Here is a 52107-nt window from a genome sequence, read left to right on the forward strand (position 1 = left end):
TATTCATATGCATACGTCTCTTTGTTCAAATTATTATTCTGTGACAAATCAAGTCTGGTATTTGCCCGGGATTCCTTTATGACCGAATGTCCCTCTGTAGTTGGACTCATATGTCCCTCTATATTTGACTCGAAGGTCCCTGGTCCTTTGTATTTGACTCATAGGTCCTTCTAAAATTTTAGATCCACAACAAGATCGTCACAAATAGGCCTGGGGAAAAATATCGAAATACCAAAATATCGGCCTTATCGTACCGAAAAAATACTGAAAATATCGATTTTTCGGTATACCGTGACTTTCGGTACGGTATCATACCTTACCGAAAGATTGCGGTAAGGTAACGGTATGAATTTTCAAATACCGCGTTATACCGCTGCATACCGAAATTCAGTATATACCGTAAATTAAGGTATATACCGTAAACTAAGGTATATACCACAAAAATATAACACAATTATATATAAAATATTTTTTTTATATTTTTAAAATTATAAAATCTATTGTGAAATATAAATATAATTATGAATAAATTATATTTATATTTATTTTTAAAATTATAAAATATAAATAATATTCTAAAAGCTCTAATTTTCTATTTTAATTGATGTTGAAAGTAAGGTATACCGCAAAAGTAAGGTATATCGAACTTCGGTACGGTATACCGAAAATGAGGTACGATATCGGTATGGAAATTCGTCATACCGAAAATAAGGTATATCGAAGTTCGGTATACCGAAAACTTTGTTAAGGTAAAGGTATGACTTTTTCGCATACCGTTTTTACGGTAAGGTATACGGTATGGTGGTCTCGATAAGGTATACCTTACCTACCCACCCCTAGTCAAAAAATCCTATTTAATCACATGATTTTTATAATTTCAATGTCATACGTAAAACATATCCATTGCACCAATAACATACTCCTATCATATCCACCATTAATATCAAATAACATATAACTATATCAGAGTAACATCACATAATCCAAAAAACTCTCTCCAACTCAACATATAACAATCAACCACATAATCCATATAAAATTTAAAATATGATTAATACGCACCTGATTACAAAATTAATCTAACTAAGTTCTTGGTTCTACTTTACGATATATAGTACTAAGATTCATGATTCTTTCTCTTCTTTTTCTTTTATTCTCATTTTATATTCTTTTAATTTCTCCATATTAAAACTAAACTTTCTATTTTCTTTTCCTCATTCCTTTCCCATTGTTTACTGACTCGACATATATAATGAATTGAAAAGCGGTTAATATTAAATTAAAGATATTGATATGAATCATAAATAACTTAAATAACTTAGATAAATGGCAACATGCACGTCTGGTGGTTCAATTCCTTGACATTTGTCTTGTCAGATTAGTGGCATTATTATATGGTGACCACGTGCATACATATTCTTAAAGTGAAACTTACAATTATTTATATAAAGACGTGATCAAATGAAAACCATATATATAATGAAAACTCAAAACTTTAATCATAGCCACTAATTATTTTTAATCAGTGATTAATATTATTTTAAATTAAAATGTCAATAACTTATCTGGATTTATCAACAGATGGTATAATAGACATTATAATAATATGGTGAATTATTTAATCCAGATTTGGTCGCTCTCTCTCCTCCACTAACCACGTAATTAAAGTTTCAATTCCTCCCCTCATTTTAATTTTTCTCCTTTTCTTCGTTCTCTTTCCTTTTCGTCGAAAAAATTGCTTGAATTTTGAATTGAAATTGCGTTGATTCTTTGATGATATTAAATTTTGTGTTGAAATCGTGTTGATTCAATGTTGATTCTAAAATGTTGATTCTAAAATCCATATGAAGATTTTTTGTTGAATTTGTGTTGAATCGATCGTGTTGCTTTTTCGTTGAATTCTGAAAGCTGGGTTGATTTTTTGCGCTAAAATTTCGTTGATTCTTTTATTCTGCTGTTGGTGATTTTTAGCGTTGAAATTGCGTTGATTCTTTTGTTCTGTTGATGTTGAATATTTTGTTAAAATCGTATTGATTCTAAAATATGGATTTGATTTTTTTTAGATTTTTTTGTTGAATTTGTGTTGAATCGATCGCGTTGCTTTTTTGTTGAATTCTGAAATCTGTGTTAATTTTTTGTGCTTAAATTTCCTTGATTCTTTTGTTCTGTTCTTGTTGATTTTTTGCGTTGATTCTTTTGTTCTGCTAGTGTTGAATATTTTATTGAAATCGTATTGATTCTATGTTGATTCTAAAATCTGTATTGATTCTAAAATGTTTTGTTTAAATCATATTGATTCTATGTAAAGATCCTTTTGATGATGTGAATATTTTAGTTTTGGAAGGTAGGAGAGAAATTAGGAACGCAAGAATCGTTCAGAAACTTAACTTACAAAAATACCCTCTGTTGACAAAATACATGCTCTTGTTGAGATAGAAATTCTACGCAATATTAACCATAAATCTGTTATAATTAATGGCTAGGATTAAAATTTTGAGTTTTCATTATATATATGATTTTCATTATATCACACACCCTATTTATTGAAGGAACTGGCAGCGGAAGCGCTCACATAAATCAATTACATAATATTTCTGATCTATTTAGCAGATTATTTAGACAAATTCTATTCGCGCAATTATCACATGTATCATGCTCATAACTCAAATAAAACATGCTTTAAATTAATTGAAACCTAAAACATGTTTTTCTACGGTTTAGCCATTATACCTTGATGATTCTCCAAAGAATCGAAGATAGCTAGCGCCTTCTCCACGTGAAGATCTTTAGTACAAAACCACGGATCTTCTGTCTGGTTCCCGGACTGTAAACTGATATCAGGGTGGGCTGATCTCACCAGTATACTAGAACTTAAATAAGGAAGACGGAAAACCTTTCCCACGGAGGAGAAAAATCGTCCCTCACAGTATAGAAGAGGGGGACGAAAATTTTGATGAAAAACAAGTGTGTTTTCTGTCTCCTTTATTCTCCTATTTATATTAAGTGACATATTGGGCCCAGACATGGATCTATTGAAGGTTTTGGATATGGGCTCCTTCAATTAGCTTTTTACTAATTAAATTAAACCCAATTTAATATAAGCTTATAATTGGAATATTACGAGCAGCCACTACAGAAGTAATATTGCACTCCCCATCCAAATCCGAAATTATAAGTACTCCGGGTTTCCATTGCTTGATATTTATTTCCCGCGCTTAAGATAGAAACATCCATTAATTAATTATTGTCTGATATGGACTTAATTAATTAATATTTTACTTATTCCAAGAGAGGACTCAGCAAGAAAATCTTATTTATTATTCATAGAGTAATTAAACTCCAACTAGCTAGATTCCGAATAATAAAACCTTATTTCAAGCTTCTCTTGAGGATGTTATCAAACGAGACTCACATCGCGCACAATTCAACATAATAGCAATCCTAGCACCGCTAGATATTAATCACCACTACCCAATATACCAGGCTTATTGGGTTACGAAAAATTCGCACCATTTGGTAAATCAAAGTAGTGCATAATCAATACCGCATACTCAATGCTAACGTACATTGATTAAGAAATAATAATTTACAAGACCCCGTCTTTCAGTAGATAGCATAAAGACTGTCTCGCTGTTAGATCCATTCAGTGCTATACCACACCAATGTCATCTTATTTCAGTAAGGCTTAGAAATAATCGGACTGACATTGCAACTTTTCACGATAGATAGTCTAAGCCTATCTGGGTTGTGAAATTCTTCTTTTTCTTTGTTCAGAACTGACCGTGTTACCTTAAAGTGAACGACGCCCACAACCGGTCTACTAAAACAAAGACTTAGACTTTGTTAAGTTACTTATACATTTAAACATGTAATAAACATCCATTAAATGTAAAACATAATAACATTATGACAAAAATAATCTGTTTATTCCTTTGGAAAATAAAATAAGAGTTTTAACAGTATTCAATCACTCGAAAGGTGATTTCTAGTGTACAAACTCTAACATTTATATATTAGTACTCATTTAGAAATATCATTATATATATTGTTCCATGCACAAATTACTTCCTGTCATCCATGCACGCACACACGTACACATGCATACGGTATATATACACAAACATATATATAAATTTTCATCTAATTAGTTAAATCGTTATTTAGATACTACTTCCTCCGTCCCAGATAATTCGACCCAATATTCTATTTCGGGTCGTCCCACATAATTTGTCCCACTTCACTTTTATCATTTTTGGTAGTGGACCCCATATTCCACTAACTCATTCCTACTCACATTTTATTATAAAACTAATACTTTAAAAGTAGACTCACATCCCACCAACCTTTTCAACTCACTTTCCATTAGATTTCTTAAAACCCGTGCCAGGTCAAAGTGTCCCGAATTATCTGGGATGGAAGGAGTAATTTACTACATTTTGTAATATAAAATACAATTGAATATACAATAAAGTATTAAACTTGATACAATTGGGTTAGGGATCTCACATTACTTCCACTGAATAGGAGTATCCTTAAATAACATACACCCATTTGAGCTATATGCCTACGAAAAATCTTAGATGATAGTCCCTTAATGAACGGATTTGCTATCACCAAATTTGATCCCTTATAGTACTTTATATGTAATTGTTCATACGAACCTTTTATTTCACACCCAAAAAGCTATTGACTTAATAGAGCTTCCTTGTTTTTGAGGAAGAAGAGTAAAATTATAATTTCATATTCTTAATTTTATTTGCAAAATGTAGTTATCGTAAAATGAAATACTCTATTCATCCAACAATAAGATTCATGTTTTACCATTTCAGTCTGTCCCACAATAAGAGTCATGTTTCATTTTTACTATAAATAGTAAGTAGGTTCCACATTCAACCAATTTATTTCACTCACATTTTATTATATATATAAGTGAGACTCATATTCCATTAACTTATTCAATCCACTTTCTTTACATTTCTTATACCTCGTGCCATAACTAAATATGACTCATATTCTAGTATAAATGGAGTATGAAATTAAAATTAATAATCATATTACCTTTTAAATAAGTAGAAAAGAATAATAATAATAAATTATTTCATAATTAAATTATAAGATGATTAATTTCTATATTAATTTTAAAAAGGTTATATATATTTTAAAGATATCATTGCCACTCCATTATTTAAAAAATACGTGCATATAATATAGCACAAAAATTAAAATAAAATTGATAAAATAAGATAGAGGAGGAGAATGGTAATTAAAGTAGTGTTAGTGAATAGTGAGACCTCATTATTATTTACTCCGTATTTTAATAGTGATATAAGTCGTAAATAACTTGATGTATATGGTTAATAAATTGGAATAACTTTTCATAAATAGAAATGCCTATATTTTGATGGGACAAACAATATTTATGGGACAGATGGAGTTTTATTTTTTAGAAATTTTTATACTGGTGAGAAATAACAAACTCATGTAAAATTCGTGATATTATCTAACAAGTTGAAAGTTTGTGGAAAATCCAAACTTTTTGAATGTTCCATAATATTATGGTCAATATCCTTTTTTTTTAATTAAAAATTCAATTGATATTGTAAACAATAAGCACACACTGAACACGACTAATTTACACTTTGAATCCGTAAACGACAAACACTATTTCTCCCATAAAATTAACAAACCATAAACTTAACACCATTTCTCCCCATTAAATTAATAAACCATGAACTTCAAACATTTCAATTTGAACAGTTCATTTCCGGCGGAGGACGACCACGCCCATTAATCTACACGATAATTAAATCTTAATTACTTTAAAATTAGGCAACTATTAGAACGTCCACAATTGGGATTGGGCGCCCTATAGGGCGCCCTGTCTTCCGCCACTATCCTCCAACCCATTCATCTGCAGTGGAACACCCTATAGTTCACCCTATAACTTTAACTCTTATTTTGTACTCCCTCCGTCCACGAAAATTTGTCCCAGTTTTCCATTTCCGTCCGTCCCCCAAAATTTGTCTCATTTCACTTTTACCATTTTTGATAGTAGACCCCATATTCCACTAACTCATTCCTACTCACATTTTATTATAAAACTAATACTTTAAAAGTAGGACCCACAATCCACTAACCTTTTCAACTCACTTTCCATTACATTTCTTAAAACCCGTGCCCGATTAAACCGGGACGAATTTTCGTGGACGGAGGGAGTAGTATTTATTTTTTATTTTTTATGTTTGCAAATAGAATAAAAATATAAAAACACCACGAATTAAAGGCATATCCTATTGTCAGTATTTATTGTTTATATTTTATGCTTGCAAATATGAAAATCATCGGAATTCATTATTGAATTTAGAGAGAAATTGAGATGGAGAAGAGAGTGGAGTGAAAGATGTAAAAATGAGTAAAAAAATTGGTGATATATATAGAAGAAAATATAAAAAAAATTTAAAAAAAAAATGAAAAATGTGTGCATAGTCTGGACTATCGTCCTTACCCCTGCAATAAGGCGGATGATAGGCCGGACAATAGTCCGGACTATGTAAAAATGTGTGCATGGTCCGCGGACTATGCATAGAGTGCAGACTAAAGAAATTGCCTAGGGCGGGATGCTGCGGTGGCACCCTAAGGCGCGTCCGATGTATAGGGCGGGCTTTAAACGGAATTATCATAAATGTAATCGTTTAATACCAGATATGATTTTTGGAATTAATGAATTTTAAGCCTCTCTATTTTATTAGGGGTCCCAATATTCAGCCGTCTCATAAATGCAATGGCATTCAAAGACCCAATATTCAACTACTATCATAAATGCCATGGCATTCAAAGAGTTTACACCATTCAATCACGGCTCACGCACTGAAGTAAAGATCTATACGTTTTCACCTGCAGATTGCCGGTGAGTTTTCCGCTTGCTCAATCTTCGTGAATATCGGAAATGATAGTTTTCTGGTCTCTTACTCTGTATTCGTCTCCTAGTTTGTGGCATCTCAACATTTATATCGATTCTGCTGTAATTTATGCAAATTATGCTCAAACAATGCGTTTGTGTGATTGATTAGCTGAGGATTTACTATTTGAGACAGTTTGATGCGTTTATGTTGGATAATTTTTTCAGCTATCATCTGTTAATTAGTGTTATCCGTGATTTTTTTCTATGATTAGCTTAAATTCTTCATAGATTATGCTTCACCGTGGAAGAAGTGAGACTTTTGGCTGTCCTTTTCGAAAAATACATAAATAAAACAAATATCCGAGTGTTGGATCGTCATTGATTTGTTTGCCTAATCCTGTATTGTTTAGTTTGGTGTTGTTTCCCTGGCTTGTTTTTTCTTGCTCAATTTTCATATTAATGATTTTTTCCCAAAAAAGGTTAGTATTTGGTTTTGGCGTGCTTCTTTCGGTATAATTGTAGGAGTAGTTTTTTCGGTGTGCTGTGTTCGGTAGCTGGACATTTAAAGAAAATGTGAACTCATATGTTTCAATTATCTCATATTTCCAAGGACCACAAATTTCTTGTTGGTTCATTTATCTAATTTTTCTTCCTTTGCATTCTGGAAAATGGAGTGTAGTTCTTTTGTGCTGTTTTGCATGCAAAACTAGATTAATTTTCTGTTCTTTCAGTTTTTACTTTTCCTGTTTCCATTTTCCTTTGAGAAACTTCTTAAGTTCAATTGATGGCCGTGATAGTTGATTTTGAAGAAACAATGAATTAAGTAGGAGCAATTGCCATTTTAATTGAACTTGTAAGTTTAATGCTGACGACGATGCCCAGCTCAAGAGAAGAAAATCCATGAGTGCTTTTTAGCATTAACGGAATATAAGTATATGTTTTCTTTGTTAAATACACTGCATCTATAAAATCCATTCTTATCTAATCAAATATGGCTCTCATCTTTTTTTTTTTCCCCTTTGGTGATGAAGTTCACCACCCCGTCTCTTGATCTGATCCTGTGAATCCCAGGCGACCTCTGTCAATTCGTTACTGGTGAAGTTAGTGACCAGTTAGTGCACACCTCAAAGGACCTGGATAACATCTCCATCGAACTCAGTTGAGAAGAATAATTGGTCAGCTAAAAGGGAAAACTATGAACCAACCACCGAATACTGGAAAGAATTCTCTGGCTCTACCACCATCAGAGACTGAGAGTTTGGATGCCCCACTTCACATGATTGGATTTAAATTTGATGAATTATCTGCTAAGAAAGTTTCAGGCTGCGTCCTGATTACCCCGCAGTGCTGTCAGGTGTTACTCCTCTTACTCATTTATCTTGATTCCATCTCCGGCTTTACAAAAAAACTAACGTTTATAAATGGGCAGCCATTCAAAGTTTTGCACGGAGGGATCTCAGCTTTGATAGCCGAGGCTTTGGCAAGCATAGGAGCTCATATTGCTTCAGGTTTTACAAGGGTAGCTGGTATACACCTAAGTATCAATCATCTAAAAAGCGCACAAGAAGGTGATTTAGTAGTTGCTGAGGCTACACCAGTAAATGTTGGCAAATCCATTCAGGTTATCCTTTACAAAATGCTCTATTTTTCTCCAAGTCCAAAAAAAACTATTTTGATTAGATTATATGTTTAATGGCAACGGGATGCACAATATAGCTCGTTCAGAGATGCTCACTTGAATTGTGATTTCAATTAGCAACAATTCGTTGTATTCTCTTTTTTAACGATGCGCTATCCTATAAATCTTCATCTGATAGCACCTTTACTGAAATTGCGGATGAAAAGACCTTGCACAGATCACAATCAAACTTCTCATTTTAGGGTTATAGTTTACAAATGCATAAATACAATCCGAAAGCTGCAACTAGTGGTGCTCAAATACGTCTGATGGTAGGCAGCAAAGAGATTGGTTGACAATGACATGTACTCTAGTTATTATAGCACATGCATATAATTAGTGGGTTGATTGGATCTGAAATGACGATTTATAGGTTTTCCTCAAATCATCTGCTTCTAATAAAGATCTCACTGCATTTTAAGCAGGTCTGGGAAGTTCGCCTCTCAAAACGCGATCCTTCCAACTCTGAGATTCAAACGCTTCTTGCATCCTCAAGAATCACCCTTCTTTGCAACATGTCCGTGCCAGAATCTGCCAGGGATGCTGCTAAAAAGCTAAAAAAATATGCTAAATTGTGACATGTTTTAGTATTTCTTTGCTCCATAGCCAAATTTCAGGCATGAGCTATTTGTGCTTTATTTTTGGCTGAGTCTTGTATCTTCATGTGTGTGCTACATAAGAGAGAACTGATGGTTATGTTACTTATGTAACTCTATCTCAATAATAGATATTCCAATTTTCTTGATTGTCTGGACTCTGGATGAAACTATGTGTAAGAAACTTGTTCTTGACACGTCACAGGTTGAGCTATTCAGAACACACCACGAGTAGCAACGCTAGCAGAAACATTTGATTCATTATGATGAATGCAACTTCCTATTATAAATGTAGCCGACACCAAGCTCGAATTTTGCAGCACACTTTCTTGGCACGGTTAGCTCAGCTCTTACTGTAATAAAAAAATGACGTCTGCATGGATCATCTTAGCATGGATCATCTTGATCACAATAGTTTTGGCCTATGATTAAGGGGGGATTTTCACATTACGCATCTGCGCATTCTGGAATTTGATGTTGTTTCATGTTTGCAGTTTCATCCTCCTACGTGTGCATCAGTGCATGGATGTTTCAAGAATGATTTGATTGCGTGCGTGTGTGTGAGAAGAGAGGTAACTGCCATGTCTTGATTCGTACACTATTTAATCCAGCAACATGGTTTATGAGAGAGAGGGGAATCAAAGCTGTGCCTGGATGCAGCTCCATTAAGATCAACCGACACATGCGAGATTTTTTGATGGGTGATTGCTAAGGATATAACTGAGTTTATATGGGAAGTTTCAGAGAGGGTTCAAGCCAGCGGGTATGAAGTCCGGATCACGTCTATTTTGCATAATGTTGGTAACAGGGAGAAGTGGACGCTCTCTAGGAGCACAAAGAGAGGTTGGCCATTGCATACGGTCTGTTGAGACGAAGGTGCTGTAACTATTAGAGTAGTGAAGAACAAGTTACTTCAGACTACAGAATTTGGTTCCACAAGTTTTTCGATGGAGTCTGCTCTTGCCAAGACTTCTGGTGAACTTCATTCATTGTGTGATGCCACGATTCATTCGTTGTTTGATGTCACGATTCTTGGCTCCTGGTTCAGAGTGGAAGTTTTGGATCACATTCAATGAGGTGAGCTTCTTCACATACAACTACTGTCTTGAATTAAGCCCTTTCTCTTATACTTACATTATTTGTTTCATCTTCTTTAATTATTCACTAGAGTATCTTTTAGCGTATATCTCAATAAACTCAATGAAATAAACATGAGAGATATAGTTATATGATGACGAGAAAAACATAGATAATTTTATTAGAGAAAAAAAGGCGAAAGCCTGGGCAAAAGCTACACTCTCCGAATGACATGAAGCTGTCTCGGACTAGGATTTGTATGTAGATAGTAAGTATTCACTACTTAAACTTGGATTTCAATGCACCATCTATACATTTCCTCTTTGGGAACGGGGATAATCAGGGTTGCCAATCCGCTTGCTGCTTCATAGTTAAACTCAGTTTCAACGTTGTCCACGGTGCAGCTCAGTGGCCGTTGAGAGCAGTAGACACCGAAGCGCCCACATCCTCTAATCCTGAGCGCTATTTTAGCGACAGGCGATCTGTTTTCAGTTGAAGTCTCGGTGTCATCGTTGGTTATGGAGGTATTGTAGACTTCAAACTGCTCGACAGCAGCACCGGAGTTGAACATGTCTAGCAAGCCAATGGGAGCAAAGGCAATGCTGTCCGTCACATTCTGTTTTCGGAGGTTGAGGTAGGTTGTCAGTTAGAGTAAGTAATAAGTGTCGTGGCAGGTATAAAAATGGAGTGTGATGGAAAACTTACCTTCACAGGACAGAAGTGGAAGAGTTCGTATTCGAGAACCTTGAGAGTGACAGGCAATGAAGCTCCTTCTGGCAACCGAACTACCTCTCCTGATCTATAAGCATAGGCTACAGTCTCTCCCTTCCAGTCCGGTCGAGCAATTTGAGCAATTGAGTTGACATCAGTGGCTCGAACAGAGCCAGTGAGTGTGCCAGGGGAGGCATTATGAATACGCGTCTTCTTAGTTACCCTGCACCACCCTGCACCCTGGCAATTGAATACGCCAACCACTCCAGAGCACTTGTTCGTGTTCCAGATTTTAAGCAAGCTGCAAGGTTCATGGTGGTAAGTTGACGTTAGTTTGTTGGTTGATGATGCAGAAGATATAAGGAATTAGGAGAGGATTCAACAAACCTCGTCCCATCTCTGGCTGGGTCGACAAAGAGGCAATCTAGTGTGGGTCGTCCGGGCAACTGTGCTCTGAGAATTGATCCGTCGGGGAGAACCAACTTCTTCAGAAGATCGAAGTTGTGGTTACCAGGCTTGTCACTAACATATATAGCACACCCTCCCACGGATCGAGCTGCAGCATGATACTCAGCAGCTGGATGCAGGCTCTGTAAAAACAAGTATGCGAGTCAGCTTCTCACACCAAGAACATTTGATAATTTCAAAGAGCTAAAGTAGAGCAGTACTCACATGGAACATATCCCAGTCAGGCTGCATGAATTCACCCAAGAATACAGTGTTGTAAGCTACTGAAGAAATGTGAATGGTGTGTGAAGCAGGATCACGGGGGTAGAAATCGTCTGAGGCTCTAACTATAGCAGTCTGCTTGGCGCTATAGAGTCCATCAGTGTTGTGGCACATGCAGGCGATACACCCATTGTCTGGAAAGTTCCGAGAGATTGAGGCTTCAAGGGCCTGATGATAGCTACGAGTGAGGGATACTCTACCACCATGGCCAGCACCTAGAGTCTCAATGATGTTCTGCACGTCGACTTTGACTCCATCCACACCACATGAAGCCAGATAGGCGTGAAGCTCGTTGTAGAAGTTGAAGACCTTCTTAGGGTGTACCAGGCCCAAGCCATGAACAGCAAGACTGTCCATAACAATGTCTGGCTGGTTGCCTAGAACCCCAGGAGACTGCACCGGGTATGCCAAAGATGTCTCATAGTGTTCCATACCAGGACCAGATGGTTGCACTCCACCCCAGTAACCTGCTAAAGCATGCCAAACATAAACATACCTGAAAGTATACAGCAATAAACAGTAAGTTAGTAAGTTAATTTATATTATTGGTAGATTTGATCTGTTAAACCATTAAAAACCACAACTTTGTAGGGTCTTACTTGACATTGTGCTGCTGCTTTGATGTTTTCACCACCTGCTTAAGACCTGATTCTTGTTCATCACCTTCGCTGTTTTTCTTGAATTTTTCGTTCTCTTTTATTCCTGTTAGCCTGTTTGCAAACCTGTAGATCAAATGTCAAACAGGTAAATGCTAGGGACAGAAAGTAGGAGGTAAAATCAGATTATTTTCAAATATAACAAAGTCCATTATAATATAGTTAGTTGTCTTACTGAGCTCCTTCTTGTACAACAGCATTTGCAGCGTCCTTCACCTCACTCCCAATTTGTTGCCAGCCATCATCTATGATGAGAAAACGAGGAGGCGTATTTCCCTCCGACAAGCTGACAGATTAAGTACATGAGGTAAGCGGCTTAGTTTGCGTTCTACTAGTTACAATCAGAGCCAACTAGAACGTACCTCTTGAGACCTTCTTCGACACCTTCTGCAGTGACATCAGTGTAGAAAGCGTCCCAGGTGCACCAGCCAAACCAGTCGATGAACGAGGGCAACTACACAGTCGGAATTTAATATAAGCATACTCTCTAATATTTCAAAATCCCTCTACACTCTAGCAGTTACAAAAAACAATCAAGCAACATATTCTCACTTTCTTCTTCTCTCTGTGCTGAAATGTTTGCAAGTGTTTCTCCACAGCTCTGTTTCAGAAAAATTTTGCCATATTATATTAGTGTGAATTGGTAAGAGGTTGAAACGAAGGGTAATAAAAGAGTACTTACTTCACAGCCTGATTGATCACTTCAAAAGGGTTGGTCCCAGCATGCATGTAAACAAGGTAATTTCCTTGATTGGTTTCAACAGCGTTATCTCCTGCAACAGAAGTACAGAACTCCAATTAACTCCAATCATGTACTATGAATTTGGTATCGTTAAAATTAAATAATTCTTCACCATGCATATTGATGAAATTCAAACTCACCACTCTCGAGGCAAATCTCGAGCTCATTCTTCTCATTCCCCTGAAGAACAGCACGAAACTGCCCTTCGAGAAGAGGCAGGAAGACAGTGTATATGGTTGGCCTATCTTCATGCTCGCCTTCACATGCGTCTTTACTCTCAACGAGCATGAACTGCGTCTCCAACGGAATATCCTGCCCGCATGTTCCCATTCTTTGCGTCATCCACCACAGCTTGAACCGGAATAAGCACATAAACCGCACACCCCTTTTCCCAAAAAAAAAAAAACAAAAAATAAAATAAAATTAACTCTGTTTGTCAAAGTACATAATCGAGAAACAGTTTTATAATCAAGACGGACAGAGAGCTTACTCTAGAACACCAACTGGGAAGACGTGAAGGCTCTTGCTGTGTGAAGCCGTTGCACCGATGAAGGCACCGGCGACAAGGCCGGCACCTGATCCCGGAGTCAGCACAATGTTGTCAGCCACGCCTGTGAGTATGGTTTTCCCATGAACCACAAGGTTCCCTTCATTGAGAGAGATCTTCGGCGTCACCGTCATCTTTCTTCCACTCTCTAGAAATGGTCGAGAATTAACTGCATAATCGAAGAGTTAGTAAGCCTAGTTCCGATGCACAAATGCATACAAAAAAGCCTCTGCGGATTGAGATAAGCGCAATCAGCGACCGGAAGAATATTCACCGAAAACCTCCATTTCCGATCAAACAGGGAAAGAGAATGAAAACAAACAACGCCTCTAACACAATTCGAGGAAATCACCTCCACGGAGCTTCGACGAACTCACCGATGGGGTAGAAGGTACAACACACGCTCGACGTACAACCATACTCTCCCGCAAACGCACAAACGGAGGAAAATATCGACACGCAGGCAAAACAAACGCCGAACGCACAATCATTTTCTTATACATTCCCCAAATCCACACAAATCACCAGGAAAAAAAAATAAAAAATCACAGCTCAAAATCAATTCCCCAGAACCTGTAAACTAGACTTCAAATATTTCGAATTCAGCTAAAAGTCGAAGCAATACATACACATCCAAAATCAAAACTCTGCATGCACACTTAAAAACATCGATTCAACTATAATGATGTAATTATTTAAAGCCATGAAAACACGCATAAACCTTTGAAAATAGCAGATTTTTATGTACCTCAAACAGTAGCTTTCAGAAGCTCGATTTATCCGCAAATGCAAACGCGTACGTGTAAATAGGTAGAGAGAGAAAGAGACGAAGAGAGAAAAGGAAGTTGAGAGATGAAGAGAAGTGAGTAAAGGCAAGTTCACGTGAGGGGAAAGGTTGAGCTGAATTGCCCCAAAATTGTGCGCGAGTTTGAAGACGAAACCACCTGGCGCTTTATATATGGGGCGAGGGGTTAAAGGTCGAGCACTTCGACGGAGAAGGCCAACCAGAAACTGACACGTGAGCTCTAGTTACTTGTAGAAGCAAAATGCATCTTCCTATTTTAAACTAATCGCCAAAGCCACGTAAACCTCTCTACTCAATTAGTACGATTTCTATTAATTTATAAAAGCCACCGTCACAAAATCAATTGTCATCGAAATTCTGATTGTATAATTTAGAAAATTTGTTGTTACAAATTATTTTGTAAAATCCTCATCCACAATATCCATGGGTAGAGGACCATTGGCTAATCAAAATATGAAAAAAAGATAGGTGAATAAATTGTTTTGTAAAGACACCGTCACAAAATCGATGGGAGGCCAATTTAGTCAAATTTGTATTTTGTATACAATACATATAAGTGGCAAATGGTTAATTAACCCATACGAATAATTTGTGACATTAATTAATGATGACATTAACATATGATATGATGGGGTATCGCATTAATGAAATGGTGTATATACTTGAATATTCCTTTCTATTAATCAAACTAGTATCACCCACGTGCGTTGCACGACATATTTTATTTTTATCGTGGTAACTAAAATGAGACACGATACAATTATATGCCACTTTAAAATAAATAAATACTCCTATCATAACATTTTATTAGACAACTAAAATCATAAAATTAAATAAGTCTGCAATAAAAATAATAAAAGCACATATGTTAATTAGAATATTTTTGGGTTTATACTATTAAAGGAGCAATCATATCTTAACAACATATATAGTTCATTACTAAAAGACCATCCATATGAAATAATTAATCTCAAAATTTATAATGTTCAAACTGTAAAAATTGCGAACAATAAAAAAAATCACGCAATAAATAAATACTACTCCATGAAGTTGTTCCACATGAAATTTAACATGATAACAATAAATATAAATATATTGTTTCATATTTTGAAAAGCTTAAACTCACCCTAATGTGAAGGTTGTGCATAATAATTTTGATAAATCATTGATAATTTAAGTTTTTTATAATAAAGTTGTTTGAATTAAATGTTAAACAAAATTTCATCCGGTTATCATAAATTTAAAAGAATATCCTCCCTAAACTCTAAACTCTGAGGTCATTTGAAAATTTTTGTACTTTGAAATATAAAATAAACAATACCCATATCAAATTTAAAAATAATACTCCCTCCGTCCACAAACAATAGATCTATTGTTGTTTGGCACGGGTTTTAATGTTGAATTGGTAAAGTAAGAGAGATGAGGAGAAAAAGTAGGTAAAGTAAGAGAGATAGGGAGAAAAAGTGAGTAAAGTATGAGAGAGGGAAGAAAAAGTGAGAAAAGTATGAGAGATAAACTTTCCATTTTTAGAAAGTGATCTATTTTTTGTGGACGTCCCAAAATGGCAAAAGTGATCTATTTTTTTTGTGGACGGAGGGAGTATTTTACTCTATTTCGATTCTGCATCCAATGTAAGGTTGACAAACACGGATTTTGCATGTTTTTAAGGGCTAGATTTGACTCATTTTAATTGTCAATCATTCAAATTATGTTCTTAAATTGCATATGTTATACATTTGATATTTTTGATGTGTTTGTTGATAAATGATAGAAAAAGATAGAAAAAAGGTGCAAAATGGCCAAGGTGCAGCAGCCTTTGTTCGAGCCCATTCTGGCAGCGAGTTTGAAGTCCAATCAGTACTTAATTCATACCATTCTCTTCGTCTTCGAAAGAGCTTCGCGTGGATATCTCGCACGTCTCAATCGGAGTTCTATGGAGAAAGTTATGACTATTCTACGAACGTTGCGCAGTGCAGTCAAAGCTGGCGGAAAATTAGGCGGAAATTCACGGAAGAAAAGAAATTATTATATTCTGAAGCCAAATCTCTCACATATCTTGTAGGGCACGAAAGTTATCAAAAATAAATCTTTTTCCCACCTATAAATACCTCTTAACCTAATTCATCATTCTTCATGTCAGAGCCTCCAATCCTTCTCCCCTCTACACATCCATCCATCCCATTTTCCACACATAACCATCCATCTTCCATTGGAGCGGAGCTCTGCAGATCCAGACGATTGAAGATTCAACCTTGGGTTTTATCTATTTCTTTCATGTCTCGCACTTTATTTGTAGTTTTTACTTGTCTATGAGTAGAACAACTTTTGTGGATTTTTTGGTGAAGATATTCAATTGATTTTCCGTGTTAGCTCTTGCAGTTATTTGATTTATCCTTGTGCCTTCTATATTCAATTGATTAGCTACCTCTTGAATACATGTTAGAGTTGATTAGAGTACTCGGGAGATGAAATAGTTGACTTGGAAAAGGGATAATTCACACTTTAATTCAATAGAACTCGGGAGAGTTGAGGTTTCATGTGAGGTCATTGGTCTTTACAACCTTTTAGGAGTTAGGTCAAAGAATTAGAAGGGGACTTCAATTATTACACCTAATCTACGGATTTCTCACCTCGGGAGGGGGTTTAATCTAGTTAAGTGACCGACTTAATAACTCTAGAGACCGTAATTCAAGGGGGTCGATTGTGTTTTGAATCCTTAAATTCTACATCATTAGCTTGCTTTGTATCATATGTTTTTATGCTTCTTCTTATTTGTTTATTTATTTTATGTCTAGTTTATAAAATCAAACCAAAAACTCTGTGTCTCTAGATAGTATGTGATGATTAGTATATGGTAGTCAGTTGCAATCTTATTCCCTGTGTTCGATATCCCGGTACTGACCTTTAGCTATACTAGATCTACCCTGTATGCTTGCAGGTATTTTTAGTGCTAATAAATAGTGCATCCAAGGTGACAATCTGTTAAAAATAATATTTTACTCTATTTCGATGTTGCATCCAAAGCAAGGTGACAATCTGGTAGGTCGAAAACAGTGGAGCAGTTCCATGCATCCTATACACGCAAATAAAAAAATTTAAAACATCTATTAGATGTTCCACAATACACATATGAGAAGGTTTTACTAATGAAACTGGATTAATTTTTTGAGAAAAACTATATATAAAGATTATGAGCATGAGAAATAAAACTCTAATTACCAACGAAAGAATAAACATGCAACTAAACAATTTCATATTGAAAATACAAACTGCACAATTTGTAGGATCAACACAACAATCCCGTTTCCATTTCTTGATGGGTTCATGATCCACGCGGCATTCTACTCCTTATGCCAACTGGGCCAGTCGTAATAGCCGCAATGCAAGTGCTGTCATGGAGGCCATCTTTCTGGGCTACCACTGCGTTCGAGTTCTTAACTTTGTTCCGATAAGAATTTCAGCACCTGCACCAGCAAGACATTTTGCAATCACCCATCCACACCATTATCAACAGCTATACCAGTATTTATAGTAATTCAAGAGGTATAGAAACGACACCCATGGCCATGTCCCATAAGCCCATTACTTTCTAACAATTAAACCCCTTAGATATTTGGATAACCGCATGAATTTAATCTACCAAATCGTGTACTGCATTTAGGCCAATATTTGTAACCGTCCAATATTAAAAGAGTTAATCATGCTTTTACTCATGAAACACTAAATGGGATTTTTCATTTCCTCTTCCTGCTATGAAATTATGATAATTTATTTCCTTAACACGAGTCAACATAATGCAAATACGATTATAAATTGACAATTTTAATAAAGATATAAAATTTATAGATAGATTGTACTCCATTTACAAATCAGATTAACATTGTCATCACAATTCACGCATATACATTTGTCCTGAAACATTGCGTGGTAAATAAAACAAAACAAAAAAAACTAAAAAGTAACTAGATCCTAATTATTTAATGTAAACGACTTTTCAAAGTAGGCAATAATGTGAGTTAAATAAATAATTTTAATGCATGGAGTGCCGACGTGTACAGCTACCACGTCAGATGCTGCCGGTAGAGCCGTCAAATCGTTCCGTGTAGAAATTGTCCACGTCAGATCATGTCTGAGAAATTGCCATGTCACGTGGCCCCACAACATATCTCTCTTTTTTTCCAGATTTTTTTGTTTTATTTGATTTTTTTATTGTAGCAAATGGGTCCAATCTAATGCACCGCTGATCTCTCGATCCTCACAAAAATCTAGAATTTTTTCCACTGATTTTACAGGTGTCCAATAATAACTTTTTTTGTGTGGTGAACATAGCTGTTTTTTGTCCCAATGTCATGTAATTTGGTAATAGATCCAAGCTGTTACTTGTAAACTTGCATTATATTCCATTTTTTTTATCATTCCCGAGTCCAGACTACTTACATTATTTATATACATTATTTATATACATTATTTATATTTTTAGTAAAAATTTTATTCTCTCATTTATATTATTCGCTTTTATTTTTTATTCTCTTTTATAATTTATTCTTTTGTGCCAAAAAGAATGATGCAAATAGTTTAAGATGAATGAAATAATAAATCTTGTAATTAACAAATCAGTACTTGATCTAACAAAAGCACAAAATTAAAATAGGAGTATAAAGAAAGGTCTTCATAATTTTATCACAATTATTAGTGAAAAAAATACAAACATTTGACATTCCTCGTACCATACAATTCCCAATTCTGTAGAAGTTAGACTGAAGTATGGAGCAATAATATCAAATTAATTAGGTTTGGTTACACAATTAATTTGACAATATGAATGTTTTGGAACGTCACAATTAAGCTGAAATCTACCTTTAATAAAGCAATGATTGCGTATAATTTTATTATATGATCGGGATCAACGTAGTCACCAAAACATTGTTGCACACTTGTTCGATTTAGATAGATTTCCAATATATAATATTACTTGTATCAATTGTATTATTGCTGTCTTGGTATGACTTTATTATCGAGTTGAGGTGTTCGAGACTATATGAATACGACCGATATGTTGTACTAGTATTTTAATAATTTAGTTTCAGTATCATTTACTCATAATGGAGTTTCATACAACTGCTTCATTCACCTCTTAAAATGATTTTTTTGGTTAATCTCATAAAATTATAAACTTTTAATTTAGAAAATTGTTTTCTCTTAATAAGGCGAGACTCATTCTTTATTAACAATGTCTCAATCACGTTTTCTTTCTATCTTTCTCTTACTTTACTAATTATATATTAAAACACATATCCTTTTAACCGTTCATATATATCAAGAACATATGGAGTAATATTTATTGTCCGTGAAATTCCAATATTTTCTCTAAAATATAGAGAAATCTCATTGAAAGTAAAAATATGATGAATATACCTATTTAAAATAAGAAAACGGCAATAGTATAAACTAAAAGACCAGCATATAATTTTTCTTGTAAACCCATGATATAACACTTCTCTAGTCTAATATTCAAATCATATACTATAAGAGTTATATTAGTACACATTTTAAAAATTGATTTATTTCCTCAAGTCTATGATTTCTTATAAGTCTGTTCACATTCAAATTTAACTCGACTTTCATATCCAATTTCACATTAAAACGTTGAATTTTGTAATGCAATTCAGAGTAAAATGTATCTCCATCAAATATTTGAGTCAATCTCAAAAAATGTAAATTTTTTTAAAGGCATTGTTATGACTTATGATAGTGGGCTATTCAATTATTACATAATTTAGTACTAGTAGTATATTAAGCAATATATATGTGGGCTCCTAAGTCCTAATCGTCGCTATAGCGGACGCAGATCTCTAATCAAATAAATATTTATATGTGTAAAGCAGTTTAATTTTTTTTATGTTTAAATGTTATGTCTAATTTTATATACTTATAACATGATTTGTATAAAGGGCTAAGTGCTCTTAAACACAAAGTTTCACCAAATTTAGAACTTGCAATAGGATTAAAATTCTGCAACCACATACACAATATTTCAATCATATTAAATTTTTACATAGTTATCTCATGCTGAAGTGGACACATGAATTAAATGTGTATATGATTTAATCAATAGATGTATCAACACATGTATATTGAGTATTTACATCAATTCTAGACTTCAACTAATTATTGACAATGGTTTTCCACTTCCGCTGTTTATGATAATATTAGTTGGGAAATTGACAGTAGTAGTATAAAATCAGAATAACTGAAGGAATTATATTTTTTTATACGTTAAATTAGAATTAAATAAAGTTAATTACGCACAATAATATAAAGTATTATCTCTCGTAGCAATGATATATAAATATACTTTCAGAAAATGAAAAAATTATTGAAGAATAAGGTATTTTTTTGCACGAAATTCCTCCACGTTGCCAGCAATTTGTCTATACATGAAATGTTGTACCAAAAATTTATGAGTGTACACGTGTTATTTCCAATTGAGGATAGGATGCAGATGCAGAATTGCGATGGCACAACTCCGTAAGGCATAATAAGTTGCGTTGTACGTGTAAGTTGTAATCAATATTAATAGTAGTATGATTTTATTTTCCAATTGTATGAGATATCAATGATAGGAGTGAACGAAATGGCCTGTCAAAATGGACTCGATATCCAAATTTAAAAAAGTTGGATCATCAGATACCCAAATTCAAATTTTTTGGGTATCCGATCGGGATCGGGTAGTAAAAATTTTGGATTATCGGGTATCTGATAACTCGATACTCGATCGGGTACACCGAACTAGACCTGCCCAAGATTTATCGAACCGGCGGTTAAAACCGAAACCGTAACCGCTAGTTACGGTTCCGAATCGAAATCGTGACAATTTATCCTAACTGAAACCGTCGATTTTTGAACCGTGGTTTGGTTCAGGTTAAAAAAATTTCGAATCGAAACCATGTCGGAACCGTCGGTTCCGGGCGGTTCGAAACCGGAACTGCGAAAAACCGCCAGTTCGGAACCGAAACCGAAACCAGCGGTTTTGGAACCGGGACCGTAACCGCGAAACACCCTGGCGGTTCGGTTCCGATTCAAAAATTTCTAAAACTGGAACCGGCGGTTCCGAACCGTAACCGCCGGTTCATGAACCGTGGGCACCTCTATACCGAACTGTCCGATTTTTTTAAAAATTAATAAATTATATTTTTATTATTATTAAATGTAATTTATTTCTTAATTACATTTGAGTTAATACTTAATAGTTAGTGTATAAGATATGTAATTTCATTTCTTAATTACATTTTAATTTCATCGACTTGTGATATTTTGAATTTTGAATCTTTGATGATATTATTGTTAGATCTTGATTCTCATGAATTGTGATGGTTACTGTGGATGAATGATTGAACTTATGAATTATTGAATTGTGATGTTTGTTAGGGATGGATGTTTGAACTTATGAATTGTGATGGTTATTGATTTATTATGAATGGATGAAAGATGTTAATATGTTACTATAACTTATGAATTTTGTATTTTTCAAAGTTTGTAGTTATTTTCTCTTAAATTCGAATTACTATAAGAATTTTTTATATTTCTAAAAGTTTGTAGTTATTTTCTCTTGAATACTACTTCAACTTTGTATTAAATTCGAACTTAATAATATTAAATAAATTCTAAAATTTATTAGTTAATTTTCCAAAAAAAAAAAACAAAAAACAAAGTCACAATCAAGACTAGATACCCGATTTTTCGGGACTGGATACCCGAATCGGGTATCCGAAATCAAATTCAGGTCGTGTATCGAGTATTGGATTTTGAGAATTTCGGGACCGGGTATCCGCGGATACCTGATTTGACAGGCCTAACGAAATCGAATTTAAATGAATTATTAAGTTAAACTTAACTATAGTTTGTTCGGTTTGATACGTTTATTCCGGTTCGAATTTTCTTGAGTATATGTTTCGTTTTCTTTGGTTTATTCATTTTCTTCTGTATAATTATTTCGATTTGGTTCCGTTTAGGTTATATTTAAGCTTGATTCCATTTTCTTAATTACAACAAAATTTATTATTCTTCTTTTTTGGCAGTGAATGGATGTTCTCCGTTTGATATGAATTCGCTGTGTAATACTACTACTATTTTTTTTTTGTATATAACTATATTTTGACTAATGTATTCTTTTGGATATAGATAAATGAATTAGTATTCAACCATTAGAATCATAGAAATTAAAAAAAAAAAAGTATCTATATAAATAAATTATACAATACTTATGAACATTGCGCATCAATTTCTCAATTACAGATAATGTTTCATTTTGTATTATTGCCTGACATATATGATATACCATCTATTTGTCGAAAATATAGAAGATGAAATGTGATATATCTTCATAGTCATATCAGTGATAAACACTTCACAAATCGGGGACAAGGAAGAAAATTATACAAGGTTCATCAATAATATAATTATCTCATGCATTTACCACTAACGATTTAATTACGGTGAAAAATCATCTCTGTCTTCCTAATTTGTGGAGGATTCTTTTAACAGACAAACTTATGGTGATTTATCAACTAAAGGTCTCAAATCTCAATGCATGCACGATCACTACACATGTCTAAATTAATAATGATAACACAATATAACGATGATGAAGTTTAAATAATACTACTATGACAAGAATCTTTTTCTTCATCTAAAAAAGAATCTCAAATAAGTAATCATAATTATTTTATATCGCAATAATTAATGTTGTTTGAGGGTGAAACCGATGTTTTATACTCCTATCATTCAATGATATTAACAAGATTGTTTAATCTCTTTCTCTACATCACTGAAATTAAAAAAAAGAACTATTATATATATTGTGGTCTCGTGTCCTAATCTTGATTGCGTAGGCTTCGATAATGAACTAAAGAATTTTGCATTAATTTCTGTATTTGATTAATTGAACTAATGGAACATTAGTTTATTTTTTTTATAATAATAATAATATGAAAGTCCATCAACAACATACACGTTAAATAAGCTAAGTATAATAAAATTTTATTAAGCCTTGTAACTAAGTTCTTAAACATAGATCCGACATAAACAATCTTAATTTGCAGATTTCTTGGATTAGTTGTCGATATGCATAAAATTCTTCGCTGTCAAATTCAGTGAAATTTAATTAATTCCACAATCATTAGACTATTTGGCCCACAATTTGTAGTTTTGTACACATGTAACACACCTCGAATCTTGGCTCAAACCCAAATCTAATTCTTGACTAAATCATATCGCACCTACACATCTCACACCACCTAATTTATTTAATTTTTTTTCAAAAAAATCATCAAATTCAAGGAAAAAAAAATTATTGAAGAAAAAACTGAAATGGAGAAACCACTCTTCAAAGTCCAATGCATATAAGGCAAAACTATATGGAATAAAATAAAAAAATTGAATTATCATATGAGTAAACGTGATTAGATATAATTCAAAAAACTGTATGTTATGTGACTGATGTCGAATAAATGAAATCAATGATACACGATTGCATTTTTCGTGGATGTTATGTAATGAGTTATGTCTAATAAATGAGATTAATGATGCACGATTGAATTGTGGTAATCAAGGGACCTATAACAATAATTGTAAAAATTATTTTAGATATCTCAATAAAAAACAAAATGAGAAGATAGTCATCCGTATTTATTGATGGAGCTTTGTAGTATTCCATCTACTACGATCATTATACATTCATGCCACGTATTTCTGTCAAATTGACATAAATTATTGCACGAACTAATTATTTAAATGCATATGTACAAAAAACTGAAGATATTCTTGTCCCCAATTGTACTTGAATTCTGCCTACAAATTTTGTGGTTGTGAAAAGTCATGAGATTATGCATATTTTGTGTTCCTCCAAAATCATTAATCGTTATTTCTTTTGCGTTTTTCTCCAGAGCCCTCAAATTTTCCAATAAGCTAAGCTCGTTGTCTTTCCTCGGGGGAGGATCCCCTGCTGTGGGGATAAACACAGCACCAAATGCCGTGGCATGAAACGGCGTAATTTTACTTTCATTAATAATCTCAACAGCAATTTTGTTCTCAATTGATTTGATTTAATAATAGCTAATTCATTTCCTCTTTTCTATGTACATATTGTACTGATTAGTTTTTTGTTCAACCTTTTTCTATTGCTTAAGTATTAGTTTTCTCATATACATCAATTTCTATCACCCATAATTTCATTCTCATACTTAATTCATGCAATTTTTTCTTTATTAACTTTTTTCCTTTTCTTCTTTTTATCTGTACATATTATACAGAATATCTTTCTTCATATTTTTTTGCTAATACTATCAACCGAGACCATGTTCCCTCATATTATAAATCAAGGTTAAAAAACAATACTCCTCCGTACTTTTTGAATGACACGAGTTTGAATGTAGAATTGGGTAAAGTAAGAGAGAAGAAAAAAGTAAGAGAAAAGTAGTGTTAGTGGAATGCAGGATTCATATTATTAATAAGAGAGAAGGGGAAAAACTTTCATTTTTCGAATGTGCCATATTTTTCGCAGACAACCAAAAATGACAAATGTGCCCTACCTTTCGTGGACGGGGAGAGTATTACCTAATTAATAGTTGACACTAGATAATAGATAGTATAAAATAATACTCCTACTTAGTGAGTGCCTAAATTAAAATATACTCTCTCCATCCCATAAAAATATGTGCATTTTTTATGTTCATTCGTCTCATAAAAATATTGGCATTTCCAATTATGAAAAATTATCCCAATTTATTACTCATATATATCGAGTTATTTACAACTTATATCACCATTAAAATATACTCTCTCCGTCTCATAAAAATATGTGCACTTTTCATTTTCGCTCGCCCAATAAAAATATGGTATGGAAAGTTATTCCAATTTATTACTCATATATATCAAGTTATTTTCGTTCATCCCCACCATCATTCATGTTTGTATGTACAGTAGATGATGTTATAAGTTATCTCCTTGATATTTTTATGAGATGGAGATAGTACAATTGAAACTCAATTGAAATATGTCCATCACCAACATATAAAATTTGATCAAATGGTGACTACATGAAAAACGAAAAATATAAATCACAATTGATTACAAATAATTTCAAAAAGATTTACTTTAAGAAAGTAAATTAAGTGGAAAAAAATTATGAAACAGTAATATTAAGCAATAGAAAAAGTTTGAACAAAAAGTTGACCAGTATAATATGTATATATAACAGAGGAAGGAAATGAATTAATTATTATTAAATTGAATCAGAGAACAAAATTGCCGCTGAGATTAGTAATGAAAGTAAAACTACGCCGTTTCATGCCATAACATTTGGTGCTGTTTTTATGATAAGGATCCATGTATTTTATAATCCATTTTCCAAGGATTACCCATTTATGATGCTTGATCTAACTATTTTTGTAAGATTGATTTTCAATTTATCAATAAAACAAAGGATAAGGTAGACCCAACCACAAAAGTTGAATCTAAACAAGAATGGATGGAAGATTAGGAATGGAAAGCATGTGTATAATGATGAGATAAAAGAGTTATGACCATAGGACCTTGACTAAAAGAATGGAAACAACCCTAGGTAACTTTCAATAGCTTTATCACCCCTTGGCTCCACTACTCAATGGATACACCCCATTGATGCATATCTTTACTTGAATCAATCTATGAAATTGAGACAAGCAACCTTCAAGGAAGGAATTGGATACATTTCTCAAAGAGGAAAAACTCACAAAGGAGATATCTTAATCACAATCTTATCTAGAATGAAAAATGACATCAAAAGATATTTATACTAAGGGTCCAAAATGTGGGAAAAGGCCCACAAAATCTAAGTCTCGGGTGATTCACCCGAATTGCAGGGTGCAAAACACCCGCCCGAGTGTTCTCTCTGGACTCGCTCGCCAGTTCTGCGCGACTTCTGTAAAACCGCCATAACTCCCTCATTCGGACTCCGATTGAGATGTGCAAGATACCCACGTGAAGCTGTTTCCAAGACGAAGACTATGGTGGTAGTTTCATAGTTTTCGGATATCATCTCGATAGGACGATTTTTGGTTGAATCCAGCTGTAGTTGAAATCCTTGACGCACGACTTCCATGATCGTATCATCCTCCCCTTCTTGGAAAGGATTTGTCCTCAAATCCAAGCCTTCTCTATCCCTCACATCCTCGGGAGACCCTCTAGCTTTATTGAATCCTTAGTATGTCTTCACTCTCTTCCTTGGACCCCAATCAATCCATGGCTCACATCGAGGTGAAGATACTTGATGTCTAGCACTCATGGTTATATCATTCTCCCCTTCTTGGAAAGGATTTGCCCTCAAATCCGGATTTCGCACACCTATGAAATGGAAAAAGAGCAAATCAAATATCAAAGTATGATGAAAAGGATTAAGACCACTAACGGCTCTTAGAGACAATACTACACCAAAGACGTTGTATGGACCTCCAAATTCATGTTCCCTCAAGCTCAAGGCCAAGTCACAATAAATATGAGAACACAAATTAATGAATCCTTTCATGTACAAATTCCACCCATAAGGAATCAAGACAAACTCATCAAGATACCCTTCATACCAAAACTCAAACAATCTCACAATATAGGTACAAGATGTGAGTGCAAATAAACATAGGCACTCCTTCACAATGTAGTCCCAAAGAAAGCCATTAGATATAAAGTTCTTCACAAATAGACCATAAAACATCCCAACCCCATTGAATGGTTTGATGGACATGCAATAAAAGCAACCAACATGCCAAAACACACATGCCCCAAGCACCTTGTTTCTATTTGGCTCGATCATTCCCATACAAATGATGCCCAAATTATTGAACATCTTGACAAAAGATCTGGCATTCTCATCAAGACTAGGCATATACAAGAAAGGGTCCTCATATGGTGCAAAATGGAAAGTTATCAAGAGAGGTCTAAGCACAAATATTTTATTCTCACGCTCATGCAACGGACAATCATTTTCAATCATTAACACACCACTCTTGCTCAAATAAGAAGTTCTCTTCCACAAATTGACAAACTCTTGGTCAAAATATAGAGGTGGTTCATCACAACACACATCAAGTTTGCAAGAAGGATTATCATTCAACAAACAAAGTTCATCCCAATGTATTTCACTCACTTGCTTCAACAATTTCAAAAAGTGGTCAAAAGTATATGCACAATGTATCCATAAATCTTTATTCTCCACATGGATCATAATAAGCACAACATCATGCATATGTAACTTGTGTAAAGTCATAATACGCATCATAAGATTTTTATCAAAATATGCCTTACACAATTCCTCCAACAATATAAAAACAAGACCACAATTATGGGAACAATGCAATTTTATGCCCATATTCACAACATCATTCTCAAGAGACATATGAGTGGAAAAATCCTTCACAAAACGGCCATAGAACACTCCAATCTCATTGAAGGGTTTAACCACCTTGAAATGAAAACATAGCAAACACCAAGTTCTAAAGTCACTATCCATGTCACTCCTCTTGGTCCTACTATTCTCAGCCGCACACTCATGAAGCTCAAAATTACCAACAAATGAAAACTTAGGCATCTTAGCATAAAAGGAAGACACTCCAACATTCAAGGTAGAATCCATAAGAGAAATGTCATGTCTCTCAATGCTTGGGCTTATCAAGAAAGGATCAATATATGGTGCAAAGGTAGATTTAGCATTGAAAGATTCAAGCTCATGAGACCACTTTTTACACAAGTCATCAATAACAAATCTATCAACACAAAGAGACTTCTCTAGTGTAATCATATGCAAGGGAGCATCACAAGGAGACAAGGATAGTGCACTTGAACCTTGGGCAAGGAGTTCATCCACTTGCCCTTGTTCCTCTTGGTCCTTCTCCGGGGGCATAGTTTCCAAGCCATGTGCAATTTGATACTTCACTTCCATGTCTTTAATTAAATTTCCTACACATTCATCAACACAAAAAGACATAGAAGAAGTGTTTGTGGGTAAGAGCTTATTTTCCTCACCAAGGGCAAGAGGCAAAAGATCATTTGGTGCCCACCCAAGATTGGCCTTAGAATCTAACAAGCACCCTTTACTCACTTGTGCTTGTGGTTTTTCTCTCATTTGATATTTTTCTTTTCTCTCACCCCCACCACTCTCTCTTGACTTTTGCACCACACACTCTTGTCTTTTATCACGCTCTCTTGGCTTTTTAGACTCACGTTCACTCTCAAGCCTTTTCTCTCTCTCTCGTTGTTTTTTTCTGCTAATTTAGTTTAAGCTCATCGAAGAGGAGACATTTCCATATGCATCATGAGGCTTATGTGAGAAATGGAAAGAAGAGGATGTAGTCAAATGACTTGATGAGTTACCTCTTTGGTTCGTGTCAACACCACCATGTAGGTAGGTAGGCCTCAATCGAGCTCTATATGAGACTTCTTCTTCAATTGGTCTCTCAAACCCCTTATGGCTAACGTGATCTCTCACCCTCCTAGAATGCCACTCTCTATGAGACTTTGGAACTCGTTCCCCACGAATTCCCCTATCAAGTCCATTTTCATGGTACCTTGATTCATAGTCACCTCTATCATCATCATAGAGCCCAACTCTCCCTTGTTGATTGCCCATCCCAAATCTACCATAGCCTCCATTCTCATCCCGATTTGCTATATTCCCTCCTTCAATTTCCCCACAAGACTCCACCCCTCCATGTTGGTTTCCTACCCCAAAACGACCATACTCCTCATTTCCTCTTCCAAACCGCCTATTGGCTCCATTACCCCTCGACACTACATGTTCTATGCCGGAAGCTTTGAGATGTAGATGGTCACTTTTAGGAGTGACAGATCTTGTTGCACGAACGTCCTTTAAGGCTCCAACCAATGTGTTTTGATTGGATTTCCATCGGGTCTCGAACTCCTTCCTCCGGGCATCCATCCGGGCATCCCATTCTCTCATCTCTTGTTTGAGATCACGACTAAAATCTTCCATCATTTGGGACATCATGCTCACTAGATCCCCTTTGGGTTTGGAATTACTTGAGCCCACGCCCTTCTCGACTTCCTCCTCGTGGATGTCCACCATTTTGTTGGATCGAGTCATAGGAAGCATCAAAGTTTCCTACAAACACAAAAATAAAAACTAGGGACTAGTCTTAAAGATTAGTAAAATTAAGAAAGAGAGATTTAAGAAGCTAACTCACCCCAATGTAGTATCCCAACACCCCCCCCCCCCCCCCCAAGTCACTCACCAATGTCACTCGGTAGGTTTAGAATATAGTGGGGCTAGTATCACACACTCTCGATCCAATTCCCACTCGTTGGCGCCCGGACAACTCAATCAAGGTATACACCTCAAGAACATATGGACACCAAGTAGTAAATACCAAAGTAATAATGATTAAACATATGAAAGCAAGGAAAACTAGGCCTAGAGGAAACACACACACTAACGAACACAAGACATGGGATGAAGCTTTTTGCTGAAATCTGGCTGATCTTTATGATTTTTTTTGGTATTGATCCCCGCGCCCAATTTAGATGAATTTTGGTGGATAGATTCCCAAACAAGTCTAGATCATGGAAAAAATAGCCATATATAGTCAGATTTGATAATTTGTTAGGTTTTGTATGGTTTTCCCCAACTATGCCAAAACAGGGCAATGATGTTAATCTCCACAGTTAACTAGGCAAACGAAGGAATTTTTTGATGAAATTTTGCAGGTAGCTAGGTCAAATAACATAGATCATACACACCAAATTTCAGATTAATCTAAGCACAATTGATCAATCCGATCATCCCAACAAAAACAGAATCAAAACAAAGAACAAAAGGAAAAATAACCCAACCCAAAGCAACAATAGATCAAACACCTAGTGGGTACTAGGATCTAGATACCAAATGATAAGGATCCATGTATTTTATGATCCATTTCCCAAGGATTACCCATTTATGATGCTTGATCTAACTATTTTTGTGAGATTGATTTTCAATTTATCAATAAAACAAAGGATAAGGTAGACCCAACCACAAAAGTTGAATCTAAACAAGAATGGATGGAAGATTAGGAATGGAAAGCATGTGTATAATGATGAGATAAAAGAGTTATGACCATAGGACCTTGACCAAAAGAATGGAAACAACCCTAGGCAACTTTCAATAGCTCTATCACCCCTTGGCTCTACTACTCAATGGATACACCCCATTGATGCATACCTCTACTTGAATCAATCTATGAAATTGAGACAAGCAACCTTCAAGGAAGGAATTGGATACATTCCTCAAAGAGGAAAAACTCACAAAGGAGATATCTTAATCACAATCTTATCTAGAATGAAAAATGACATCAAAAGATATTTATACTAAGGGTCCAAAATATGGAAAAAGGCCCACAAAATCTAAGTCTCGGGTGATTCACCCGGTCGGGTGAATTGCAGGGTGCAAAACACCCGCCCGGGTGTTCTCTCTGGACTCGCTCGCCAGTTCTGCGCGACTTCTGTAAAACCTCCATAACTCTCTCATTCGGACTCCGATTAGTGCAAGATACCCACGCGAAGCTGTTTCCAAGACGAAGACTATGGTGGTAGTTTCATAGCTTTCAGATATCATCTCGATAGGACGGTTTCTGGTTGAATCCAGCTGTAGTTGAAATCCTTGACGCACGGCTTCCATGATCGTATCAGTTTATCCCCACAGCAGGGGATCCTCTCCCCCCTTCCGAAGACGTGTTCGCAAATTCAAGGTAAAATGAGCCTTGAATGGATGAAGTAGTTTTTTTTTTTTTTGAATGGAGTATATATTGCTCATCCTCGTTTTGTAGAGAGCACCCTGTGGCAGAATGATCTGTTAGTGTGTTACACATACTTAGAGTTGGTTTGTTTTTTGGGTTTAGATAGGAATGATCAACTGTATCTTGATAATTTGGTTAAGATAATAGAGCTCATAGTTGCTCTTGTAGATTGATGAATTCATCTATTGCTGACTAATCGTAAATTCCTACTTTTGATAGGCTTGCTGGTATGCAAGAGCTGCAGAGGGGGGATATGTGCATGCTATGTACTCCATAATACATGCAGTTCTATTCTACTCACTCGGTGAAGGATTGAAACAATCTGATTTGTTGGCTAGAAAATGGATGAGGGAGCTGACGACGGCCATAGCAAAGCTCAATCAGAGCCATGCTTCTTGCTGACAAATGCCACTCTTTAGCTTAGTTTTGTTGAGGACGAATAGTGAAATGAACTGATTCAGTAATTTTAGAGTTAACCCAATGGAATCTACTCGATAAAATTATTTCCCTAAATAAATTCTTAGGACAGGCTGGTGGGGACACTGTCCCTCTTAAATACCAGACTCCTAACAGAATGTATCAATCGGTGTATTTATCACAATATAAAAACATCCAAAAGAACTTCTTCATCGTCTCTTGCATCATCCACGCACGATTTCCACTCATTATTGTAATACCTAATTGAGCATGTTCACATCAATATGACAATAGCACACAATCAAATATGTCTAAATAAATACTATCATTGTAATTCCAAAATTGAGCAACTTCCTGTGTGCGGACGTTTGTACACACACCACACAAATCAGAGAAGTACAGCAAACCTAAAGATTGAGATCTTGAAAATGCAAGGGGGCTAGCAAGATTTGATCCAGAACATTTTTCAGAAGAGTGGCTTCCACAAATTTGAGGATTTCCCTGAATATTACGACATAGTACTAATTACTTAGGGCATGGAACTTAAAAAAGTAACAAATGCAAGAATCAAAAATAATTTGCACTGAATTCTTACATGCATGCATAAATCAAGGTTTGCCTTAATATGACAGTAACATTAGTATCAAAGTAATGTAAAAGTGGGCAATCTAAAATTAACTCCTGAAATATTTCAACCAAAATTCACTTGTTAGATTTGGGAAGCAATGTAAACATGCCTAAAAGAAGCCCTCTTTAGTTGCAAAATAGTTCTACGCCTCTACCAACGGGCTCTACAAGATCAGTCAGCACCAAAATTATTTAAATGTTACAAAGCCTCAACTAACTATAATCTAATGAGCTTTCATTTCCAAGCAATTGAGAAAAATAGCTACTTAAACTTGAACTAATTGGGACATTTATAGAGCCAAGGACAGAGAGGCACAGACCCACTCAAGTTATTGTCCAAGCAAACAAAAACAAATTCATGAAAAATAGAAACAACGTAACAATTGACAACAATACAATTGGTATGCTACCTAAATTAGTAACCATGCATGAGACATAGATTAATTTTTCAAAGTTTCCAAGTAATTTTTTTCAAATAACTAAAGTAATAAACATGTGACAAAGATTTGTAGAACATGTATGCCAGTCAATTGATTAGAAGAACACAGCCTGACTGACATCATCTAATCTAATAAAGGAGTTACATTAGCTATATCTCAAATCAATTTTCTAGCCAATATTGTGCAAGTCCACTAAATTAAAAAAGTAAACTGATCCAAAACAACTTTCTTTTAAACCATCCACTAAATTAAAAATGGAATACATAGTCACTGAACACTGTGCATTCTACATTAGCTTGATCTCAGTTCAATTTTCTAATCAATACATATGTGCATTTCAAAAAAGGAAAGTGATGAGATATATGTATTTAAAAAGATTAATTTGCATAATGGAAAATAATTGACTTGCTCTGTGCTTTGATATTCATTAGTTTAATAAAGTGAAGCTATTCACAGTTATTCGTTGCTTCAAAGGAATGGTTTGAGTGTATTAGAACCACCTACTGGAAATGAAGAAGACAATGAAGGCAAACTAAGTAGCTTGAAAAGGGTAAAATTTCAAACATCAACAGAAACAGCAAAATTTGTTCGAATTCCAATATAAATCTTAATTCAACTCAAGTTAGAAATTTAGGATATGATACAGCTGCAACTGAAGAGCACTACTTCTGAAAAGCATCAGAATTTTTTCCAAACAATTGAGACTTATATAACTGTCAAACAACACTATCAAGGCTTATGATGCAGCTACATTTCTAAAATTATCACAACTATTTCCATAATTTAATCCAAACAACAAACTCATCATTTGTGGATCTCAATGGTGGTGCACAAAATATTAAATAATAAACAGAAAACTCGCGCTACCTTCTTCTCGCCATGGAAGTTGCCGATCTCAGTGGCAGTGCCGCTACCGGTGATGGATGCTAAAGAGGGAAAGTACCAGAGATTCCAGAAAGCTCGCATAACTGCCATTTCAATCTGCTCAATTGTGAAAATTTACACCAAGCTGGAGACGGTGACCAGGTGGTTCAGGATAGGAGAATCACCCCGGTGACATGGCGTGGAGAGAGCAATTGACGGAGGAAATGGGGAAAGTGAGAGAAATTAGGGCGGAGCAATGGTCTAAATATATTGCAAATTGAAAAGATATATGCTAAGCACCGGAGTAATCGAGGCGGAGGTCGAGCTCGGCTGCAATGGTGGTGGCGTCTCAATTTTAGATTCTAAGCTGCAATGGTGGTGTCTTAGCATTAGAGAGATGTAATTAAAAATATTACTGCAATTTTGATTAATTATTCACTAAGAATAAAATAAATGCAGTGTTGGAATTATATTCTCAACTATTTTGAATTAGAAAAAATCAAAACTAAAATAAAACCAAAGATAAAATAAAATTTAGTGTTAGAATTATTTCTGTCTCTAAAATTGAAATTAAATAAAGTAAAAAGTATAGTTAATGGCGAAAAAAGGTCTGCCACTAATTATAAAATTACTGAATTAAACCAAAAATAAAATAAAATTTAGTGTCAGAATAATTTCTGTCTGTAAATTGAAATTAAATTTTTTTCTGAAATATAGTTAAAGATGAAAAAATTCTGACGCAAAATAAAAAAATAATAAATTATAGCTAAAATAAAAATGAAATTAGTGTCAGGAATATTTCGGTGTCTAAATTGAAATGAAATACTCCCTCCGTTCCCTTATAGTTGAGGCGAAACTTTTTGGTATGAAGTTTAAGAAATGAATGTTGAGTGTGTTAAATAAATAGATAAAAAAGCAAAAAAAGAGAAAAAGGTAGAGAGAATAAAGTAAAAAGTGAATAAAGTATAGAGAATAAAGTAAGAGAGAGTAAAGTAAGAAAGATGAAAAAGTTACTATAAATGGAAATGACTCAACTATGAGGGAATTTCCCGAAATGGAAAAATGACTCAACTATGAAGGAACGAATGGAGTAAATTTTAAATATAGTTATTGATGGAAAAGTTTTGCCATTAAATTAAAATTGCAAAAACTAAAATAAAAATTAAATGAAAAATATATACTGACAGCATCTTCCATCACTATGATAAAAATATAATGTTATTATTTTCAGATACTCATTTCGCCACTAGTTCCGCCAATAATTAGAGAAGGATAACTGTCCGTCACTAATTCCGTCCGTAAATCACGCCTTTTTTTTTAGTGGATGCACTTACACAGGTCTACTATATTTCCAAATACTCTTACATAGTACTTTGGCAGGCCCACAAATTACTCAGAGGAAATTAACCAAAATAAGGAATTAGTTAACCAAATCAAAATGCAATTTTTAGGATGTATACAAAATAAATGCACGGTTCCTAGAGTGAGATATTGTACCGAATTTTCAACAAATTCAAAGATATTAGACAAAAATAATAAATTCATGGAGTGACTAATAAACTTAAATTTCCTAGCATGTTTGTCCATTATTCTAGGTGGTTTAGATAGACCACAAAGAATTCATGATATTAGACAAAAATAATAAATTTATGGCCCGACTAATAACCATAAATTTCCTTGCCTGTTTGTTGACAAAGTATTAGATGTAAGTTGTACCATAACAAAGATTCGAATCGATTAGTTATATATGCAACATATCAATAAGGAGTAATGACAAATTAATCTGACCTAACTTCACATTCCTCCACCTATTAAACTAATTTTCCTAACACTGAATTTAGAGTAAAATAAAGTAAATCAATTAGTAGTATTATTCTTATAATCTCTACACAAATATAGGGAGTAATTAAATTGAATTTAGTGTTTCCGGTATTAAATGATCATTTAAAGGACATGAAAAATAAAAATGAAGTTAGGTATATCAATTATTTTTCACTTTTCACCTGTCCAAAAACCGCCTGCAACACGCGGCTGAGCTGAGCCGCTTCCAGCTCCTTCCCCAACGGCACCGTCCCTGACAAACCATCATAATCGAGCTCAGGTCGAAGTTATCCACCAGCGGAATTATTAGTGACATAGATGTTTCATATTTTTATTAGTGTGACGGTAGAATGTGTCTCAGAATTATTTCACCTACTGACATAGATCAATTATGTCTTGAACTAGTCTTTTCAAGTGATGTTTCAAAGCTAATAAAGATGATTTTTATATTTAGTGAATTCTATGTAATTTAAGACTGAAATAGTGTTGCACATATTATTATCACTGAATCTTTTATGATAATAAAATAGTCATTTTCAGCCATAATTCAATGTGCCCTTGCCCATTAAATGAGTCACACAGAAAATTCTACCAACAAATCAAACACTACATTGGGCCATAAAATGCACTATGAATGCCCCTATCTACCAATTCAAACACACCCTTATTTTATAAATAATAACCCTCTCAATCTCAACTCTTCTTTGTAGTGCATAGATATCTCCTCTGCCACAACCGGAAATTGAAGATGTACGGAACAATATCCGATGAGAAGACGGTTGACGTACTGGCAACCGAAGTGTGGAAGATATACGGCACTCTCCAGTTCCCCAAATTGGTGATGGAAGCCTTCCCCGACCTCTTCAATCGGATCAACGTCGTCCAAGGCGACGGCGGTGCCGGAACCATTCTCGAGATGTTTTTCCATCCAGGTACCATCCACATTCAATTCAATTAAATTCCGCTAGATTTATGTAATTGTCCTAATTAATTTAATTAATTAATTGAGCAGGGACGGGAGGGGGATTGAAGTCGCAAAAGGAGAAATTCATGGTGGTGGATCACGAGAAGCGTGTGAAGGTGACAGTTTGACAGAGGTTGTGGAAGATGGATATCTGGATTTAGGGTTCACGCTGTATCGTATGAGATTCGAAGTGATAGAGGTGGAGGGAAACGAGAAGCAATGTATAACTCGATTTACGATCGAGTACGAGCTCAAAGAGGAAGCTGCAGCGAATGTTGCACTCGTTTCCATTCAACCATTCACTGACCTCGTGCAGTTCATTGCTCAGTATTTGCTCCGCAACAATGATAATTGATCTACTATTAGCCGCAACAATGACATTGATCTACTATTAACTTGGGACCGTGTGTTTTACTTTCATGTTTACTAAAATAAATTTCTATCCTCCTACTATATATCTCTGTATTGTGTTTTACTTTCATGTTTACTAAAATAAATTTCTATCCTTCTACTATATATCTATGTATTTCATTTTTTCTTTTCCATGCTTTTAATAACAACAATCAATATGAATCTTCATATTTTATCAATTCATAACTATGAAATCTTGAAAAGCCGCCACAAGAAAATCCTACTCCCATTGTTAGCTATTAAAAATCACATTTTATCCGCCACAAATTTTAAAAAGTGTTAATTGAAAGTTAATTGAAAAAGTTAAATGAATGTGAGTCATACTCTTTGTTAAGCTCGGATTGTTCACTATTTTAGGACCTTTATTTAGTCATTTTGAGTATCAATGTTGCATTACATGTCCAATAATTGCATATTTTATCTATTTTGGTATTTTGACGTGTTTTGTGAGAAATGTGTAAATTAGAGTATAAAATGATAGCTAAAAGTCGAAGATAGAAATCTGGAGTATTCAACCCGCCTAGCGGTCCGCTGCAACTCAGCCAACGACCGCTGAACAGGTAGCGATCCGCTTTGGGAAAGTTGTACTATAGAACAAACTCTCAATGCTGATTTAAAACAGATGGGCCATAGCAAAATTTCTTCACCTACACACGCATTAATCTTCCTTGCCCCCACCCCACAAAATCAGTCGAGGGCTCGGGGCCTGCTTGTAGCCTGTCTTCATATTAGCTTTTCTATGTATTCTCATCTCATGAATACCAATCTCATCGTCCATATCCATGAATATATTATTGTGGGACTGGACGATATAATAATTTAAAAAATGACTTAAATGACATGAACAATACCATTAAAAATCCATAATCTGGTTCTAAATTTGTATATTGATAATCGTTTATATTAGATTAAAACTTTTTATTAAAATAGGTTTAGTAAATTAGGAAAGCAAATTACTTTCTAGTATTTTTTTTATTTGCCACAATGATATTACACATCATGAAGATAATACAATAATATTCTTTTTAAGTCGTTTGAAAATATTCACATTTTTTATTTTAGACTTGTACTATCCATTTGTTAGATCTACTGTAATAAGTTAAAAGATGTTATTGAATCAAACAATATAGTTATACTAACTTTTTTTTATTGATATTTACATTCATCATTATTAAGAAAAGGTAATAGTAATAAACAAATCTTAAATACTCTTATTACAAGGCAGGCCTCTGTATGTGTTAAAAAGACAAAGGCCCAAAGCCCAGTTACAAGAAAACTGGGAAGAGAAGCAACATTGAGGGGTCGGCAACTGGAGATGTCGTTTCCCGGTGGACGCCGACGGTAGGGTCGGCTAACCCCTCACTAAATCCCTAGCTCTGCCTAGACCAGGAGAAGGAGAAGTAAGGGGTGAGGGTCCTCTGCATAAAAAAAGAAAGACATGACGGTGGTTTTTGCATTTTATTAAGGGGTGACCAAAATATTCAAAATCTGAATCAAATTGCAATTTGAAATTTAACTCGGATTTTTTGGAATTTTCAGATCAAATTTTGTAAAAAATTCGGATGTTTGAATCCGATATTTAATATCCGAAATAATACTATACAAAATAAAAATATAATACTATAAACCTAACATATTTAAAATTTTACCGTTGAACAATTCTAAGGGTATTTCACATGAGAATTTTGGATTTTGGTATTGGATTTTCAAAGTTTTGGTATTGAATTTTCAAATTTCCATATACCGACTATATTTTTATGGATTTCGTAGTTTGGATTTTGAAATTTCAGACAATTTAGATCAGATCGGAATCATTTTCATGAAATTTTGAGTTTTCAGAACAAATTATGCAAAAATCAATTCGAAATCCGAAATCTGAAGAGCAGAACTTCTGAAAAGCTTCAAAAAAAATTTCCAAACAATTGAGACTTATATAACTGCCATACAACAAACTCACCAACACTATCAAGGCTTATGATGCAGCTACGAACACTTAAGAGCATCCGCAATGGTGCTTAGGCCAGCCATAGGCCAGCTATTCTCTCCCCTGTCACGTCAGCAACACTAAAAAATCCACCTGCCACATCAGATTTAGGCCAGCCATAGGCCAGCCGCAATAAAAACAATTCAAAATATACTACATTTACGGAATTAAAATTACGATTAAAATACGGAATTAAATTTACGATACATATACGGGAAAATTCATTAATTGCATTTAAAAAAGTTACATAGATAAAAAAAAATTACATGCATAAATAAAGAAAAAAAACTATCGCCGTGCAATCCTCCGTGCCCACAACTCTTCAATTATATCCTTTTGGAGTTGAATATAAGCATCCACTTGGCGCATGTTGGCAAATTCCTGAAGGCGGCCGGCTTCATCGAGAGGTACCCCACGTCGTACACTAGGGGTGGCCGTTCCGTGGCTTGGACCGGCTTCATCGTCACTGACCCAACTAGTCAGTTGTACGCCTTCGTCTTCGACGATCATGTTGTGCAGGATAATGCAGGCGTACATTATCTGGGAAACACATCCGACCTCCCACAAACGCGTTGGACCCTTAATTGCCGCCCATCGAGACTGGAGCACACCAAATGCGCACTCCACGTCCTTGCGCGCCGACTCCTGTCGTTGCGCAAAGTAGGCCTTCTTTTCATCACTTGTTTGTCGGATCGTCTTCACAAAGACCGGCCACCGAGGGTATATCCCATCCGCCAAGTAGTAGCCCATATCATGCCGGTTGCCGTTGGCCACAAAAGAGACGGCTGGACCGACGCCCTGGCACTTCTCGTTGAAGAGGGGAGACGAGTTCAGGACGTTGAGGTCGTTGTTCGACCCAGCTACCCCAAAATACGCATGTCAGATCCACAACGTGGGGTTCTTTGACTTGTAGCCGGTCGTGTAGGCCCCCTTCCAGGCAGTCGGACAGTTCTTCCACTCCCAATGCATACAGTCTATGCTGCCTAACATCCCGGGGAACCCATGCTTCTCCCCGTGCATCTGCATCAAATTCTGACAATCTTCGGGAGTAGGGCTTCGAAGGTACTGCTCACCGTAAATGCTGATCACGCCCCCTGATAAGGCTCATTTCATGCATTGGTTTTGGGTTAAAATTATATGCTTTTGGGGGAGATAATGCACAAATTTTGAGCTTAAATGTGCAGAAATCTGCTGGATCCGGGAGTTTGTGTAAATTGACCTGGCAGATGCAAAATAGCTGATTTTGAAGTAAAATACCAGAAGTCGTCGCTCGGACCTAGGAGAATCAGGAAGTTGACGACAGGAGTAGAAATGGAGCAAAAGCGCAGAAAAAGTCATCTACCTGGTCAAGGAGACAAAATGACAGAATGGAGCTGAAGCGCAGAAAAAGTCATCTACCTGGTCAAGGAGACATAATGGCGTAATGGAGGTGAAGCGCAGAAAAAGTCATCTACCTGGTCAAGGAGACAGAATGGCGTGCTGACATGAAGATCCTCAATTATTGCAAGGGTAAAATGGTCAAATACCGACAAGAAGTTGCCTTAGGGTTGAAGTTAGAGCCACTCTATAAATAGAAGCTTTCCACAATGAAGAGGGGGCGCTTAACGCTATCGTAGTTTAGGTAGGAAGCTCTCATAGGCGCTTAACGCCACCGCTCTCTTAGTTTAGTTAGATAGTTTGTTGCTTTCTTAGCTTAGTTCAATGGTTTCATCGGAGGAATTGACGACTTCACCGTTGGATCTCGACCCATTTCCAGTTTTATGAAGCTTTGGTGTTTATTTTCATGTTGATGATGTTTTTACTTATGTTTCTTGGATGCTTTTCGCAATTGGTAGCTTAGATGTTTAGATCCATGTTGTTTACATGATTTCCAGTAGTTTAGAGGTTGAGATTTAGTTGTTCACGTGCTCGATTTCTGAGATCCGATAGTTTAGGTGATGCATGCAAGGTAATCTGTGTTCATTTCGTTTTCTGCTTGACCCAGTAGCGTAGATCTGGTAGTTCTAGCTTGAATTTCGTGTTTACGTCTCGTTTTGAAGCATGCTCTGTTTTATTTCGTCAATGGTGTTGAAGCTCTGTTCTATGCGCTGTTTTTACTTGGTTATTTGGAGAAGATGAAGTAGGAGTTAGTTAGAGAATCAGATCTGCTTTTTGCTTTTGCTTTTTGGTTTTCCAGCTTTTCTGTCAGCCCAACTAGTTTGAGAAAAATGGTCCCCACTTTACTTTTACACTTTGTCTGCCTATTTTAGGAAAGCCTTTAGCTTGGTTAGTAAGTTTCAATTGTTTTCTTTAGTTGCTTTCATGATTTATTAAATTGATGAAAAATATTTTCGTGTTTTATTTTCCTTCTGTACTTCTCCCGTCTCCTAGGTCAGGTAAATAGAGTCCAGTTTAATTCCGCCAGGTCAAGTAGATTAGAGTTTTAACCCACTCAATGAATGCGTGGCAGCAGCCGACCCCTTTTCCGCTTGTGTCATAGAAACGATCTCGAGTAGGTCCATAGTCCCTGTGGTTCGACCCCGCTCTTGCCCCTTATACTTAGTAATATTTGTTGCATTAGTGGGAAAATTATAAATCTTGTTGAAAGGAGGGACACGTGCACACGACACACGTGCAAAAACCCGACCCTTCAAATGGCGCCGTTGCCGGGGACTATGGTGTTATCTACTTGATTTTGTTTCTATGACACTGTAAATAGCTTTCGACTTTCTTCAATTTTCTGTTTTTGATCGTTTTCTTTTGTCTAGGCATGACTTCTTATCCAAGGTGTTTCCAAGGTTGAAAAAAACCAAGGCTGAAGTGAAGAAGGAAAGCTCTCCAGTTACATGTGGCTGAAAGAATGCCTATGGGGCCAGGGAGTTTCCTCATTCTTTCCATTTTATGTTTATTGGTTGCATTTATATAGTCCTTGGATATTTTAGAAGCTCATTTTGTAAATACTTTTAGCCGAGTTTTGATTCTTGTGAATACTTTTCTAAGAAAATCCAAAACCATTTTAAAAATCAGAAAATTTCAAAAATATTTTATGTTCATAAAAAAAAAAAAAAAAAATTAAATATAAAAAAAAGGAGTTTTTAGGGATAATTCGGAGCTATGCGTAGTGGAATCCACTACGATTCCACTACGCATGCACCCTATTATTGCCTAACTGGTCAGTTTGCTAAGTACTCTTCGGGAATCTACTGGGTCAGGTAGATAGGAAGGAATTTGAAAATTTTTGGACTGAACCAGTATACTCCCAAGAATACTTGAGCAAAAGTTGTACATAGTGTGAATATGTTTTTCTGAAATTTCCTTATTAAAATCCAAACAAAGAAAAAAATTTAATCCCAAAAAGATTTTCGAAATTCTAAGTAAATCTGGGGAAGAAGTTTATAAATGAAAAAAATTCTTTTGGATCTTACATCCACTTGACCAGTTTGCTTAAGAATTTCAAGTTTTAGTTTCGCAGGTCAGGCAAAGAGTACAAGGGACCGACAAGGAATTCCAATGATGAAGCTCCCAATTTAAGAAATAAGGAAGGCGATTACCTGACCCAGCAGAATGGCAAGGCAGAAACATGGGAAACAGAGGATTCTGCCCAGTAGTTAGGCAAGCACCACCAGCACGCACAGGAAGGCTGACTCCAAAAGGAGCCATGAGAAGAAGTGACCCCACCCCCCAGTGACCAAGTAATTTTACATTTCAGTTTTTGGTTTTCTTTTCTTTTGTCAAGTATCTATGTTTGCATGTTTTCTCTGTTTTAAGCATGCTTGTCGCGTCTGTGTATATGTGTTTTGTGTGCTTCTCCCACTTAGCCCAATCATTGGTCTAAGTGTGAGAAGTTTATGTTAATACGACATGCTTTGGTATCTGTTAGTTTGTTTATCTTCTCCCACTTAGCCCGATGCTCGGTCTAAGTGTGAGAAGTTTGTTTTTGTAAATATATGTTTTGTGAGTCTGTGATTGTCGCACTAACCTAGCCCTGTTTTCCACTTCACTGGAATTGCTTGGGGACAAGCATGGTGAAGTGGGAGGGGGGAAGGAGTTAGTGCAAGTCAGTGTCAAGCATGTGCGTCTGTTTGCTAGGTCTAGTAGCTAGTAGTGTGTCGTTTAGTAGGAAATTTTGTGTTTGTGCATAACTGGTAAATAGAAAGCAAATGCCCCTTAGTGAGAGTAATTGAAGAGAGAATGCATAAATCAAAATCGGTTTGGATGAAGTAAGGACGATAGAATATGCCTCGACTGATCTAGTTGTGAAGCCCTCCATAAAAGTGAGTTATAAGCCTTAAATACTTCATACTAACACAAAATGAGAGGGCTGCCACGTGATGCTTAGGAAGAGAACTTAGAAGGAGAAAAGTTTTGGTGATAGAAGTAACCTCTCGGACCTAGGGAAAGGGTACTGGAGGTATAAGCTGGACGAAGTCCATAGTCTATAAAGGAGGAATAAGTTGGACAAAGTCCAGAAAGTCTGAAAAAAAAAAAAAAAAAAAAAAAAAAAAAAAAAAAAAAAAAAACTGGAGGTATAAGCTGGACGAAGTCCAGGGAGGTATAAGCTGGACAAAGTCCAGGAAGGAAGGAGAGAAAAAAAATTATAATAAGAGTAAAGACAGGGGAACTCTCTGACCCGAGGCATCAGTGGTATGGCAATATAAGAGCGAACGATCCTAACATCCCTGGTGTGGAATGAGTGATCGAGCGAATCCAACAATTAGCAAAGTTAGAGGCTATCTTGACAAACTGACAAGCCGATTAGATAGAAGAAGGGAAAGGAAAGATTCGGAGACTGTAGGTTCTTGGATTGACCTTAATCTTGTGGGGATGGCTACTAGAAAATAAACCAGTTTATGCATTAATGTGTTTATGTGTTATTATGTGTTTTTATCTGTTTTCTATGTCTAAGTCTTTTTGCGTCTAGGTCTAGGAGTTTGTGTTTGTTTCTTTTCTTTAGAGTCGGTCAAGTGAAAACCATGCATTGAAACTTGCCTTATTTCTTTTATCTTATCTTTCATACTTGAGGACAAGTATGGTTTAAGTGTGAGCAGTTTGATAAGGCTCGTTTTATGCATTGGTTTTGAGTTAAAATTATATGCTTTTGGGGAGATAATGCACAAATTTTGAGCTTAAGTGTGCAGAAATCTGCTGGATCCGGGAGTTTGTGTAAATTGACCTGGCAGATGCAAAATAGCTGATTTTGAAGTAAAATACCAGAAGTCGTCGCTCGGACCTAGGAGAATCAGGAAGTTGACGACAGGAGTAGAAATGGAGCAAAAGCGCAGAAAAAGTCATCTACCTGGTCAAGGAGACAGAATGGCAGAATGGAGCTGAAGCGCAGAAAAAGTCATCTACCTGGTCAAGGAGACAGAATGGCGTGCTGACATGAAGATCCTCAATTATTGCAAGGGTAAAATGGTCAAATACCGACAAGAAGTTGCCTTAGGGTTGAAGTTGAAGCCACTCTATAAATAGAAGCTTTCCACAATGAAGAGGGGGCGCTTAACGCTATCGTAGTTTAGGTAGGAAGCTCTCATAGGCGCTTAACGCCACCGCTCTCTTAGTTTAGTTAGATAGTTTGTTGCTTTCTTAGCTTAGTTCAATGGTTTCATCGGAGGAATTGACGACTTCACCGTTGGATCTCGACCCATTTCCAGTTTTATGAAGCTTTGGTGTTTATTTTCATGTTGATGATGTTTTTACTTATGTTTCTTGGATGCTTTTCGCAATTGGTAGCTTAGATGTTTAGATCCATGTTGTTTACATGATTTCCAGTAGTTTAGAAGTTGAGATTTAGTTGTTAACGTGCTCGATTTCTGAGATCCGATAGTTTAGGTAATGCATGCAAGGTAATCTGTGTTCATTTCGTTTTCTGCTTGACCCAGTAGCGTAGATCTGGTAGTTCTAGCTTGAATTTCGTGTTTACGTCTCGTTTTGAAGCATGCTCTGTTTTATTTCGTCAATGGTGTTGAAGCTCTGTTCTATGCTCTGTTTTTACTTAGTTGTTTGGAAAAGATGAAGTAGGAGTTAGTTAGAGAATCAGATCTGCTTTTTGCTTTTGCTTTTTGGTTTTCCAGCTTTTCTGTCAGCCCAACTAGTTTGAGAAAAATGGTCCCCACTTTACTTTTACACTTTGTCTGCCTATTTTAGGAAAGCCTTTAGCTTGGTTAGTAAGTTTCAATTGTTTTCTTTAGTTGCTTTCATGATTTATTAAATTGATGAAAAATATTTTCGTGTTTTATTTTCCTTCCGTACTTATCCCGTCTCCTAGGTCAGGTAAATAGAGTCCGGTTTAATTCCGCCAGGTCAAGTAGATTAGATTTTTAACCCACTCAATGAATGCGTGGCAGCAGCCGACCCCTTTTCCGCTTGTGTCATGGAATCGATCTCGAGTAGGTCCATAGCCTCTGTGGTTCGACCCCGCTCTTGCCGCTTATACTTAGTAATATTTGTTGCATTAGTGGGAAAATTATAAATCTTGTTGAAAGGAGGGACACGTGCACACGACACACGTGCAATAACCCGACCTCTCACCCCCACAGAACTCCTTCAGACATTTCAGGGCTGACGACTCACCGATGTGGAGGTACTCATCCCACATGTCTGCCGCGCCTCCGTAGGCCAACTGCCTGATTGCCGCCGTGCACTTTTGAATAGGGATGTGGCCGGGTCTGCCAGCCGCATCGTGCCTGAAGCGGAAACACAGATATCGACGCTCTAATGCACCAACGATGCGCATAAACAACTCCATGCGCATTCTAAAACGCCGCCGGAACATGTTGGCGGGAAACCGCGGGTTCTCTGAAAAATAGTCGTCGTACAGCCGCTGATGTGCAGCTACGTGATCCCGATCAATCACTGCTCGGTGGTGGACAACTTGTGGAGGGCGAGGTATCGCCTACTGTTCCACCATACGCATGTACCGCTCCATCTCGCGGTTCATGTAGGCATCCATAGCCTCGTTCATCCTCCATTCGTACTCCTCAGGATCCCCACCACTACCACCACTACCACCACCGCTACCACCCGCGTTACTCATCGCTCGATGATGCTCTTGTACAGAAAGTTAGAGAGAGAGAAAACTCGTTAAAACAAGTGGTGCAAATGAAAATGAAACGAAAATCGCGTTTATATATGATTTTAAAAAAAAAATCAAAAATCGGCGCTGGCCGATCGCTGGCCGATCGGGCCGCCACAATGGCGGCTAGCCGATCGGCCAGCGCTTCGGCCAGCGACGAGCGATCGGCCAGCCCACGCCGATCCGCTCGCCGATTGCAATGGTTCGGCTAGCCGATCGGCCAGCGCGACGAATCGGCTAGCCGGTCGCTGCTCTAAAAAAACTCGCGAAATCAGCGAAATTTAGGCAATTAACAGATTTAGTGACGGAGTACGTACTGACGGCTTCGTCAATAATAAGCTTGTCAGTAAAAAACAATTAGTGAGGGATTTCCGTCACTATAGTTACAGTGACGGAAATCAAAGGCGGCAGCCATGGTATATTCGGATTATTGACGGACTATTCTGTCACGAATTAGTGACTGATATTTTTCAGTTGTTTATCCATCTCTAATCCCTGAAATTTCCGCCGCCGTCACTAATTTCGTCACTAATCAGCGTTTTTTTGTAGTGGAATGAAGAACAACATTTCTAAAACTATCACAACTATTTCCAAAATTTAAGAGCACAGTTCCAAACAACAAACTCATCATTTGTGGATCTCAATGGTGGTGCAGAAAATGTAAAATAATAAACAGAAATACCAGAGAAGGAAAATTGCGGATCTCAGTGGCAGTGCCGCTACCTGTGATGGATGCTAGAGAGGGAAAGTACCAGAGGTTCCAAAAAGCTCGCAAACAGTCTCAGGTAACTGCCATTTTCAATCAGCTCAATTGCGGAATTAACCGGTTTGTTGTGAAAATTCACTCCAAGCTGGAGACGGTGACTAGGTGGTGGAGGGCAGGAGAATTACCCCGGCGACACGGTGGTGGACAGAGCAATTGACGAAGGAAATGGGAAAAGTGAGAGAAGTTAGGGCGGAGCAAATATATAGCAAAATGAAAACATATATGTTAAGTACCGGAGTAATCGAGGCAGAGGTCGAGCTCGTCAGCGGGGAGCTCAGTTGCAATGGTGGTTGCATCTCAATTTTGGATTCTAAGCTGCAATGGTGGTGTCTTAGCATTGGAGAGATGTAATTAAAAATATTACTGCAATTTTAATTAATTATTCACTAAGAACAAAATAAATGTAGTGTCGGAATTATATCCCTACTATTTTGAATAAGAAAAAATTTGAAATAAAATAAAACCAAAAATAAATTAAAATTTAGTGTCAGAATTATTTCTGTCTCTGAAATTGAGATTAAATAAAGTTAGAAGCATAGTTAATGGCGCAAAAAGGTCTGCCACTGATTAAAAAATTACTAAATTAAACCCAGAAGTAAAATAAAATTTAGTTTCAGAACAATTTCTGTCTCTAAATTGAAATTAATTTTTTTTTTGAAATATAGTTAAAGACGAAAAAAGTCTGCCGCAAAATAAAAAAGTAATAAATTATACTCCCTCTGTCCCATTAACTATGCAACATTTGGGAATTGGCACGAGATTTTATGTAGTGTTGTTTTGTACATTAATAAAGAGAGAGTAAAGTAAAAGAGCTGAAAAGTAGAAATAGAATTATTTCCATTTTTTTAAAAAAAATCATTTTTAATGGGACAATTCAAAAGGAAAACATTTTATTTTCAATGATACTGGGGGAGTATCTAAAATAAAAATGAAAATAGTGTCAGAATTATTTCGGTCTCTAAATTGAAATGAAATAAATTTTAAATTTAGTTACTGACGCAAAAAGTCTACCATTAAATTAAAATTGCAAAAACTAAAATAAAAATTAAATTAAAAATGTTTACTGATGGCATCTTCCGTTACTCTGATAAAAAAATATAATATTATTATTTTCAGATACTCATTTCGCCACATTTTCTACCAATAATTAAAGAAGGATAACTGCTTGTCACTAATTCCGTCGGTAAATCACGCTTTTTTTTTAGTGGATACACTTACACGGGTCTACTTTATTGCCAAATACTCCTACATAGTACTTTGGCGGGCCCATAAATTAATCAGATGAAATTAATCAAAATAAGGAATTAGTTAACCAAATCAAAATGCAATTTTTTTGATGTATACAAAATAAATGCACAGTTTCTAGAGAGAGATATTGCTCCGAATTTTTAACAAATTCAAAGATATTTGACAAAAATAATAAATTCATGAGCTGACTAATAAACATAAATTTCCTAGCATGTTTGTCCGTTGCTCTAGGTGGTTTAGATAGACCACAAGGAATTCATGATATTAGACAAAATTAATAAATTCATGGGTTGATAAACATAAATTTCCTAGCCTGTTTTCCCATACTATTCCCTCCGCCCCACAAAAGATGTCACGCTTTCCTTTTTAGTTTGTCCCGCAAAAGATGTTACATTTCCTCTTTTGGAAAAAATTCCTTCTCACATTAATTATAAAATTATATTTTCTCTCACCACTTAACACATAAAATAACATCTCCTAAAATCCCGTGCCATTTCCCAAGTGTGACATCTTCTCTGGGACGGAGGGAGTATATTTTTTCGTAAGTAATATTTAGTTATATTATACTTCAAAATTGACAAAGTATTAGATGCAAGTGGTACCATAATAAAGATTAGAATCGATTAGTTATATATGCAACATATCAATAAGGAGTAATGGCAAATTAATCCGACCTAACTTCACATTCCTCCACCTACCCAACTAATTTCTCTCGCCGACTTCCTCCCCCCCCCCCCCCTCTCGACCCCGCCCCGCCCTCGTTCCCCGCACTCGAGGACGAGGCAGTGCCCTTGTCCTTGCCCTTCCCTTTCCCCTGCCTCTGCGTCCTCCCTACCGCCGGTGGCATCTCAGTGGGAGACTCCCTGACCGTAGATAGCCCCAACTCCTCAAAAGAGAAAGTCCCAATGCCGGTTAACTGTGTCTCTAGAGGAATACTATAGGGGAATCACTAAACAATAAATCCATGTAGGAGCGATAGACATTGTCCCCAGGTGATTTGGGGACCCCCTGCCTATCCCCCTGCAACGGCAGGAATGCCCTACATCATCCCCAGCATCATCATCCCAGGCATTTGGGGCATCATCCCCGCCGTCGCGGCACTCACCCCGGGCATTTGGGGCATCATCCCACCTAGGGATGTCAATGTAACCCGCAACCCGTGGGCCGGCCCGAATAGCCCGCCAAATTTACAGGGTTATGGCTGAAAATTTCTAGCCCGGTAAAATTACAGCCCGATTAACCCGCAACCCGTTAGGGCCAGAGCCGAAAGCCCGATAAAATTTTCTATCATTCTATTTGTTTGACTCTAATTCGACACTTCATTAGTTATTTTATAATATAAATTACTAAAAACATAACCTTCAATTTTATATATAAATTATATATTAAATTTTTATTAACATAATAATAGATATATAAATTAGAAACTTCAAATTCACTAAAAAATATATTTAAATTTCTAAAACATGCTTTAAAATTTCTTGATGTTTATGTTTTATTTTGCATAAATCTCAAGTATTAGTATTTAATTATGTTTATGTTTGAGCTTAAGCATATATCTCAAATTTATCATAATTAAATATTTTACATTTTATAAATATAACTAATTTTCACCATTATTTATTGGATTGAACGCATGTTAATTTTATTGGTAGCAACATGATTAGCCCGCTGAGCTAGCCCGAAACCCGAGCTTTTAGGGTTAGGGTTGAACTTTTATAACCCGAAAAAATCACCGTCCGATTAGCCCGCACCCGTTTGACCTGCAACCCGAATAAGGTTGGTCCGAAACCCGGTGGACTGGCCCAATTGAAATCCCTAATCCCACCTATCCCTGCACACCAAGGGGGGTACATATTGTAGTACCCGGGCATCATCCCCGCCATTTGGGGTTGGGGCATCATCGGTGCCATTCCGGGCATCATCCCGGACATTGGTGCACTTCCGCAGGCGTTTCCCCCAACTCTAACGGGAAACGTCGGCGTTTGTGACTCGCTCGTGGCGGGGGAGTCACTATCGTGGTGATCCATTTATCTTCAAAAGAAATGAAAGTAGAGAGAGAGAGAAACTCGTTAAAACAAGTGGTGGGAATGAAATGAAGTTCAACGAACCGTATATTTAGAGTTTAAAAAAAAAATTAATCGGGACGTCCAGTGGCGGATCCAGGTGGGGTCGCGCGGGGTCGACCGACCCCACTGTTGTTGGTCCATGAATGCACCGGAAAATACTATACTACTTAGCCCGCCAACCTCAAAAACCTTGCCTCTGACCCCACGACAGCCTTCTCCACATATTCGAAGGAGATAAGACAATGAAACTAAAAATTAGAGAAACAAAGAAGAGAAGAGATACATATACACCATCACCGTAGATAAAAAAATTTATAAGATTTCGATAAGTAATTTAGAACAAAGAAAAGGAGAGCTGAGAATTTTACAGGAGAAAAAAATTTGGGAAAGAAGATGCATCGTGTTTTGAGATCTGATTTGGTTGATTTAGGCTTAAAAATTGAGATAGTGGGGATTTAGCCATTTAGGCTTAAATAATTTTTTTTTTTTAAAGTTAATGCTACTTCTTCTCGAATATTTTTTTTATTTGAAAACCATCAAATCTGTATAATATATTCATTATTATTTATGTTCATATACAATAGTATTATCAATTTTCAAATTTGGTGTCACAGATATTCAATCTATATCCTATCACATATTAATTCATAAAGAAATACTACTCCTACTACATATTAGTTGTAATTTATTGCAATTTAAGTGATCCCTCCTCTATTTTATTAGGATTAGTCTTCTGTATTTGCTTATTATTATATACTTTGAAAAAAAAATGTTTTAAAAAAATAACTAACACGATAGTATTCGTAAATTACATGACATATATATTTAAAATTAAAATGCTTTAAAATACAAACAATAAATTTGTGAGAATCAACTATTGTAGATAATAGTATTACTTAAATTAAAATGTATTTCTTTAAAAAAACACTCCATTTAAATATTATTTAAAATAAATAATTATTTTAATAAAATATTTACTCCGTATAATATATTTTGCACTCTGTCCGACCCCACGAGTTTTCTATCCTGGATCCGCCATTGGGGACGTCCGTCGTGGCACTGCAATGGCGGACGTCGTCAGAAAGCCGCGGATCTGCGGTGTCTGTAAGCGACGTCCGCGTCTGCCTCCCGCACGCCTAATGGCGGACGTCCGGCACGCCGGTCCGACGTCCCGACGTCCGCCATTGCTGATGCTCTAACACCATCCTCTCTCTCCCTCTGGGCATTCGAGTTTTACTTGTGTTGAAATGTCATCAATTGACAATAAAGAAAAAGAAAGAATCACAATACTATGTGCTATGTACTATTTATATTCAGGTCAGCTGAACAGGTGCTTGAGTTTGAATGGGGGTTGTCCTTTGGAGCTAAGCTTGTGGAACCACGCAGCAGCGAGTAGAGTGGCCAGTTGTGGCCATTCTTTGTTAGGGCTTTTTGTTCAATCTCAGGAATATATCGAATGTTGTGATTGTGCAGACAATCTCAATGAAGAAATCGCATTACTTAGACACAAATTAAGACTGAAACGAAGATAACCAATGTTGCAGAATATTAAAGGAGATGATAAGCAGAATGTGATAACTTCACTAAGTAGTCTTGATTTTCTTCAATACCAACAAATTCACATTTTTTTGCTTGTAAATATCAGGTTGTTTCCTCTTTTTGGCGTGTATATTCTGAATGCTCGTTTTGTTAATGCCCTCTTCTTTTTTGTCCCCTATTTATTTCACACTTTTTTGAGAATTATTGTTCATCTATAGATCTCGACTTATGATCGATGATTGATTGTCGGAAGTAGGATTTCTTGTTTTATCCTGATTTTGATTCTTGATTATTGTTCTGTTAATGCCCTTTACTCGTTTCATTATATGTAAATTGACAGTGTAACAAATAAATTATACTTACTCGCGCACCCATCTTACGTCATATTTCATTTCGAGCCATCTAACCTATCTTGGGAATTTTTCTTATTAGCAAGCAACAAAGAAACGACTCGAACAGAAAAGAAAAAAGCACAATTCCAACAACTAATTCTCTACCAATGGCTCGAGTAGGAAAGATGGTTAAGCGCAATACCAAGGAGAAAACACAAGCACAAAAGTACGAGAATAAAGGATCTCCATACTATTTGTTTGCAAACTAAAGAAACAAACGTTATACTCCATCCGTCCGTCATTAGGAGTCTC

At 36.0% G+C, this 52107-nt stretch overlaps 4 protein-coding genes, 1 long non-coding RNA gene and 1 pseudogene across 11 annotated transcripts; 3 read left to right on the plus strand and 3 right to left on the minus strand.

Moving 5' to 3' along the window:
* The first annotated feature begins 6752 nt into the window (after window positions 1-6752).
* On the plus strand, window positions 6753-9324 carry LOC125188397 (1,4-dihydroxy-2-naphthoyl-CoA thioesterase 1-like). 2 transcript variants are annotated; one of them, XM_048085212.2, is made up of 4 exons: window positions 6753-6907; window positions 7933-8255; window positions 8331-8522; window positions 9005-9324. In XM_048085212.2, exons 2-4 carry the CDS (start codon window positions 8097-8099, stop codon window positions 9155-9157), a joined length of 504 nt encoding a protein of 167 aa, XP_047941169.1. In that variant the 5' UTR covers window positions 6753-6907; window positions 7933-8096; the 3' UTR covers window positions 9158-9324. The 2 variants fall into 2 exon arrangements, with proteins under 2 accessions (XP_047941169.1, XP_047941170.1); XM_048085213.2 differs by having other exon boundaries at window positions 6762-6907; window positions 7973-8255.
* Window positions 9325-10407: 1083 nt separating this feature from the next.
* LOC125188389 (putative galactinol--sucrose galactosyltransferase 2) lies at window positions 10408-14568 on the minus strand. Of its 3 annotated transcripts, none has more exons than XM_048085201.2 (12): window positions 14386-14568; window positions 13581-13806; window positions 13231-13475; window positions 13031-13121; window positions 12901-12949; window positions 12711-12802; window positions 12524-12634; window positions 12292-12414; window positions 11636-12188; window positions 11351-11553; window positions 10958-11264; window positions 10408-10868 (listed from the first exon to the last, which is right to left on the minus strand). In XM_048085201.2, the coding sequence occupies exons 2-12, from the start codon at window positions 13769-13771 to the stop codon at window positions 10536-10538; spliced, it is 2298 nt and encodes a 765-aa protein (XP_047941158.1). In that variant the 5' UTR covers window positions 13772-13806; window positions 14386-14568; the 3' UTR covers window positions 10408-10535. The 3 variants fall into 3 exon arrangements, with proteins under 3 accessions (XP_047941158.1, XP_088915822.1, XP_088915823.1); XM_089059696.1 differs by lacking the exon at window positions 14386-14568 and adding an exon at window positions 13990-14306; XM_089059697.1 differs by lacking the exon at window positions 14386-14568 and adding an exon at window positions 14015-14035.
* On the plus strand, window positions 10747-13036 carry LOC148926758 (uncharacterized). Its single transcript, XR_016130918.1, has 4 exons — window positions 10747-10886; window positions 10966-12211; window positions 12546-12655; window positions 12742-13036. It is a non-coding gene; the product is annotated as an uncharacterized LOC148926758 (long non-coding RNA).
* An 11416-nt stretch (window positions 14569-25984) lies between the features above and the next one.
* On the minus strand, window positions 25985-34019 carry LOC148926759 (uncharacterized). 3 transcript variants are annotated; one of them, XM_089057968.1, is made up of 4 exons: window positions 33908-34019; window positions 33611-33752; window positions 32084-32177; window positions 25985-26823 (listed from the first exon to the last, which is right to left on the minus strand). In XM_089057968.1, the coding sequence occupies exons 2-4, from the start codon at window positions 33716-33718 to the stop codon at window positions 26681-26683; spliced, it is 345 nt and encodes a 114-aa protein (XP_088914094.1). In that variant the 5' UTR covers window positions 33719-33752; window positions 33908-34019; the 3' UTR covers window positions 25985-26680. The 3 variants fall into 3 exon arrangements, 2 of the variants coding, with proteins under 2 accessions (XP_088914094.1, XP_088914093.1); XM_089057967.1 differs by having other exon boundaries at window positions 33611-34010; XR_016130216.1 differs by lacking the exon at window positions 25985-26823 and adding an exon at window positions 30541-31936 and having other exon boundaries at window positions 33611-34007.
* LOC148926760 (uncharacterized) lies at window positions 26834-29571 on the minus strand (the record flags this gene model as incomplete). The annotated part of the gene is made up of 1 exon (XM_089058549.1): window positions 26834-29571. A coding segment is annotated over exon 1 (1761 nt), but the record flags the coding sequence as incomplete, so codon positions are not given.
* Window positions 34020-36059: 2040 nt separating the features above from the next.
* LOC148926761 (norbelladine synthase-like) lies at window positions 36060-36847 on the plus strand (annotated as a pseudogene). The gene is made up of 2 exons (XR_016130242.1): window positions 36060-36360; window positions 36441-36847. The product of XR_016130242.1 is annotated as a norbelladine synthase-like (transcript).
* Window positions 36848-52107: the final 15260 nt, after the last annotated feature.

Source organism: Salvia hispanica, chromosome 5 (assembly GCF_029641045.1).
Source record: "Salvia hispanica isolate PSC_SH4W2 chromosome 5, Shi_PSC_v1, whole genome shotgun sequence".
NCBI classification, from domain to species: Eukaryota; Viridiplantae; Streptophyta; class Magnoliopsida; order Lamiales; family Lamiaceae; genus Salvia; species Salvia hispanica.

Excerpts from the sequence above, each read along its gene's own strand:
- LOC125188397 (XM_048085212.2), top strand. The coding sequence starts at position 8,097 with ATGAACCAACCACCGAATACTGGAAAGAATTCTCTGGCTCTACCACCA. Across the intron at positions 8,256-8,330 it reads TTACCCCGCAGTGCTGTCAG|CCATTCAAAGTTTTGCACGG; the intron begins GTGTTACTCCTC and ends ATAAATGGGCAG. Across the intron at positions 8,523-9,004 it reads ATGTTGGCAAATCCATTCAG|GTCTGGGAAGTTCGCCTCTC; the intron begins GTTATCCTTTAC and ends CATTTTAAGCAG.
- LOC125188389 (XM_089059696.1), bottom strand. The coding sequence starts at position 14,140 with ATGTATAAGAAAATGATTGTGCGTTCGGCGTTTGTTTTGCCTGCGTGT. Across the intron at positions 12,635-12,710 it reads GTCGAAGAAGGTCTCAAGAG|CTTGTCGGAGGGAAATACGC; the intron begins GTACGTTCTAGT and ends TTAATCTGTCAG. Across the intron at positions 12,189-12,291 it reads AAGCAGCAGCACAATGTCAA|GTATGTTTATGTTTGGCATG; the intron begins GTAAGACCCTAC and ends GTATACTTTCAG.
- LOC148926759 (XM_089057968.1), bottom strand. The coding sequence starts at position 33,718 with ATGGCAGTTATGCGAGCTTTCTGGAATCTCTGGTACTTTCCCTCTTTA. Across the intron at positions 32,178-33,610 it reads ACTTCCATGGCGAGAAGAAG|GGAAATCCTCAAATTTGTGG; the intron begins GTAGCGCGAGTT and ends CGTAATATTCAG. Across the intron at positions 26,824-32,083 it reads TTCAAGATCTCAATCTTTAG|GTGTGCGAAATCCGGATTTG; the intron begins GTTTGCTGTACT and ends TCCATTTCATAG.